Below are 72,089 nucleotides of genomic sequence, written 5' to 3'. Positions count from 1 at the left end.
ATTGTGGAGAGTGCTGCTGTGAACATTGGGGTACATGTGCTCCTATGCATCAGCATTTCTGTATCCCTTGGGTAAATTCCTAGCAGTGCTATTGCTGGGTCATACGGGAGTTCTATGGTTAGTTTCCTGAGGAACCTCCACACTGTTTTCCAGAGGGGCTGTACCAGTTTACATTCCCACCAACAGTGTAGAAGGGTGCCCGAAGAAACCACTTTTAAAAGTTATTGTCTGGGGCGCCTGGGTGGCTTAGTCGGTTAAGCGTCCGACTTTCGCTTGGGTCATGATGTCGCGGTTCGTGGGTTCGAGCCCCGCGTCGGGCTCTGTGCTGACTGCTAGCTCAGAGCCTGGAGCCTATTTCAGAGTCTGTATCTCCCTCTCTCTCTGACCCTCCCCTGCTCACGCTGTCTCTCTCTCTCTCTCTCTCCTAGAAAAAAAAAAAAGTTATTGTCTTAATCTTCTTGATAAAATGTACACTCCATGCATATATGCTCATTCCCTAGTTTCAGGTATTTGTTAACTAATAAAAAAGAATTTAGCTTATGGAAACGATTTCCATTTCTTCATTCACTGCTTTCAAATGTTGTGTTTTGTGGTTATTTTTATTTATATCATATATTTTTACAATTATATCTGAATCTGTCAACATTAGAAATTATATTGTAGTGTTTTATTGAGCCTACATTTGGATGCTGTCTGCAGTCTCTTCACTTACCAGCTGCTGCTACAATATTATTTCAAGAACATTGAATATATTATATATAACATTTATATTCTGATCAGTAACTAAAATTCAGTCTTTTCCAATTTTTCTATCAGTTCATTCTAAAGGGAAAACTAGTGAACAGCATGTATACTATTGTGATTATTTAAATATCAACGTATAGACAAAATATAATATTGATACAGTAGAAAAGAGAGTTAGCCAAAATTTACTAAATCTGCATCTCCAGGTGAATGATCCAGGGGGAAAATTTAAATACATTCTATTTTGCGTTCTTTTTTTTTTAGTTTTCATTTAAATTCCAGTTAGCTAACACACAGTGTAATACTAGTTTTGGGTGTCTCTGCACAATTGTAGCTACAATCTGTCACCATGCAACTCTAAAAAAAAAAACTTACTGCATTCCCTTTGCTATAGCTTTTGTCCCCACGACTTATTTATTGCATACCTGGAAGCTTGTACACCCCATTCTGTCACCCACAGTGCCCTGACCCCGCCCCTTTCCCTTCTAGAAACCATTAGTTCTTTCTCTGTATTTATGAATCTGTTTCTGATTTTTTTGTTTACTCATTTATTTTGTTTTTCAGATTCCACATAGAAGTGAAATCATATGGTATTTATCTTTTTCTTTCTGACTTATTTTACTTAGCATCATGCCCTCTAAGTCTATCCATGTTGTTACAAATGGCAAGATCTCACCCTTTTTATGGCTGAGTAATATTCCATTGTATATATAGCACCCCTTCTATATCCATTTACCTATGGATGGGCATTTGAGTTGTTTCCATATCTTGGCTGTTGTAAATAATACTGCAGTAAACATAAAGGGGCATGTATCATTTCAAATTAGTGTTTTCATTTTCTCTGGATAAGTACCTGGTAGTAGAATTATTACATCTTATGGTAATTCCATTTTTGATTTTTTTGAAGAAACTCCATATTGTTTTCCACAGTAGATGTACCAGTTCAGATTCCTACCAACAATGCACAAAGGCTCCTTTTCTCCCCCAGATCCTTGCCAAAACTTAATATCTCTTGTCTTTTTTATTTTGGCCATTCTTGCCAATGAGGTGATTTTGTACTTTTGATTTGCATTTCCCTGATGATTAGTGATCCTGATCCTTTTTGTAAGGAACATTTGGAAATGTGACTAACTTCTGAAAACATAATATATGGTAATGTTTAATTTGCCTGTTTTGATTTGATTTGGGTGTGTCCATAATCACCCGCCTGTAAAAATCTGGAGATACTGATCTTGTATTTAGTACTGATAATGTAATGTTTGAGTCTAGTATGATTCTTGTTAGTATCCTGTTTCTTTACCTTTTGAAACTTTTAGTACCCTTTTGTCCTTACTTTGTACACTTGTTTCAACTCTGCAATCTTTTCATGTGAATTCATAGACATTCATTATTTTGTTTTGTAGTGGTTAAGTGAAATTTCATTCTCAAACTAGTATGTGGTAAAATTACAACTTTGTAAGTCTGCCTTTAATGTTACAATGAATAGATTGCTTAGTCCTTCTTTACACAGAGGTCAACAAGTACTAAATAGATATGAAGAATCACATAAAGGTCATGTATTCAGGTTGTCACATTTCAGGGTTGTTGTTTTTTTCTTTTTGTATAAAATGAATCACAGTTAATTTTTATTTCAGTACATATTTTATGTAAGCATTTGAGTATGTTTTCTACCAAATTCCTGGGTATAATTGACTAATGCTTTCACATTTGTTGTCAAAGATCTTCGGGGGTTACATCAGAAATGATTCTATGTCTCTCATAGTCTTAATTATTTTATATCTTCTTTATACTCTAAATTTTCTCATACATTTTTAGTGGCTTGAGGCTTATGCTCAAATTTATCCTTTTAAGATGTTTGTGAAACAAAATCAACTAAAAGCTAAACATATTGAACTCTCAAAATGCAGCCATTGGATTTAGGTGAATTTGTTTATGCCCATGTGTGACAAGAGTGTTTTGAGAGCCCCCAAAGTCAACATGTTTTCTCTACACATTTGAGAGAAATTAATTTTCCAGAGAAAATGTCCATACTCAATATTTGTTCCCTGGTTTTCTTTACATGGATATAGCTCCAGGTACCCTTATTTTGAGAAGCAGGGAAGCAAATAAATCAGACAGTCCATGAAACAAAGGCAATTCAATTAACATGCATAGCCTTTTTCTGATTCTGAGATCTGAGAGATATTTCTCTGGGGATCTGTCATAGGAAGAGCAGCCTGTAGCATAAAAGCAGCAAATGCCTCAGGGATGTTTCTTATACTATCCTGCGTCACGTGATGATGGCATCTCGCCAAAATGCAATTCTGTAAATGCTCTTGTATTAGGAGGTGGTAAAATTATGTGGTCTGGGCTGCTGGTACACTTACACTCAGAATTAATTTACGGATAGCTATTAGAGCATTTAGAGATATGAGTGCAATGCTTACCATTTAGAAAATTTCCCATAAATATTGTGCCTCTCAACTTGCTTTTCATAAATATTGAGCTAGAGCAGGTTTGAGGTTATACATCCTGACAAGCAATTGGATTGCAACCATTCTATATTGATGATTCAGCATAGAATCATCAATATAGAATGGTTCGTTCATGGTCAGCTGATCTGGAGGAAAGAATAAATGTGACTTGTGAAAGCTGAGGTATCTGAGAGGGAAGTATGTCATGATAAGAAAAACAACAACAACATAAAAAACAACCACCATAACACTGCACAGAGGTTGTCTAAGCAAATACAAAAGGACAAGTGTACCTCTCTCCCCCCCAAAAAAAATTATAAAATACAGAAATCTATTTTCAATATTTTTAAATTTTCAATTTAATTCCAGTGTAGTTAATATATAGTGTTATGTTAGTGATTCAACAATTTCATACATTACTCAATGCTCATCAAGATAAATGTCCTCCTAATCCACATCACCTCTTTACCATCCTCTTACACATGTCTCCTCTGGTAACCATATGTTTTTCTCTATAGTTAAGAGAGTTTTTTGGTTTGTCTTATTCTTCCTTTGTTCTCTTGTTTCCTTAAATCCACATAGGAGTAACATCAGATGGTATTTGTCTTTCCCTGTCTGACTGATTCTGCTTAGCATTAAGGTGGAGAGCATTCACGTCATTGCAAATGGCAAGATATCATTCTTTTTCATGACTGAGTAATATTCCATTATGTCATGTATTATATAATATACTATACACAATTAAAGTAATATACATTATACTATACACCACTTCTTTATCCATTCATCTGTAGATCTACACTTCCATAATTAGGCTATTGTAAATAATGCTGCAACAAACATGGGGTGTATATAGCCTTTCAATTAGTGCTTTTGTATTCTTTGGGTAAATACCCAGTAGTAATGACCATACCAAGATCACAATAAGCACAGAACATCTACCCCTAAATCAAACACATTGTACATTTTTTTAAATACTGGAATATTGTTTTAGAGGATAAAAAAGACCCTTAAAATCAGAAAATTTCACAAAAACATCCAGCTTCCATAATATGTTAGAAAATATAGTTTAGAAAAACAATTCTAGTTTCTTTAATTATTAAAAAATATGGCCATACTACATTCACAATCTTTCATGACAGCATTTTGCTGGAGGTACACGTGGGAGGTTTCATTTAGATGATGCATGGTGGATTATGAGCCCTGGTAGATACTTGCTTTCATGGCTTCCACCAAAAACATAGCTTAATAAAGGCAAGCTAGGAAAATTTTTTAATATTTGATTTGATGTATACCATGCATACAACAAATTGCACATAAAATGCATTTATCCATTTTACTGTTGATACACATTTTAATTGATTCCAGGATTTGTCTGTAAATAATGAAGCCACGATAATCATTAGTGTGAATGTCTGTTAATGGTATATGACCTCATTTCCATTCGGTAGATTGCTGGAAATGACACCAGTGTTAGAATATGCGTATGTTCAGTTTAGAGGACACTGGCATATTTCCGAAAGAAGTTTGCTAGCAGTGTTTGAGAGCTTGTTTCTCATTTGTTAGTGACAATTTTCTTCTATATTGATTTTTAGTCTATTCCTATAGGTGTATGAGGGGATTTCATTTTGATTTTCATTTGAAAATCACTGACAGCAAATAACACAAAGTCCTTTCTTATATGATTATGAAGAATGTAGGCATCATTTTCACTGAATTACCAGTTCAAAACTATTATATATCATTACATATTATATGATATATGAAAATTACTTGAGGAACAAAAGTCTTTAATTTTAATGACATCAAATTTATTTTTTATTAAAATTTTTAATGTTTATATATTTTTGAGAGAGAGAGAGAGACAGTACAAGCTGGGGAGGGGCAGAGAGAGAGGGAGACAGAATCCAAAGCAGGCTCTAGGCTCTGAGCTGTCAGCACAGAGCCTGATGTGGAGCTGTGTCCCACGAACTGTGAGATCATGACCTAAACTGAAGTCGGACGCTTACCTGACTGAGTCACCCAGGTGCCTCTTATTTATTTATTTATTAAATAAAATGTTCATGTGTGTTTAGTGTGATTTCATGTCCTTTGATAAATCTGTGCTTATCTCAGGGATATGAAGGTACTCTGTAACGTTATCATTAATATGTTTTATGGTTTTACTTTTCACATTCAGGGCAGTAGTCCATTTGGAATTGATATTTATTTATGCTGTAAGGTATTTTGCAATATCTTTTTTCTTCTATGTATCAGTTTAATCCAGCACCATTTAATAAAAAGACCATTCTTTCTCCAGCCACATGTCAGAGACAGCCTGTTAAATCCAGTGACCATATTTGTGTTGAAATGTATCAGTAATCTATTTTTTCCAATTTTTGTTTTTTTGCTCTTCTGTCACATATACCAATTTGTTTTATCTATTATGACATTATAATGAATCTTGATGTCTGATGATATATGCTTTCCAATTTTTATCTTCTTTAAGCTTATGTGGGTTCATCGTGGTACTTTCATTTTTCATCCAATTTGAAGAATCAGCTTTCAATATTGACAAAGATTTTTTTATTGGGATTTTTATTAGGATTACATTTGGCAACACATGAGATGTTTAGCTATATTGAGCCATACAATTCTTGAACATGGTATATATTTCCATTTAATTAGGCCATCTTTAATTTGGTACTTTTTGGAGTAACATAATTGTAGATGTATTCCTAGGTATTTGATGTTTTCTGTTGTTTTTACAAGTGATTTCTTTTTAAATTGTATGCTTTAATTATTTGAGACTACAGTGACTTCGTTTTATTCAGTGAGCTGTTAAATTCATTTATTATATTTAATATCTTATCTGCAGGTTCTTTTTAATGTTCTACATTAAGGGACAGCAAATAAAATATCTTCATTTTCTTCTTCAGACAATTTCAATTTTGTTTATTTTTCTTTTCTTACTAAAATTCTAGAACTTTGGTCAAACTTGAATGGAAGTGGCAAAGATGAATATTTTTATCTTATTCTTCATTTCAGAGGGAAAACATTAAAAATTTCACCATTAGGTATAAACTTCACTGCTGCTTGTTTTAAGATATATTTATGAGAGGCGCCTGGGTGGCTTAGTCGGTTAAGCATCCGACTTTCGCTTAGATCATGATCTCGTGGTTCGTGGGTTCGAGCCCCGCGTCGGGCTTTGTGCTGACTGCCAGCTCAGAGCCTGGAGCCTGTTTCAGAGTCTGTGACTTCCTCTCTCTCTGACCCTCCCCTGCTCACGCTATCTCTCTCTCTTTCTCTCTCCTAGAAATAAATGAAAAACATTAAAAAAATGTATATTTATGAGATTTATATTTTGACAGGGGTTTTGTCCTTGATGTGTATTGTGTTTTATCAGATGCTTTTTGTGTTTCTAATTGAAATCATCATGTAATTTTTCTTTTTCACTCTGTTAAAGAAATAATTGAATTTTGAAAGTTATGCCAACCTTGTAGTCCTGAACTAAATTACACATGGTCAAATTTCAGACCGTGTTTCAGATTTTCCTTTTTACATACTGCCAGATTCAATTTATTGATATTTTAAGATATGTGCATATATGCTTATGAGAGAAATTTTAAAAACCTCCTTCTTCCTTGGAAAGCCTTGTCAGGTATTAATAATGCCAATAGTAATACATGTCAACATTAGTATCATAATCCTGTGGGACTCATAAAACAAATTCTTAAGTAATTATGATTTCTTCCCCTGTGTTGGTATTGTCTTTTTCATAAATCCATTGATGAAGCATGTCGTCAAAGCATTTTCTTTGCAGAAAAGTCTGACATAATTCAATTTCTTTCTCAGATAGAGGATTTTCAGATTTTCTTTCTCCTTCTTTAAGCATTATTTGATTTTCAAGGAGTTTAAATTTCATCTATATTTTCAAATTCAATTGAATAAACTTTCCCTAATATTATCTTACTTTCTTTTTAATATCAATAAGATCTGTAGTGATGCCCCTTTTCCATTCTATTCCATTCCATATCCTCTCTCTCCCCCTATTTCTGCCTCCTTCCCTGAGTTTTTAGGGTATTATCAATTCTGAGAATATATACCAATTTTTTCTATTCTATATCTTTTCTAATATATACCTCCCTATTTCATCGCTTTCTTTTCTAAAAAGTTTCTGTTCTTATCTTTGTTGTTTCCTTCTTTCCCCTTTATTTGGCTTTAATTTACTAGGTTTATTCTTTTTAACTTCCTGAGTCATTGATTTGTAGCCTTTTTGAAAAGCTTATGCATTTAAAGATATAATTTTCATCTAAGCACTGCTATAGATGCAATTTGTATATCCTGCATTATGTTTAGAAACATTCTATTAAAATATTTCTTAAAATATCATTCTTTTACTATGAGTTGTTTAGAAGTGTTCTGATGAATATTTGAGAATTCTATAGTTCTTATCTGTGTTGCTGTATTCAACTTTAATTTCTTTTGTCAGAGAATATACTTTGTATAATGTCAATTCTTCAAAATTTACCAAGGAGCTTGAGTTGAGATTTACTTTATGGCTCATACATAATGTTTGTAACAATTGTCTCATGTACAATTAAAAATAATGTGCCCTACATAGTTGTTGACTGTATATAAGTTGGATTTCTTCATATGAAATTTAAATATTTAAATTATTTATTTTCTAATTTTTGTGTAAAACTACACAAAAAATTCACTGTCTTTACCATTTTTATGTATACAGTTCAGTGAAATTAAGTACATTTATATTTTTTGTGTAACCCTCAATACCATCCATTTTGAGAACTTTTTTCATCTTGAAAAACTGAAACTCTATATACATTAAACAATAACTCACCATTCCCTTTTCCCCTGTCCCTGGTAACCTCCATTCTACTTTATATCTTTATGAATTTAACTACTATCAGTACCTTATGTAAGTGGAATGAAACATTATTTATCTATTTGTGATTGGCTTATTTCACTTAGTATAATGTTCTCAGGTTCATCAATGTTGTAACCTATGACAGAATTTCCTAACTTTTTAAGGTTGAATAATATCTTACTGTATGAATCTGCTATATTTTGCTAACCTATTTATCCATTAGTGGACACTTGTATTGCTTCCATGTTGTAGCTATTGGTAATTAATGCTGCTATGATGCATTGGGGTTTACAAATATCTCTTCAAGACTCTGCTTGAAACATTTTGAGGATACACCCAGACCTGGAATTGCTGGACCATATGATAATTCTATTTTTAATTTTTTGAGGAAGTGCCGTACTGTTTTTCAAGTGGCTGGATCATTTTACACCCCATCGATATCTCACAAATGTCCCAATTTCTCTACATCCTCACCAATGCTTGTTATTTTCTGACTTGGGGAGGTACTATGATTGTAGCAACTCTAATAGTTGTGAATGGTATATCACTGTGGTGTTTCATTTAAATTCCGTTCTCAATTTCTTATGCATATATTCTTTAACTATTTTCCTTGTGGTTACCAAGGAGCTTACATTTTAAATTATTATTTTATTATTTTTTAATGTTTATTTATTTTTGAGAGACAGAAAGTGACAGAGCGCAAGCCAGGGGGGCAGTGAGGGAGACACAGAATCCAAAGCAGGCTCCAGGCTCTGAGCTGTCTGCACAGAGCTCGACAGGGGTCTCAAACCCATGAACCGGGAGATCATGACCTGAGCCTAAGTCAGACATTTAACCAACTGGGCCACCCAGGAGCCACTAGTCACTTCTTACTTTAGTGTGTTTGTCCCAACCTTGGGAATCTCTGTCTCTTGCCTTGTACAGAGAAGTCAATTGTCTTATGGAAAAGTAGCTGCAGAGTAGTTTACTTTTCTCCAAAGAAATACCTTCTGCAGCATTTTGTGCCTTTAATTTTTCATGTCCCAGCATGGCTACAATAGCACTTGAATCAAGACAGATACTAGCTTTGAGTAAACCTATTGACATTTATGACCAAACCACAAAAGCCATGCAGTGTCATTTCCTTTGGAGTTTATTGATCAAGGCATTTCAGTAGATCCATCCAGTTTATGGGAAAGGAAACATAGATCTACCTTTCAATGGAAAAGTAGGAGTTAGGTTAAAAACGGGTGCAGCTACCTTTCAAAATTACATTCTGCAATATCTAGGTTATTAGGATCATTAGTTGGCTGCATAATGATCCCCAGATAGCTCGTAAACACCATTTCTGAGTGTTCCTGTGTGTATGGAAAGGAGATTAGCATCAGTAGACTTAGTAAAGAAGATTGTCTTCACCAGTGTGAGTGAGCATCTTACACACCCCTGAGTGCTTGAACAAAACAAAAAGGTGGAAGAAGGGTGAATTTTCTCTCTCTGCTAGAGCTGTCTATATTCTCCTGCCTTCATAGATCGGTGCTCCTCGTTCTTAAGGCTTCAGACTCAGACCAGCACTTATGCCATCAGCCTATCAGACTTGAACTGAACTATACCACTGGCCTTCCTAGTTCTTCAGTTTGCAGATGGCAAATCATAAGACTTCTCAGTGTCCATCTTTGTGTACCCAATTCCTATAATAAATCTTTCTATAGCTGTATCTATTTATATCCATAGCTATTGGCTACCTGGAATATGATCTTTCTACACAGATCAAATAAAACCTGACTTACCAATTGAGAATATATCACTTTAAAATAGAAGTAAAAACACAAGTTTCCAAATTTTAATTTTAAAGCTCACATCAAGGTAAAGCAACAGTAAAATATATGTGGCAACAGGATTCCCTTTGGCTTTAGGGAGACTATAATTCACCAAAATGTTTATATCCCTGAGATGATTTATTTGTACTATGCCTCTGAATTTTCCCTTCTGTCTGGAAAAATAGTTCCTCTTGTTGACAAATAAAAGGAATCATAGCCAGAGCTAATAAATCTTAGTTAATGGCTCTGAGTAGATATTAGCTGTAGATTATGCCTTGTCACAATGCCATTAGCCCAGTTATATCTTGCTACTTAGGGAAAAGCTTTTGGTTGGAAATTTCTATCCTCAGAAGCCAATGGACTTATATATGTGATGTTATCTAGTCTTTTGTGAATGTGTGTGTGTGTGTGTGTGTGTGTGTGTGTGTGTGGCTTAAATTGTAGAATTTCATCCATTACTCTCCGTACCCCATCAGAATAATGAGAGAGAAATAGTCATTATGAAGTGAGAATGATGTTTCAGGAATCAAAATCTACATTATACCTTCAAATCATCAACCCCCTTCTCACTTAGGCCTCTTCTCCTCTCCACCTTTCTGTACTTTTCCTTCAGGGTTGCCTTTGAGATTGACTATTTCTTCCTTCTTCCATTTATTTTCCAATTCTACAAAGTTTATATGACCCTCCTACCCCTCATATAATCCTCTTTACTTTTTTTTGAAATCCTGATGGTATTTGTTTTCTGTAAAAAAAAAAAAACAAAAAAAAACAGCTGTCATGTGATTTAGGCTAATGCTATAATAAAAACTTTCACCTGTAAGGTTTACTTGTAGCAGGGTTTATAGGTAAACTAGTTTCTTGTTACACATTATTCCATTTAATTTAATTTTTTTAAGTTTATTTATTTATTTTGAGAGAGAGACAGAAAGACAGACAGCACACAAGCAGGGGAGGAGCAGAGAAAGGGAGAGAATCCCAAGCTGGTTCTGCACTGTCAGCTCAAAGCCCAATCCAGGGCTTGAGCTCATGAACCATGAGATTATGACCTGAGATGAAATCAAGAGTTGGGCACTCAACTGACTGAGCCACCCAGGTGCCCTTCATTAAACTATTTTAACATAGATTTTGTGATCCAAATGTAAATATAAAAATTCCAAATGGTAGTTTTCTATACCCTTGGAATAAAAATGGTTATCCAGATGGTAAAGATTAAAAGGTTCATCTGGCTAGCAAGAGACTTGGAAAGAATAGCCTAAAATCTAAGAGGTGACAGTGCTTAGATCTAACACATGACTGAGAATAGTGCCTGCTCCTGGTAGCCAGACTGGAAAACCATGATCCACAAGACAGTGGGGAGCATTACACAGTGGGGTGCCTCTGTAGTCAAGAATAATCATCCCTAGACTGACATTGCTTTAGTTTTGCCAAAAAAGAAATCACGAAAACAATATCTAAAAGAATCAAACTACTTCTAAGTAACTTAAGCTCAATATTTTTAGGCATACCAAACACCCAGCACTCCAGCAAGGTAAGATTTACAATGTCTGGTATCCAGCTAAAGTTTACCAGGCGTACTAGGAAAATAAGATCAATAATGAGAGGACAAATTAGTCTATTTAACCCAGTGTGGATATTGGAATTCACTGTGAAATACATTAAACCAGTTAATAAAAATGATTTCCACTTCTGGTTTCAAGTCCAATATGTAAAGACCTTGGAAGTTGCCTTTCACATCCTTAGAACAAGCAAAAACTGAACAAACTGATTATTACTGATTTTTCTTGAAACGTACAGAGGTGAAGTAGCAGGATAAGCTACCGTCCAAAATTCTGAAGAGGATGGCAAATATGGAACCCAGCTGAGTTCATCTTACCTGAGCAGAAGTCGCTGGAGCAATAAACAGGTAGGAAATCTTAATGATAATTTTGTCAAATTTACGATAAACCAGGGTGAGAAACTCTTAGGGGCTGCCGCCTTAGGGAGCCACCAGACTTCCAATGGTCTTCGGCTCCAAGTAAAACACAATTTCTCACTGTGAAGAGCCAGGAAGAATCCCCATGGCTCTGGCAGGAGGAGGGAAAAGTAACCAAGTTGAATTATGCCTACACTGTTGTCCTCAGCATAGACTTCTTTAGAAGTCTGTTCTAAAGAAAACATTAGCCATCTCCAGCCCCACTAGTCTTCCTGACTCACACTTGTGGAGGACACAGGACACAGGACCTCTATAGACTGACATGTACACATAACAGAGTTTTACCTCTCCCACACCTTAGCGCCATTTCCACAGGCTTCTAGTATAATAGAATAATAGTGGATTACAGGCAGAAGAGAAATTATGCTGGGTAGAGTTAGCCATCTGTGCAAAGGAATAAAAAGCACCAGAAATGGTAACTACACACTTAATTTGTTTCTTATCATTTAAATGGACTCTAAAAAAAACACAAAAAATAAAAACATGGGGGCGCCTGGGTGGCTCAGTGAGTTAAGCATCTGACTTTGGCTGAGGTCATGATTTTGCATGAGTATGAGCCCCTCATTGGGCTCTGTGCTGACAGATCAGAGTGTGGAGCTTTGGGGATCTGGGAGCCTGTCTCCCTCTCCCTCTGCTCATGTCCTGTCTGTCTTTCTGTCTCAAAAATAGATAAACATTAAACAATTAAAAAAATAACCATGGAATGTGGAACGTAAAACATATGTAAAAAATAAACATAAGGCAATAATAGTACAGAAGTCTGCATGGGAGAAATAAAAATAAACTATTTTAAGACACTTACAGTGTAGATGAAATATGATATCACTTGAAAGTAGACTGGTAATTTAAATGTGTATACTATAAAACATAAAATAAGAACTAAAATAGTAAAGACTAGGATCAAACTCACTAACGAAGTAGATGAAATGAAAAACTAAAAAAATATTCAATTAATGCAAAAGAAGACAAAGAAGGAAGGGAGACAAAAAAGAGATGGAGCCAACAAAATGTATAGTAAACAATACATTTGAGCATAACTATAATATGAATATATTAACTATAAGTAGCTAATTAAAAGATCAAGATTTATATGCTTGATAAAAGTGTAAAGCCAAACTATGCACTGCTTACTAAAAAGAAATCTTACTACACCTGGGTGGCTCAATCGGTTAAATGTCCAATTTCGGCTCATGTCATGATCTCACAGTTGGTTAGTTTGAGCCCTACTATTGCCTATTTCAGATTCTGTGTGTCTCTCTCCCCCTCTTTCACTTGCACTCTTTCTCTCTGTCTCTCAAAAATGAATATAAAGTAAAAACTTTTAAAAAATTAAAAATAAACACTTAAAAGAAAAATGTTAGAACTAAAACATAAGAAAAGTACACATCATGATAAAGCTAATCAACAGAAAACTTGAGTGTGTACATTAATATCAGATACATTAGATATTAGAATAAAGAATATGCATAAGGACAAAGAAAGTAATTTTAGAACAATAAAATTTGATTATTTAAGAGGACTTCTTTAAAAATCTATTTATGTACCTAATAATAAACCTCAAAACATAAAGATGCAAAATAATAGAAATAGACAAGTACACAAGTCAGTATTTGTAACTGGAGATTTCAGTAACCCTCTATCAGCAATAAAGCAAATATTTAGAATGTCAATAAAAATTTAGAATATTTCAATGGTATTATAAAGCAATTTGACCTAATCGACATTTATGAATATCAGAATACTCATTTGCTTTTAAGTACATATGGAATATCTACCTAGGATATATTTTAGACCATTAATCATATCTCAATAAATTTAAAAGGATCCAATTTTTACAAAATATGTTGACTGGCCTGTATGGGACTAAGTTATTAATCAATAAGAGGAAGACATTCTAAATATTTGGAAGTTCAATAATAGGCAAGCAAGTAACAAATGGATGAATAAGAAACCCAAAGGAAAAGGAAAAGGCACTTTAATGAAAATGAAAACAAAATATTTGTGGGATGCCACTTAAATATTATTTACAAAAAAATTATAGCATTACAGGCCCATATTAGAAAAATAAAGTCTCAAAACAATGACCTCACTTTTCAAGAGAACAATTAATTAAAGAGAAACAGTTAAACCCAGAGTAGGTACAGGAAAGGGAATAATAAAGATCAGCGAATAAATTAGTGATATCAAACACTAGAAAAAAATAGGAAAATATTAACGAAGCCAATTGGCTCTTTGAAGAAACCAATAAAATTGATAAACCTCTTACCAAACTGATCAGGAAAAAGGTGACAAAAAGAACCAATGTCAATGCTATGCCCAGATCACGATCTCCCCAAAATCCCAAGACCACCAAGGAGTCCGAGTCACGTATGCAAGAACAAAGGGCGTTTATTCGGGCTTAAGCTCGGGCTCCCAGACCTCACCAATGCAATGGATCCGTGCTGAGAGCCCCCAACAAAGGAGGAGTAGGGTTTTTATTAACTCTAGGGCGGGGAAAGGGGTGATGGGCAGAGACTACAATGTGATAGGACAGGGTGATGGCAGAGGTTGTTACGGCGCGGAGGGATTGGTGAGTTTAGAGCAAGGTGGGCCAGAATAGTGGCCGGAACGTCCGGTACCTCCCAAACTCCAGTGATTGGTTCGGACACAGGTAAGGGCGGTGGCTCAAGCCTGCTGAGTCAGGCCTCAGAGACTTGGGTTTTCTAATCTCTGCGGCCTTCTGAAGCCTGTCATGGCGCTGGTTTGGTTCTTCAGTCAAGAATCAAAGAGGTCACATCATTACATAAACTACAGATTTTTAAAGCATAGTAAGAAATTATTGTGAATAATTCTATACTATTAAATTTGAAACTATAACTGAAATGGCCAAATTCCTTAAAAAACACAAACTACAAATGTTCATTTAAAGAATAAATGAATATTATGAGTAGCACCATATCTTAAAGAAGTTGAATTTATAAGTAAAAAATCTTCCCTAAGATTCCCAAAGAAACCCTAAGGCCCAGATGTCTTCACTGGATAATTCTATATAACATCTCAGATAGAAATAATAAATATTCCACACAAATTTATCTAGATAATTAAAGAGAAGCAAAATAATTTCTAACTCATTATATGATACTAATATTACTTTGATACTAAGACTAGTATCAAAGACTAGGAAAAAAATGTTAGGAGAAAAAGAACCTACAAGGTGATATCCTTCAAGAATATAGATGCTAATATTCCATATGAGAGTTGAGCAAGTGGAATCCAATGATACATAAATATAATAAAACATCATGATGAAGTAAGATTTATCCAAGAAATTCGTGATTCATTTAACACCCAAAAATTAAACAATGTAATATTAGAACACAACCGCACTCATTAACTTATGTATTGTCTCTACCTTCTTTCACACTACAATGGTGGACTTGAGCAGCTGGGAAGAAATATTATGGCCTGCAAAGGCTAATATCTCATATATGGTCCTGTCACGGATAGGTCTATGTTGAGACTCTGAAAATCTACGAGAAGGCTACTAGAACTAATAAGTGAATTTAGCAAAGTAGCTGGATACAAGATCAACACACACAAATTTCTATATATTGGGGCACCTGGGTGGCTTAGTCGGTTGTGTCCAACTTCAGCTCAGGTCATGATCTTGCAGTCAGTGAGTTCGAGCCCCACATAGGGCTCCATGCTGACAGCTCAGAGCCTGGAGCCTGCTTTGGATTCTGTGTCTCCTTCTCTCTCTGCCCATCCCCTACTCACACTCTGACACTCTCTCTCTCTCTCTCTCTCAAAAATAAATAAACATTAAAATTTTTTAAATTTCCATATATCATCAAAAAAACATTGGGAATTGAGGGACACCTAGGTGTCTCAGTTAGTGAAGCATCTGACTCTTAATTTCCACTCAGGTCATGATCTCAGCATTTGTGGGATTGAGCCCCACATCCGGCTCTAAGTGGCAGCTTGGAGCCTGCTTGGGATTCTCTCTCCCTCTCTCTGTCCCTCCTTTGCTAGTGCTCTCTCTCTCTCAAAACTAAATAAGTAAACTTTAAAAAAAATGGTAAATTAGAATTTTAAATGTAATGGAATTTTAAACATGAAAGTATGAACAATTTAGGAATATTTCTGATAAGAAAAGATGTGAAAAACCTGTAGACCAAAAGTAGCAAAACAATTTTGTGATGTATTAAGAAGACCTAAATAAATGGAGAAAGTACTATATTAATGGTTTTGTAAATACTGAATGTTGCTATGATGGCTACTCTCTAAACTGATTCTTAGCTTCAATGAAAATCTAATCAAAACCAAAAGAGGCTTTTTTGTTTGTTTGTTTGTTTGTTTGTTTAAAACTTGACACATTGGTTGTAAAATTTATACGGGTATACAAAGGAGTTCGAAATGCCAGATAACTTTGAAGAAGAACAAAGTTGGTTTGTTGGGAAAAGATTTTAATATATAGAGAGAGCTTCACATTCTACTTTGCCCATAGTTATTTTTAGTGGTGTCTACGTGACAGCCTTGGGTAATTTAAATAAAGCCAACATGACTGAGCCTTGCACTAGTCAGGAATTACTTCTCTGGAATATTGCGCACGAAGGTCAAAGCCGTCAGCTATTGGGGTGTACTTAATACAGCTGGCCCAAGAGGAAAAGCAGTGCTAAATAGACATAAACCCAAAAGTACCCAATACTTGCGCATACCGCTGAATATAGAATAAGAGTTATTCAGAAAAAAAGAAGAGCAAATGTTATCTAAAGTCCACCGGTTCAAGAAAAAGATGAAACTTTGGGGCGCCTGGGTGGCTCAGTTGATTAAGCATCCGACTTCGGTTCAGGTCATAATTTCATGGTTTGTGGGTTCAAGCCCTGCATTGGGCTCTGTGCTCGCAGCTAGCTCAGAGCTTGGGGCCTGTTTCGGATTCTGTGTCTCCCTCCCTCTCTGACCCTCCCCTGCTCACGCTGTCTCTCTCTCTCTCCTAGAAATAAATAAAACATTAAAAAAAATTTTTTTTTAAAATAAATAAATAAATAAAACATTTTAAAAATTTTTTTAAAAAAAGAAAGAAAAAGATGAAACTTTAAACAAATATTTAGAATTTTAAACAAATGGAGCATACAAAGAGGAGAAGATTGGCAAAAATACAAATATAACTCAAACTGTAAATTTGGATTGTTCACAGGACACAGACTTGAAAGGGTATGTATAAAGAAGAGTGAGAAAAAAACTTTTTTTTCTGCAATGTTATTTACAGAGAGTAGCTTTGCTAACTTCATCAATTAAAAAAAAAAGAAATTGGTTGTATTCTATTAACACCAGTGCCAGAAGACTAACATAATTATTCTGCCTTCCTCCTTATGTAGAAAAAGGGACGGATTTTCATCCACATTTTGATGCATACAACAGATTTCATAGACTAAGGAAGATGCAACTTGGTCAGTGCCTGTTTGGGGAATTTGTTACTGTTCTGGAACAATGTTTATTTGAGTTATGAACTTTACCCTCGAAATGCTGGCTGCCAGGAAGTTTGCCTCTGGAGATCAAGTCCTAACTTTTTCTGCATGTTGGCAATGACAGCAGAAACACTAACAATAACAAAAGTAGGTCATTTTTGTGAGGGTTATGTCTAGATAGTGAGTGCAGAAAATATGAAGGAGGTTATGGAATATTGATATAAAGAACAACCTCAACTCCGTGTTTGAAAAAGCAGTTCTGGAAAATTAGAGCTGTCAGGGTAAATGAATTGTCCAACAAATGAAAAACAGTTGCACATGAAACATGAACTAGCAAATAAATTTCACCAATCTCTTTGACAGTTTTAATAGAGCCATCAATTTACATTTGTGACATAGTATTATACAAAGTAAGTAAAACAGACATGACCATATATTTGATGAACAATCGGAGACAGAAAATTCTCCTTTCTATAGAATACATTTTTCTGGATACATAATTTATCGTTTCACATTTATCTTGGCATCATCAGAATATATAAGATATTTTATACATCTGGGGTTTCAGGTATGTTACCAATACATTTTGATTTGCGGATAGATACTGATGGTTAGCATTTTTATGACCATGTCTCATTCATCTTTGCTTTGCAAATTACCCCATTCTACTTTGAAAAGGTTCCCAAGCACATTCCTCCCCCAACCCCCTGCCCAGCAGAATGATAAAACGGAGTCAAAACTGAGTCAAAACTGATGTATTAGGAGTGTGACCTAAAACTATTCATTTAGAAAATTAAATTAAAAGTCCTAATTTGATTTGGCCCAATCCTAAGAAAAATTTTATATATAACCCCAGTTTTTCCTCTCATCATATATTTTACTTCTCCATAAGTGTTTCTTCTCTTTCTGAAAAACCTAAACCATGAATAGTCACATCGTCAAACCTACTCTTAGGAATTACCTGATATCAATTTTTTACTAAATATATATTTAGTTAATTATTATCCTCTTATAGTGTTTGTTTTTTTTAAATTTTTTAAATGTTTTATTTATTTCTGAGAGAGAGAGAGAGACCGCAGGGGAGGGTCAGAGAGAGAGGGAGACACAGAATCCGAAGCAGGCTCCAGGCTCTGAGTTGTCAGCACAGAGCCCCATGCGGGGCTCAAACCCACAANCACATCGTCAAACCTACTCTTAGGAATTACCTGATATCAATTTTTTACTAAATATATATTTAATTATTATCCTCTTATAGTGTTTGTTTTTTTAAATTTTTTAAATGTTTTGTTTATTTCTGAGAGAGAGAGAGAGACCGCAGGGGAGGGTCAGAGAGAGAGGGAGACACAGAATCCGAAGCAGGCTCCAGGCTCTGAGTTGTCAGCACAGAGCCCCATGCGGGGCTCAAACCCACAAATCATGGGATCATGACCTGAGCTGAAGTCAGATGCTTAACTGACTGAGCCACCCAGGCACCCCTCTCTTATAGAATTTATTGTAATTGCATATTGAAATATGTCATCTTTCTCTCTGATATTTACAGTTTTGCTCTTATTAGTAATGTAAAATCTTAAAACACAAGACCCTGGAGAGCAAATGAAGACATAGGGCAATGATAGGGGCATTATTATTTTGTAAAGACAAATCAGATTGTTAGAACTTTCTTGTTTCCTTATCATTTCTGCCCACTAGAGTTAGTTTCGATTATTGGAGCCATGCATGACTCAAAACAAGTTACACTCTAAATGATATTTTTAAAAAGCTGCCTTATTTTGTAAGGCCACAAGTCTAAATGTCCAAACCAAACTGACTCCATGACAGGCTTTGAGTTTCCCCTCTGAACTAGAAGGCCTGAGTTTCAGCTTTCCTGAAACTATCAGGCAGTTACACATTGCCCAAGGCAGGAGAAACCACCCATGCAACACCCAATCAGGAAAGTCCAGCGACCACCCTCCACATTACTAAGGGAGAGGCCTGGAGTTAGAAACTATAGATAGGACACTGTTACCTAATGTTAAAGTTAACCTGTTAGTCGCCGAAAAAGACCCTAGGCTCGCTCTGTGATTGGTTGAATGTAAAGGTACTCTAAATGTTGTAATTGGATCCCACCAAAAGTAACGAATACTCTAGACAATGTGTGTGGTCAAACCCGCTGTCAATGATGTTGAATTATTATGATTGGATCACTGTTCCCATGTCACAATTTCTGTAACTCCCCCGTCTCAAACCCCATAAAAACCCTACTCTGCCCTTGTTCAAGGCTCTCAGCACAGATCCATATGCTAGTGAAGTCTGGGAGTCCGAGCTTCAGGCCGTAATAAAGCCCTTTGCTTTTGCATACGTGACTCGGACTCCTTGGTGGTCTTGGGATTCTGGGGAGATCGCGATCTGGGCATAACAATTTAAAATAAATAAGTCGACTTGTGTTACACAATTGGCTACAGACCCCAAATAACAAGGAACTACAGAAGCAAAATTTCAAAGTAAGGTGAGTGATAGTCATCTGTGCTTTCAATTTAACTCTGAGAGCCTACTCTCTGACTCTCTTACTATAGATCTACATTTTCTCTTCACTCAGGACATGGGACAAACAATACAGGGAAAACATGTGCTTTGTGGCATTGCCACTTCTGTGAGTCTTTCTTGAATTGTGACGAATCCAAGAGTAATGCTACATCCTTAAACAGACCTTCTCATCCTGGTGTTTTCAGTAATTTGGTTAGCAATAAACTTCTAGATCCCATCCTTCACACACACACACACACACACACACACACACACACTAAGCCATGCAAAGAAATATGGAGTTTCTGGGTCAGGATAGCATTTTGTTTGGCATCTAATTAGTTGAGCATTGCTGGGATTCACTTTGGAAATGAAATCTCTAATTTCAGCAAGGGAGAAAGAAAAGGGAACCGAAACAAAGCAGGTCATTAACCTGGAACCAACTCTCGGATTTAATTTCTAATAACAGACTTTCGATTCAATCTAATACTAAATAAATATTCTAATAAAATGAATTTTGGCTGCCATACTCTTTACCTCCTTGACTGAGAATGTGAGCTGTCCCACACAACCTAAAGCAGAGTGGGAATAAATCAGTCACCAGAGCACAAACTTAATCTTTTGGCAGCTAAACAGGAGCCGAGGGAATGCAGGGCTGCCTTGCATAAAAATCTCCTCACATGCGCGATGGACCAAAGCAATTCACACAGAATGAATATAAATTTTCTTTTCCATTAGTATGTGGAGCTGTTTTCCCGGAATCCATACTAACCGCAGATCTCAATCGGGTTTTCACATGCCCATATGACTTATGGTCCAGTTGTCTTCCCATGGGGCAATCTGTCTAAAGATTTTCATAATCGTCCTCTTAAATTTCAGAACTCACTGTGGACATAAGTTTTAGTTTTGATATAACCTGCATAAAGTTAGAGGACCAATCTTCCTCACTGTTCTGAATACAGGATTTCTGTTGATAAAATTATACATGTTAACTTGGTGTCAGCTAAGTCAGCTTCGTTTGACTCATCAATTTACTTGACTAAATTATAAGTTCCTTCTGTACATAACATGCTGGTAGGTGAGTCCATTCCATTACTCAGTAGTTCGTTTGTTGACCTTCAGTGCAAAATGTGTTTGATTACTCCCTAAATCTATGGGACATTCTCAGCCCTTTCCTCCAGGTTACTGGGATAATTTCTTAAAAATAAACTAATCTAAATAAATAGAAAACAGGGGTGACTGGGTGGCTTAGTCGGTTAAGCGTCCGACTGTCGCTTACGTCATGATCTCTCGGTTCATGGGTTCGAGCCCTGCGTCGGGCTCTGTGCTGACTGCCAGCTCAGAGCCTGGAGCCTGTTTCAGTCTGTGACTCCCTCTCTCTCTGACCCTCCCCTGCTCACGCTGTCTCTCTCTCTCTCTCCTAGAAATAAATAAAACATTTAAAAAATAAATAAATAAATAAATAAATAGAAAACAAAAACAAACGAAATACCAAATATAGAAGAGGCAGTAACTCAAAAGATAACACAGTCATTAATAGTAATGGCTAGTAATGAAGAGATTTTTTTTTAGCACTAAGAAACAGATATTGCTTCATTAAATGAATGAAATAGTTGACTACTCATTGGGAAAGAAATATAACAATAGTCCTAGGTCCAAACACACAGTATGCATTTCAGGTAGATTAAATATATGAACACTAATAAAGTTTAAAAGTATACTATTTTTTAACATTTTTAATGTTTTATTTATTTCTTAAAGAGAGAGAGAAGTGTGAGCAGGGAGGGTCAGAGAGAGAGGGATATACAGAATCTGAAACAGGCTCCAGGCTCTGACCTATCTGTTAGCACAGAGCCAGACGCGGGGCTCGAACCCTCATACTGTGAGATCATGACCTGAGCTGAAGTCGGATGCTTAACTGACTGAACCACCCAGGTGCCCCAAAGTGTACTTTTAAAATATAATGATAAAGTATGCTTTCCATGCATAAATGGCCTTCCACTAGCGATAGAAACTATGAAGGTGACAGATATGGCATTGTATTAATTCATCATAAAGACAAAATTAATACAAAATGATAAACTGGGGTACATATTTCCAACATAGATACATTTGTAAGATTAATTCATTTAAAATGCAAAAGAGCTTAAATGATTTAAAATGCAAAAGAGCTTAGATGACTTAAAAAGAATAGAGGGTATTCAATATATGTAATTATTATATGAGATATATATGATATTATTAGAAGATATACCAGAGCTTACAATCACTAATAATAAAAGACATTTAAATTACAACAGAGTTGCAACACATATTTTAACCTATTGAATTGGCAGTGTTATTCAATTGATAATTCTTAAATGACTATTGACAATGCTTCTTATTCTTTTTAAATTTATTTTTATTTTTTAGTGTTTATTTATTTTATTGTCATCATTTTTAAATTTTTTAACATTTATTCATTTTTGAGAGACAGAGCATGAGTGAGTGAGGGGCAGAGAGAGAGAGACACAGAATCCAAAGCAGGCTCCAGACTCTGAGCTGTCAGCACAGAGCCCGACGTGGGTCTCAAATCCATAGAGCCATGACATCATGACCTGAGCCGAAGTCTCACGCTTAACCAATAGAGTTACTCAGGTGCCCTTAATGTTTATTTTTGAGGGAGAGACAGAGTGTGAGTGTGGGAGGAGCAGAGAGAGAGGGAGATAAAGAATCTGAAGGAGCTCCAGGCTCTGTGCCATCAACACAGAGCCAGATGTGGGGCTCAAACTCATGAACAGTGAGATCATGGTCTGAGCTCAAGTCTGACACTTTATCAACTGAGCCACCCAAGCACCCCAATACTTTGTATTCTTAAGGGTTTATGGAAACAAATAATGTCATATTAGTGTGGCAGCATGAAAACTGGTACAAGTTGTCTAGTTTTTAACAGTGAGCATTGAAAATGTCAGCAAATGACTCCTGAAGCAACATTAAATAAATAGTAAATTCATGAAGGATAATAATAAGCAGCTATTGAATTATGACACACATACATCCTGAATATAGGTCTGGATGTGTGCTATACACGAATGTATTCAATTAATTGAACTTAAAATATTATAAAATAACTATTTTCCTACCAACTAACTGTATGGAAAGTAGCAAACCCCATAGCTTTTCTGGTCACTTCTAAATACAAATAGTCTCTTTACGTATTAAAAATTAAGCAATGTGTAATATCATGGATTCATTCTATTATGCATTTTCATAAATTTTCTCCCCTCTCAGCTCAGTTCAGAAGTTGCCTGTTAGGAGGGGTGGTGTCCATTATTCCAAAGCTGTAATCTGGAGTCGTCTGTGTGTTGAAATAAAATTCTACTTCCTTCTTAAAGCAATTTTGAGGATTCCTCAAAGCCCTGTGACTTGCACTTCCTGAGGCCAACAACATTTCTTATGGAGGGCTACTTATGATTTTATGCTCAGCTACTGGCTTTCAGGGGTCTGCCCCTCCCCCACACGCCCACACACACTGCTGGGATCATGGTTGACCAGAAATAACTGTTTTGTTTAGGACTTTTCAAGATATTCCAAGTCTGGCACCCCTCTGAGGTGTCCACATAAAGCACCTGGGTCAAAAGCAACTTGACTAGCATCTAAGATTAGAACAAATATTAAGGGGAATGTTTAAGACAGATCTAACACACCATGTTACATATACCTCCCCCCAAAATGCAGATTCCCCTTAAAGTCAGAGAAGTCTGTTTTTCACTTAGAATCCAGCCGAGTTCTAAAGAGCCGCGGGTGAATGATGCGTCTTACTGGGGGACCTAAGCTTGACTCCGTTTCGCGGGGCACCTTTGGGACTTTCGTAGGACAATAGAAGTCGTGACACGGGAACTCTGAGAAGACGCAACAGCAGTCCCTTCACGTTTTGAACCGTCATTGAGTCTGTCAAAGAAAAGACACACCCTCAGGTCCCTCGAATGACAGTTCCCCGTAAAACTAGCTCACGTGACAAGCCCACAGTCACAGTGACTCAGTGTGCCTTTACCTGCATAGATCATTAGGGAAAGGCCCACCTGCCCGGGGACGGCGAGAGCCGGGTCCACACCCCTTACCGGACATTCGGGAAGCTGCTGGAAACGGAGCCAATATTTGACCCAAGTGCCCTTTGACGATGGTTTTTCATTACCATTTCAGTGGTGTTTTATTTCCTCCTTACTCTGAAGAAACCAGAAATTCTATTCTCTGCACAGAGGAGTAAATGTGAGTAAAATCATGAACTTTCCAAACCTTTGTGATTATTCACTTCTGGATTCAAATTATAGAAACAAAGGTCTGTTTATAAAAAGAGTATAACACACTCCTTCCATTAGGACAAAACTATGCCGTTAAGCTAACTAATTTGTACATAACAACAACAACAACAACAAAAGAAATATAAATTATTAAAATGAACTTCTGCAGCAGATAAAAAGCTATGAATAAATTGTAAGAAATTAAGAGTGATTACCAGAAACAAATATCTGAAATCTAATTATTTTAATATATACATTTTGATAAGAGAAAAATGAAACATTACCCACTTTTTTTAAATTTATAACTTACACCGTGGTAAGGAGCAGAAAAAAAATTCTAAAACAATAGATCAATCTTACTAATACAAATTGAGTATTGGAACACTGAATCTAATGGTCTAAAAGGTTATCACTCTATCAAAAAAAAAAGAGTATATTCCAGAAATGCTAGGGTCATTTAATAATAAAAAAATTATATTCAGTATAACACATAAGAGAAACATTCTTTAGAATGTTTTAACTAGATTTTTCTATTTAAATGTTGCCTGAGTAATACAATTGGATGAAGAGTGATTTTGAAATAAACGGATGAAGAGTGACTTTTAAGGTTTCTATACAGAAATTCTCTCCTCCTGAAAAGCACCAAATGACAGGTCGGTTTCAAACTCACATCTTGGAAAATATTTATTTAGCCATCATCACTTTTTAATGATTATTAAGAACTTTAGAGTATTTACATTGCAAAATCAAGTAACAAACTGGAAAACGTAATCATTTGGATCTCACACTTATTTTTGGAAAGAAGAGGAGAAAACAACCTCAGGCATAATCATAAGTTTATTATGTGTAATTTAAAATGCAAAATGCTATCTTTTGCATAATACATAGCAATACCTGGAAATTAAGTCATGACACATCAAAGAGAAAGCTTAAAAAGTCCATTTTATAGTATTCCCTCATTTCTAAAGTATATTACAAATCAGGCAGGACCGTTTAGAAATAAATTCATATTGGGATACTTGGGTGGCTCATTTGGTTGAATGTTAGACTCTTGATTTTGGTTCAGGTCATGATCTCACAGCAGTGAGATAGAGCCTCATGTTGGGCTCCTCACTAAGCATGGATCCTCCTTGGGATTCTCTCTCTCTCTCTCTCTCTCTCTCCCAACCCCCAACCCTGCCCCCAGTCCTCATGTGCTCTTGTACTCTCTCTCTCTCTAAAAAAAACAAAATTCTTAGTTACTGAAGACATTTACCTCTTCAAGAGAAGTCATAGATATAGCTGGATGTGTAATAAAGAACTGTGTTCCATTTGAGTTCACTGGTGCTGTCCCCATTTCCTTTTCTTGTCTAAATGAATCTTCTCCCTTATCTGAAGGTGGTCACTGTTTCTCTGTCTCTCATCTCTTTCTCTTTCTCTCTTCTCAATCTTGGTGCTCAGAATTGGATTAATTCTAACCTTTGACTCATGACTGCTCCTATAGTCATTAGTCAGGATTCTTTGGGGAAACAGAACCAATAGGTGATACACATAGATAGATAGATAGATAGATAGATAGATAGTAGATAGATAGATGATAGATAGATGATAGATAGACATTTATTATAAGGAATTGGCTCATGCAATTATGGAGCCTAAGAAGTCTAAACTCTGCAGCATGGGCTGGCTGACTCGAAACCCAGGAGAGCCGATGGTGCAGATGAAGGAAATTCCCTCCCGCTCTGGGAGGCCAGACTTTATGTTTTATTTGGGCCATAAGGAATGCACGTGTTAAAACTAATTATGTATTCTCAAATCCTAGCATTTTTTTCTCTATTTTGCTGACCATGCATATTTCCTTTTCTCTGAAATATATGTTTATGTCTTTGGCCATTGCTTTTTTTTCCCCATTGAGTGTTTATTTCTTTTGACTTTTAGGATATATTCTGTTGTATTTTGTTATTTTTCTGAGTTGCAAATATCTTTTCCAAATCTCTAGTTTTTCTAATTTTACTATCCTTAAAATGTTTTTAACAAAATTAATCTTCAATCTGAATATTTTATTTTATTATTTGTGTTATTTGTGTTTTAAGATTAATCATTTAGGGGCAACTGGGTGGCTCAGTAGGTTAAGTGTCCAACTTTTGTCTCATGTCATAATCTCACAGTCTAAGAGTTCAAGCCCCGCGTCGGGCTCTGTGTTGACAGCGCAGGTCCTGGAGCCTGCTTGGGTTCTGTGTCTCCACCTCTCTCTGCCCCTCCACTGTTTGTGCTGTCTCTCCCTGGCTCTCAAAAATAAATAAATGTTAAAAACATTAAGAAAATATTGGTCAGAGAATGTTGTAGCAAATGCTATAAATCAGGACTGTTGTTCTCCCACCCACCCAAGACCTAGCTTTTAAACAAGTACTAACACAATAGTGACTTTTTCCACTTATTCCCCATTAGAGTATTAATGCTATGAGTCCTGTAGCATAGAGATTCCAAAGCACCTATCCCATACAGATAAAGCAATGTTTCCAATTCCATTTATAGTGATGAGTCCCATTATTTTCTCATTGATAAACCATGTTGCAAAGCAACATTCAAAAGTCATAAAGTTTAGAGTCAACTTTCAAAAGTCACAACAATAATTATCCGGACAAATATTATAATCTCGTTGAATCAAAAGATCAATCTGTTAGGACAACTGATCTATACAATGGGAATAATTATTTATATCACTCTTTAAAATAGTAAAAAGCCTTATTTTTATTACACAATTAATACACATGTGAATGAAAACACAGTGAGTTTTTCCAAGGTAACTTAGTTTTTTCAAAGATTGTCAAAACAGTTTCTACTAAAATTATATTTTCTGTTTCTATGCTGGTTGTATAGAAATGGAAAGTACTGTATGTCTTGTTCTTTTATTTATCCTCCTGCTAAACCCACTTATTATATGAAACTATATGTTATAGTTTCAATTAGTATATAGTATATTTTTGGCTTTATATACAGGCAATTATATTATCTATAAATATGAAAAAAATGAATTATTCTTTGTATTCATTTGTTTTCTTTTATGTTTGTATATGCTGTAAACTAATAATACCTGAATGAAATTGGTGAAAGTGAGAATTTTTTTAATTTTAAAGAGGTTGTTCAAATATCTCTCTATGTATACTACTGTAGTAGTTTCTCAGTTACTTAGACCTAATTCTGAAAATGCTTATAAAGCATTGAAATTATCTATTTCTTGAAAGTTTGGCAGAACTCTTCTATAAAACAGTTTAAACCCAGAGATTTCTGAGTATAATTTTAATAACCCTTTCAATTCATAATGGTTTCAATTTATAATTCAATAAAGCATAATATAATTCAATATAAATTAGTTTAATTTATCATAGTCCTAGGATAATGAAGGATTTAGAATTTTCTATTTCATCTAAAAACTATAAAGTTATGAGCACAATTTTTTTCTTATTATTTGGGTTATATATACCATTATATTTTTTCATATATTAATTTGTGCTTTTTGAACTTTTTTTCAGCAATAATCAGAGGTTATATATTTTGTTACCTGTGTTAACTCATTTAATAATCAGAACAAACCATTTATATGGATTATTTCCTTCATTTTACAATTTAGAAAATTTCATCACAGAGTAGTGAAGTATCCATCTTCTGATTAGTAAAACTAAGATTTGAACTTAAACGATCTAACTTGGGTGTTCATCCACCACTTTATCCTGCTTTATATAGGATTTTTAAATTTTATTTATTTATCTTGAGGAAGAAAGCACAAGTGGGGGAGGGGCAGAGAGAGAGCATGCAGGTCCTGCAATATCAGCCCAGAGCCGGATGCAGGGTTCAAACTCATGAGCCATGAAATCATGACCTGGGATAAAATCAAGAGTAAGATCTTTTTTTAAAGTTTATTTATGTATTTTGAGAGGGAGAGAATGAGCACGAGTTGGGGTGGGCACCAGGGAGAGAGAGAGAATCCCAGGTAGGCTCTGCGCTATCAGCACAGAGCCCAATGTGGGACCCAACCCCGCATCACCAACTCACGAACCATGATATCATGACTTGAGCCGAAATCAAGAGTCAAATCTTAACGGAGTGAGCCACCATGGCACCCCCAGGATTTTTATCTGTGTGCGTTAGAATATTATCTTTCTCTACAGATTCATAGTGGATAGAATTGAAGCAGGTTAAAATCACTCCTTGTACTGTTAATCTAGAAGTAAAAGAGCCATGAGATACATGTGCACTTGTAGATATTTTAGCTATTTATTTTTGAAGGAATATTTAATTTTTTATTACATACCTTAAGTAAAGTACAAGTTTAATAATTATTATTTGCATCAATTTGGCAGTACTCATTTAATATTAACATTTATAATAATTATGACTTAATTTCACTAGATTATTTCTTCACACCTTCCTCCACCAATTCAATCTCTCCGTAGTATGAGTTTCTGAAACTTTTATTTTTTCAAGTATTTTCAAATTACTCCACTAATAATAATCTCTGAACTGCATTTGTGGTTGGTATGATGTAGTTGAGCATTAAATCATTCTCGAAGACATTTGTGTTTTGGTTGGCTTATATCTATCTATGTATCTAGGGTATAATTTTTGTGTAAATTTTGATATCAAGCTTAGCTTGCAGTTTTCTTTAAAATAGAGAAACATGGCTTGTTTCCGAATTTTTGTAGCTCCTTTTCCAATAGGTGCTTGTTGCAATATTGATAAATTGTAATTCAACATACAGTTTTTCACTAAAATTTGAAAATTTTATGACGATAAAATTTGCCTTCTTTAAAGGTGGGATGGCTTTTCTTTTGGAAACTGTTTTTTTTTTTTAATTCAGACTCATAGATTCTATAATCCTATCGAGTTTAATGATGGCAGTAAATAAAAGAAAGATCTTCAAAGCTAATACCACGTAAAATGTATGCACACATGTCAGAAGTTAACAAAAGTATGGTTTTCTTTAATTGTTCACAAACTTTCTCTTATTTATCTCTATCACGTCAATCTCTATAAATCGTAATATTGTTATTTTATTTGGAATTAACATTTGCTGTGCCAATATTTCTGTCCCTGTCCCCACAGACCCTTACTGGCATAAATCTAAAGAAAGCTGCCATTCTGCATTTTAGTGAGCATTACTTAAAGTAAACTTAATTTTACACTTGAAAATATCACAACCTTGAGTTGAGTGGAAAAAGGGGGAGCATATGGGTTAGGTTTAGTAGCGTAGCTTGCAGATTTATGCTGTTGTTTGTTTGTATCTGCAACTGGAAAACTAAGAACACAATGCAGAAACTTTACTCAGATAATATGCAGTTGCAATAACAGACTAGCATATACTTACAACTCACCGTCACCTCTCTGACGGCTTCTCCCTGATTTCTCCTCTTTATTATTGCCCATCGTTATACAAATCCAGTGCCTCTGCTGTGATCCCTTTTCTTCTGCCAAAACTTCATGCTACACACAAAGAATTATTTAATCACCTCCCTATAAACTTTGGAATCAAAATCTTTGCCATATCCGACACTTAATTTCATCACGAATTGTTACAAAATTGTATTTTATAGTTGGATTTTTTAAATAGAATATGTCTTACTTAAGTGGTAGACTTCCTACTTTCAGCTACTTCTAGCCATAGGATAGTTCAAACACAGAGTACGTGTTCCATAGATCGCTGTTGGTTTCTTAACTGGTTTCTCTCTCATCAAAAGCTACAGATTTTCTCATTAATCCTGATGGGATTTTAGATTGGTATTGGTGGTCTTCTATACATCGGATTATTTAATTCTTTCATCCTACAAGGAAGATCAATCAACTTGGAAAACTGGAGATGCGATGGCTTAAATGTGAAGTTATAAACTATTTTAGAGAGGGTTTGGAAATAGAACTCTTTCCAGGTTCACAGAGAAAAGCAATATTGTTCATTTATTATTGTGCTCTAATTGTGGAATGGTCTAAGCTATTGTCTACAAATTTGACATAAACATTCTAATTTTCTTTTGGTGTTTAATTAATTCTTTGGATAAAATTCTACTTCTGATTACTATCCTACACAGCCTGCTACCACCTGATAGCATTTAAGTATGGCTACTAGCTACCTAGCTGCACTTTTGTGATCAGAGGGTTGTCATGAGTCATCAACAAGGTATGGAAGGTATGACGAGGTGGCATCTTTCTCAGTAATTATTTTTAAATCAGTATTCTGTTTTCCACTAATTTTTCTCCTCCAACTCTCCAAATATTATTCCTTTTTGTGTCATAGATACCAGCCACAGCAGAAGAAACGAATTATAAGCACACAATTCCCTTTGAAATAGAATAATGTTGTATCTAAATCACCTTGAGCTCTATTTCTGAGCAATGGAAGATACTTTTATCCTGAGGAGACAAATACCACTCACATTTACTAGGAAAAAAAAATCTGAAAATATAAAATGATTTACAAAGATATGAAGACCTTGGGTAATACTGCTTCTTTACTGTACATCTTTTTCAATTCTGGCACATTTTAAAATTATAAAATGAGTCAAATATGATTCTGATACAATCTAGAAACAGATGTAATTCTTTCTATTCTTCTTTATAAACCAGCTCATATAACACTGAGAACCATGAAGGTCATTACTGGGTCTGGTGTTCCTTCAAAACACAGATTCTGAGTCCCTCCAGGGGGAAATGGCTACATAATAATGTTTCCTGAGAGAGAAGCTCAAACTTGGCTGAATTTTGCTCTTTCAGAAAGATAAATTTTGCTCTAGTTGTAAGTTATTTTTCAATTTTGCCAGCTTGCTTATAGAATTAAGGTGTACAATTCTAGCAAATGGTTTGTCCTATAATAAGAATGATTTGTATTAAAATCTCCTGATGTATCAATCAACAACATTTTCAGAGCACCCCTGGCTAACTACAGGTTAGCCAACCAGGACAAACGTTCTGCAGTCAGGAAGACTCTGATTTAGATCTCCAACACTGCCTCATGGCTGTGCTTGTTACCCCTCACCCCCACCAGCCTATTACCTCCTCTGTAAAAATAATCTAGTGTTAGCGTCTCTCTCCTAGGTTTGTTGTAAACAGTAAAAGCATGTATGTAATGCAGTCATCATTGTATTTGCTGCTTCGTAAGTGGTAAACCAATACTATTATTTCTTCAGAAAACATCATTATTGTTATTTCACTCATTTTGCAGATATTTACCGAATGCCTGCAGTGGGCAAATCACTTCTTGAGCTATTGAAGTTCCAATAGGATTGGAGTCAGACATGAAGCAATAGCCATTGCTTTCATGGAGCTTGCATACCACCATGGGAAAGAGCAATAAAGAAGACAATAATAAATAAAACGAGTTACACAGACAGTAGAGCTAAAGACGAATAAAGCAAAGAAGGATATAAAGTATGTATGTGTGGGTTGGGGGTGAAGATTTCTGGTAAGGCAGAAAAAAAGTCCACAATGGATACATTTGTAAGAGATGAGAGTGAGTCATACAGATACAGAAGATCAGTTAGGGCAGAGGGATCTAGTGCGGAAACTGAGGCAGACGTCTGCCTGTGTGTCTGAGGAAGAGTGAAAGTTGACATGAGTTGTGGGGAATAAGAAGGGAACAAAGGGGGGTTGAACTGAGTTACTTTCAGGACCCCTGATCTCAAAAGCCTCTAGTGAGTAACAGGGAGGACTCTCGCTTAATGGCGAGCCTTCAGAACAATGTGCGAAGAGGGGTAAAGTCTAACTTGAACTCTTGTGGAATCCTCTTGGCTGCTACCTAGAGAACAGACCAACACGAGTTAGGTTCTGCAGAAGGGACAGCTATCAATAGAGACAATTGGTATATATTTCAGGGGAAGCCTGGGTCTAAAAGCCCATGATGTTCATGGTCATTTTGGAGAGAAGGATGATGGGAATTGTTGACAGAAGACATGTGAGAGGTGAGAAACCAGGGATAGCAAAATGATGCCAGAGTTTTGTCCTGAGCAACCAGAATATGGGTTGCCAAATGTTTTAGGCATATTGAGTTGGAGATGCTTATTATACACCCAAGTGAGCATGCCTCTGTTATGTTTGCAACCTCTAAGAGCAATCCAAACATTCTGAGTTATCACATCCAGATCATTTATCTGGTATCATTTAACTCACTGGTTACTATAGTGACTTGTTTTAGATTTTGGCATGCTTTGCTGTTTACACATAGATTTAAAGATGTTATTTTTTAAAGGACATTTCTTCTTTTTTTTAAGCTTATTTATTTTAAGAGAAAGAGAGTGTGTGCATGAGCCAAGGAATGGAGAGAGGGAGAGAAAGAATCCCAAGCAGGCTCTGTGCTGCCAGAGTAAAGCCCTCATGAACTGTGAGGTCATTACAAGAGCCGAAATCAAGAGTCAATGTTTAACGACTGAGCTACCCAGGTGCCCCTAAAGATGTTATTTTGACTAACTCTTGTACATTTTTTTAAAATACAGGAATCTAGACATATGTGTGTGTAAACATGAATGTATGTGTGTATATATGTGTGTATATTCACACACACATAAGTGAGTGATCCACGTAGCACAATATACACAAATGATTAAGGGGATAATATATGAACACTAGAAAAAGTGTACTTAGTTTCAAGGTTATCGGTACAAAGTGGTTCCCCAATTTTTCAGAGATCCCCGTATGGCAGACACTGAACTGGGTGGCTAGGCTGGTCAGGAAATTCTTGGAAGTTGAATAACTCTCAGACATGAGGAACCATTGTTCTGTTTAGGGAACTCCAGACACCATCCACTGGCTTCTTACTATAGACTCAGAGCGGTGACTGCATATTCTTATCAGCTGGTATTGGTTTCCTATTCCTGCTACAAAAAAATTATCACCAGCACAGGCTTGTGAAACATATTATCTTATGGTTCTGTAGCTAGAAGTCTGATATGTATCTCCCAGGGATAAAATCAGGGTATTTGGCATAGCTGAGTTCTTTTCTAGAGACTCTAAGAAAGACTCCATTTCTTGCCTTCTCTAGCATCCATAGGCCACCTTCAGTCCTTGGCTGATGGCCCCATTCATCCATTTTCAAAGCCAGCAAAGTAGAGGTGAGTAGAGTTCTTCTCATGTGTATCTCTCTCCCTTCTGTGATCATATCTCTGACATGGGACATATTTTCTGCTTTTAAGAACTCTTGTGTTTACATTGGGTCCACCATGATAATCAAGATTCTTTTAACATTAATCACATCTGCAAAGTCACTTTCTCCATGTAAGATAATCACAGGTATGAAGCATGAGGACCTGAACATCTTTGAAGGGCTATTATTTTGCCTACCACCCATGGGAACTTTTCAAAATACAATTAAAATAGGTTATAGCCTACAATTTCTAATTTATTTGTTCCAGATTAGACCCAAAGAATCAGATTTATACGCCAGAGGCCGACTCCGGCAGGTCCAGGGGTCCCTGAAGGATGGACGGTGTCGGCGAGAGAGAGAGTGAGAGAGCCCCAGAGATTCTTTCTGATCACCAGTCAGGCATCTCTGCTCTGACTGGGGCTCAACTTTATTTTATCATTAAGTGTTTGGGGGACGGCACAGAAGTGGCATTTGCCTTAGACAATGGTTTCTGATAACAAACTTCTTTGATATGTAAGAATTTCCCGGAACATAGATACGTAGAAGACTCATGTATAATGTTTACAATAGTGATTGAGGTAGCGGATTTAGATGCCTATCCTATGGGGAAGGAAGGCGTCTTTAGCATACCAGACAAAGTTTTCAGCATAAAAAGGGTGAAGTTATTTCTCTGTGGGCAGGGGTCAACAGCTTGTTTATTTAAGGTGGAAGTATCAAGAAAAACAGGTCTTTCAGGGAACACCTTTGCTCTCATAATCACAAAAGAAGTTCCTCAATAGGTTCCTTCACAGGGAGTAATCAGCATATACAAGGCCAGAAGATGCTCCAAGCAGAAACAAATGAGTGGGGGTGGATATTTGCCCTTAACTCTAAATTAGGCTCTTTGCCTCAGGGCCAGACTCAAGCGCCCTTTATTATGTAAGTCTTGGATCTGCAAGGCCCTTAGGAAGAGCCTTTTGACAATGCTATCATCTGAAGTCTCTTTGGAAAGGCAAGGACATACCTTTCCTTATGAGCAATCTGCGTGGGGAATAGGGAATATTGTGAGGCCTGGTCAATACCAGCAGCCTCATTTCCAACATGACCCAGTAGTAGCAGAAGGAGATACCAGTTTTCGTTTCTCATGGCAGGAGCTGTGCAAACGCTACCATATCCTTGCTATGACTGTCATCCAGCGAGGCCGGTGCGGCTCCCGGCATTTATGCAAATTTCCTAGGTGATTATGAAGTAGAACCAGAGTTGTAAATCACTGTGGATCATTGCTATCAGAGTGTCTCAAACTTCAATGTGCCTAAGAATCACCCATAAATCTTGTTAAAAATGCAGATTTAGGGACACCTGGCTGGCTCAGTCAATTAAGCATCCAACTCTTGATTTCGGCTCATGTCATGATTAAACTGTTTGTGAGATTGAAGCCTGCATCAGGCTCAACACTGACAGCACGGAGCCTGCTTGGGATTCTCTCCCTTTCTCTCTACCCCTCCTCTGCTCACATGAGTGTGCGTGTGTGCACTCTCACTCTCTTTCTCAAAATAAATAAATAAACTTTGAAAAATGCAGATTTAGATTCCAAAGGTCTGGCGTGAAGGTGTTTATTATTCAAAGTTTAGTCAATGGACCAGCATTAGCTAGGATCCTTTTAGAAATGCAGAAACTGAGACCTACTAGATCAGAATCTGAATTTTTGCAATTTCCTCAGGTGGTTTGTAGGTACGTTAAAGTTTGAGATGCACTGCCCTATGTGTGATTTTCAGATGATAGTCCTAATGCAACATCAGCATGATCGGCTTAGTAAGAATGTTCACCTTAAAGACAACTGGTTTTTACATTATTCTGATGTAGTAATTTATAAGCACTAGTTTTTCAGGGAATATTAGAAGTTTGGTTATCCAATATCTTGTTTCCAATTAAAAGTACGACCCACCTTGATGATAGAGTTATAAATCACTTTGCTGTTAATAATTCAGGGCTCACCCTTAATACTTACCTCATCCACAAATACCTGTAATGCCAAGCTAGATGAGGAAAAGAATTTGATGGAGAAGCTCAAGATATTCCTCTTCTCGGATCTCTAGAATTTCTCTCCTTGCCATTGATCCCTGCAATGACTACCTCATTCCTTCCCACAACCTAGTGACAGACACATGGACATATTCATAACTGGTTTGAGAGAATTTATGATTATGAATATAACATCCTTAATCTCTCCTTTTTTAAAAATGTTTATTTGTTTTAGAGAGAGAGAGAGAGAGAGAGAGTGCAAGCAGGGGAGGGGCAGAGAGAGAGGGAGACACAGAATCCAAAGCAGGCTCTAGGCTCTGAGATGTTAGCACAGTGCCTGATGCAGGCCTTAAACCCACGGACAGGGAGATCATGACCTGAGCCAAAGTCGGACACTTAACCAACTGAGCCACCCAGGTGTCCCTTAATGTCTTCTTCTTATGATGACCAGTGTATAATTTTGTTAAAAAGAAACTCTCCTGAGATGGAAATCTCTGGTGAAACGATTGTAAAATTATCTAACCATTTCCAAAAAAATAACACACTTCCTCCAGGAGAAATGATTTGAAATCACTTTTGAGAGCAGAGATTCTCAACGACTAGTAGGCATCAGAGAAACCTGGAAAGCTTGTTAATGCAGATTGCTGGGCACTTCCTCCAGACTTCTTTTTCAGGAGGTGGAAGTTTATACTTTAGGGCTTAATTTCCCACTCACATTTCTGTATATAAATTATTATCCAATCTTTATCTAAAAGCATTAATCTTTATTATGCCTTCTTACAATAATGTCACTGGTATAAAGGAAAAGAAAGCCTGTTGGATTTTAGCTAGATCTTGGCACACTATATAGTACTGGACATTTTTTATTGTCCAGTAGTAATATAATCAATTGCACATTTTGCAGTGAAGCAGAATAGGGTAGGCATTGATCCAATGGGATATAAAAATGAATTATTCATTAAATCACCCCCTCAATACAACACATCCATATATCTAAAAGATCATGTTAACAAGTAACCAATATAATGTTTTTCATGAGATATTTTACATATTTTTATCCTACTACATTTTTGGATTCTAATATGCATTTTGCAGAGCACTTTTAGACTAGCCACACTGCAGGTGCTCAATCACAAAAGGGTCTAATGGCTCTATATTGTGGGATTCAGGACTATAGGCTACTTTGGGCCATCAGTTGTCATTAACATTCTTAACAGGCCTTGCAAGAGCATTAAATATCAATGTGGTGAAAGTTTTAGAAATTCATTGAGAAATAAATATTGATGGGAGAAAACTGTCAAGTTTCCCTCCTTCTTTTCAGTACTATTTCAAATTTACGCTTCTCGTGCTTCTGGCACTTTTATCCATCATTCTCCACATCCTTGGGTGTCCCACAGAGTTGTAGATCTAACAGAGCCATGGCCCCTGTCTCACATCCCTGTCTAGGAAGTATAAGTCCTAGTAATATATTATGAATGATCAATTAGATTCCCAATATTTAATTATTTTTACTGACTAACAAAGTCTTCCCTAATGAAACCTGGCTTGCAAGTCTGCATAGAGGAAGAATTGGTTGCTTCTCATTGATAATCAGCCATTTATGCAATAAAGTCATGTGGGTACCTAGTAGTTAGGTGGTACACCCTCAATTATGTCTTATGGAATTTCTCTAAAAGTAGCTCTTCTTTAAGCATCTCTAGACATGAGCCTATGACTCTACCTCTTCTCATACACATTCCCCCTCTTGGTCCATTGCTTACTAATTGCCTTACCAATCATATATAATAGGTAGAATATTTGTTTGGTCCTGATGTATATGCCAGGAATAAAAAGGCAGTATAAATTGAGATGTAAGTGAGCAATCCCATAACCACTGAATTTGATACGCAAATCAATTCATACTTCTGTGACCCAAACTCCTCCTGCTGAACATCACCACCTTTTGTAATGAATTCATCTATGTTTAAGAATGTTGATTGTTGTACATCCTATTATCTGATATATTCCTTTTTTTAAAATGTTTTATTTATTTCTGAGAGAGAGACAGCATGAACGGGGGAGGGTCGAGAGAGAGGGAGATATAGAATCTGAAACAGGCTCCAGGTTCTGAGCTAGCTGTCAGCACAGAGCCCAATGTGGGGCTCGAACCCACAAACCATGAGATCATGACCTGAGCCAATGCTGGACGCCACCCAGGTGCCCCTGATATATTCCTTTAATATCCCATTTTATTCTAAACACTTTTGAAAATGACAAAAGTAAAAAACAATGTTGTCTAATTAAAAGTAAGATACATATAGCATTGTTTGCTATGTCTCGTTTCTAATATGAATCAGCCAAATACAAGGGGTATTTTTCTTTCATGGAGAGAATCTTGTCAACACTTTTTTTTTAGTCCATTGGTTACTGGATTCCAGGGAAATATATCTCTCCATGTGGGCTTCTAGAAGTCTTCAATATTTCTAATAATTACCATATCTTATCTCAAAACCTACCAATTCTTTCAAGAAAAAAAATGCCACTTTTTGAAAAGAGAGATAGTTCATTGCAAGTCATATAAACAAACAACCTACTAGTATATCAACATTAGCAAGCTACTATGTTATTTATAGTTTGAAGTATAGCTATAGACACTATACTTCTGGGTGTCTTGGTGATGACCTACTAGGCCAGCACTCTTTAATAGCACTTTCTGAGACAAATGGGGCATTCTTTTTTTTAAAGTTTATTATTTTGAGAGAGAGAGAGAAAAAAAAAGAAAGAATGAGTGAGGGAGGAGCAGAAAGAGAGGGAAACAGAGAATCCCAAGTGCAGTCAGTGGAGAGCCCAACCGAGGGCTCAACACCATGAACTGTGAGATCATGACCTGAATCGAGATCAGGAGTTGGACACTTAACCACCTGAGCCACCCAGGCACACCGAGGTAAATGAGACATTCTATATCTGTACAACCCAATATGATAGCCACTAGTTATATATAGCTTTTGAGCAGTTAAGATATAGCTAACCTGAATGAGGGATGGAATTTTTTAATCGTATTAATTTTAATTAGTATGAATTTAGTTTAAATAGCCACATATGACTAGTGGCCATCACAGTACTAGACCTTGCACTCAGATCTGGAGCGCATTAACTCCTCCAAAGTCTACAATCACTGGGGGCATGTAGCGCCCTCAGCAAAGCTAAAAGGAACCTGGGCATCAGTCACCAACTTTCTCCTATATTCAGTGATGCATTTGGTGCTGATCAACTAACAATACTAATCCATTAACGTTTCTAAATACGTTTAGCTTAATTCAAGAAACTTCATTTATAGAAATTACGTTTTTATGTTTAGGTAACTTCTGGAGCTAATAAGTTTAGAATTTTGAAGGTAAACTCCACATGAATCATTTCTATTCCATATGGCCCACGTGTTAATAAGAATACTTTTTTCTTCACTTTATTCAGAACAATCTTTTTGCCATTAAATTCTTAGTGCCTTCCTACAAAGTATTTTCAATCTCATTGAGGTTTATTTATTTCTTCTAAACTGCCAATCCCATTCTGTCTTCAGTTTTATTAACATAAGGCCAATGATTCATCTCTTCAAATTACTTTTTGGTCCTTTCGTGTATAAATTTGAATAAACAGATAGAAAAAAGAAAACCCTGAATCAATCTGCTTCAGTGTGCTCTTACACATACCACACCACATACTGCTAAAGAAAATTGTTTTCATTTATTATTCATTCATTCTTTCATTCATGCATTCACTTCTTCATAAAGTTTTTATTGTGCTGGGAGCCGCACCGGCCTCACTGGATGACAGTCACAGCGAGGAAATGGCAGCGTTTGCACAGCTCCTGCCATGCTAAAGGAAAACTGGTATCTCCTTCTGCTAGTACTGGCTCATGTTGGAAATGAGACTGCTGGTATTGACCAAGCCTCACAATATTCCAGANTGCCGGCACCGCTCAGTTGGGTTCGTACCCAAAAGAACTGAGCGGCCCACATCATATGGCATAGGGTTTTTTATGCATTTTCTATTTCTTTGTCTCCCATATATGGTAATACACATAAACATGTAGTCTGATTAAGTTGTTTCAGTTTACAAGAACATGGGGGATGTAGGCAGCTGGACTCCTATCTAGGTGACCTTGAAGTCTTCTCTTCTCTCTTCTTCAATTTTTTCTTTCTCCTTAGGGAGGGGTTCCTACCACACTACCTCAATCACTATTGATAAAGGTTATGCATGAGTCTTCTACAAATCTATTTTCTGGCAGTGTCTTACATATCAAAGAAGCTTGTCATCAGAAATCATTGTCTAAGGCAAATGCCACTTCTGTGCCATCCCCCAAACACTTAATTATGAGATGAAGTTGAGCCCCAGTCAGAGCAGAGATGCCTGTCTGGTGACCAGAAAGACTCTTGAGGTTCTCTCATCCCTCCCGTGCCCACACCGTCCATCCTTCAGGGACCCCTGGACCCGGCCAGAGCCGGCCTCCGGCATTATTGAATTATCTACAGACTAGGCATGGTGCTGATGTTGAGGAAAGGAAGTGGCACTGAAGAAGGGTCTCTAAGGGTTTTGAAAGAATCTATATTCTAGTAGGATAAGTGGCAATTCACAAGGAAACAGTCATAAAGAAAGCTGTCAGTCCAAAGCAAGTGACGAAAAGAAAAAAATAGAGTGAAAGGCAAAGAATTTCAATGGTGTGGGTATCCTCTTATATATTGTGATAAAGGAAAGTGAAGTGGTATTTGACAGCTAAATGCAGTGTTGGATTCATAAGGGTACAGAAAAGAGGGCATTCCTGGCAAGTGGATAAACTTTGTGTGTGTGTGTGTGGGGGGATACACTTGGTATGTTGAAAGAGTCAGTAAAGTGGATTCACAAATGATAAAACTAAAATAAGAGGGAATTTCCATGGTAGGGAATGTATTATTTCATTCTGAGAAAGATGTGAACGCTGGGGGACCATGATATGACTTCCAGCTGTAGGCAATGTGGTAGGATGTTAGGAGCGAAGGGCTGTGAAAATAACGTATCCAAGGAGTCATCGTAAACTCAGATTAGTTGGTGAATGTGGATATTATAAGACATGGTCAAATTGTAGACATATTTAAATTAGCAACCAACAGAATGTGCTGATGGATGATATGTGAAATGTGAGATGTAGATAAGAGTCAAGGAGAGCTCCGAGGTTGGGACCTACATGACTGGAAGAATTATATAACCATGAAGATCATTTTATACATATTAGAATGCATCCATGGTCTTCACCCATAACTGGGCACAAATGCTTCTTCATTTCTCAGGTCCATTATCTTTCCTATTTTCTACCATGACTATTTCAAAACTCATGACCTTGCTAAAATTTCCTCATGCTCAGAAGACAAGCTCTCCTCCTTCAAAGTATCTCTAAGCCTCACTATCATCTGGGAAATGAATTCAATAGCAGGAACAATAATGGTAATGGGCGCACTGAATGTTACTCTCATGAACACAATCACGTGGTCAGGAATTGGTTTCCATTTGCTTAACAACACGTTTTAAGTGCTTAGTATAGTACCTGCCCCACAATAGGTACTCAATCATTTTTGGCGTTTTAATGAGTTGAGTTTTTATTTTGTAACAACTAACTCTGTATTAATTCATTTAATCTTTACTACAAATATATGAGGCAGGCTAAAGATTTAGAGAAGAGAAAATGGAGGTAAAAAGAGATTAAACAATAGACCAAGGTCACATATTTATGAAGTAGTAAGGCTGGGGTGGACCCAGGTAACTTGGTTCCCAAACTCATGGGTTTTTGTGTGCTTTGTGAGGTTTGAATGATCAGGGCAAGTGTGTTGCTTAGCATAGTGCTTGGCAAACAGGAAGCACCGATACACATTAGCGATTTTATTATTATTATTGCTAACAATAGAAATAATTGCTCTCTCACCCCATCTATACATCATCAGTAATACGGGATTCATTATTGTCAAATCCTTCTCCTGAAATGCTTAGATGTTTGTTTTCTTCCTTAGCTGCATTAGTTCTACTAGTTGGGCCAGTCTCTGGTCCCCCTACAGAACAAATCATCACACTTCCTCTGTTTTTTCCTTGCTGTCTCTAAATAAGTAGCACCCTACAACTCACTTATTTTATTTTAATTTCAGAACAGTTAGCATATGGTGTTATATTAGTTTTAGGTACACAATTCATTTCTTATACATCATCTCTCTACCTCTGGGTCTCCAGGGGCATAAGGAAGACAGGGTAAGGCTCATGGATCGACAGGGCACAGTCAGGGATGGTGTGAGAAGGTCAGGGAGCTAGAAGACCATTAAGTACAGAATTAGGCTCCTGGACGGGATTGGGGCCAGAGTTGAGAGATGAATCTTGGACTAGGAGAGGATGTAAATGGAAAGATTATTTGATAGTAATGAAGCTGAAACATTTAATGTGTGTGTGTGTGCGCGCCCGCCTGTGTGCACATGCCCTACAATCTCTCTAATCTCAAAACAATTATGTTTCATCCTGAAAGGAATATCATCTTCCAATTTAAGTGAATAATGAACATTCTTTCTAAATATGAAAATAGCTGTTTTATTCATGGTATTAGCACTAGTGGTGGCCACAAGAGAAAACTCTGAAGTTTAATGTTAAAAAAAATGTCTCCTCACACACAAGCATTATGCTTAATTTCAATTAACAAGAATACTTATCTGAGAATTAATGGATGGTAACTAGACTTATTGTAGTGATCATAATATCAAATCATTGGGGCACCTGGGTGGCTCAGTCAGTTAAGTGTCCAACTTCGGCTAAAGTCATGATCTCACGGTTCGTGGGTTCAAGCCCTGCGTCGGGCTCTGTGCTGACAGCTGGTTCAGAGCCTGGAGCCTATTTTGGAATCTGTGTCTCCCCCTCTCTCTGACCCTCCCCTGTACCTGCTGTCTCTCTCTCAAAAATAAATAAAATATATTTAAAAATTTATTAAAATAATATCAAATCATTACATCACACACCTGAAATTAATATACCGTTATATACCAAGTATACCACGGTATAAAAAACAATTTAGAAAATTATATTTTAACTGACTACTTTATGAGCATATTGCTACTGGTTAACATGTCATCTTAGTATAGAAATTATTATTATAATTTATGATTATATTCTCCCACTCTAGTTTTGTCTTACTATACCTATGATAATTTTGTCTCGATTCAAATATAGAAATGGAATATCTTTAATTCTGAATTCAAAACAGCTCAGCTGAGCATAGTCTTTCTCAGTATACAGCAACAGAAAAGTGACTTGCAATTTAACATAACATCATCAGTATGCAAAAATGCATCAACAACAGCTTTGTGTATCAAAAGTCAATCAATATTGGGTCATTTCATTATCAGGATGTCAGAAAGATTGCTATTTCATTAGAGTAACACTTCATCTGGTCTTAGGCAGATATATATGTAAATATTGCATTAGAAAGTAATTAGATTTCCCCCCTCTTGTAGGAGACAAACAACAACAAATATGTCTGATTAAAATTAATGATGACATATTGAATAAGGTTGCCTAATTACAACTCCAGTTTAAACAATGGCCAAGCTACCTAATCAAATATTTTCCACGTCTTTCTTAAAAGACAATTGCTATAGAATTGCTTTACCTGCTCAGCTGTCACAGTGACAGTCATTTTTAAAGTTCAGCTAATTGAAAGAGTGCTTTTGTTCTGACAAATAAAATTCAAGAGACATTAAACAGTCCTGACCATTTGAATCATAAAAATGTCTTAGGGAACCACATTGCTTCCATCATCGTGTCACTCCAAACTTGGACAACAATTAATTTGTAGGTTTATAAAATGAACTCATCAAGTTCATCACACAAGTCTCCCCTAGGTGATAGAATATAAACTGTGAGATAAAAGGCAAAGAGCAGAGAATATGTGAAAAAATAAATCACAGACTTCTCATATTCTCATTCTAAACCTGGAAAGATTTGTATTTGTAGAAGGAAGCTAACAGACTGTTTCTGAGAGAGTGTAATTGGTGGGGGGGAGGATGTCGGTGATTTGGGAATGTCATTGTAAGTCCAAGGTGAGTATGCTTTTATCTGCGTACCGAGCGTGGAAAAATACTTGAGGGTTAATTACTATTGAATGATGAGCCACTGTTTTATTTTGTTAATTTATTCTTAGAGTTCTGTCAAGGGGTTTGCTACATTAGCTAATCAGCATGCTCACCATCTAATAAAAAAAATCTAATTAGAGTTCAAATGGATGTAAGGAAAACTTTTGTTAATAAAGAATACAAATAACAGGATGTTAGTACTCTTAAGGAATAGCGTTAAAAATTATTATAATAGTTTGATCAGTATCTGCCTTAAAGACTTATTAAGTTATTAATAATCAAAAGTTTTTGTGCTCACAAGTTACTTCACAATGTGCATGTTAAAATTAATGTGATTCCAATATTTAAAAGTAATATTATTGTGCATTTATTTTCCTAAATACTAACCTTTTTTTTCATTCATTATCTTCAGCTACATTTATGACTCACCACTTTATTTTATCTCATTGGAAGAAATCTGCTATGACTTATTTTCCATTCATTTTATATTTTATATTTATATTCACTTTATATTTTAGTCTATTGAACTTCAGAACATGGCATTTCTGGCCTATATCAAAATTGTGTGCCTTCACTCTTGTGGGGCACTATAATTTCCAAAGCATTGCTTGTCTTTATCTGACAATATGACAAGCGTCTCAAAGAGAACCTAATCCAGAGATAAGAGACAGAGTTGAAAGTATCTCCTAGGTTTGGGCTATTTTTTCCCACCTGGGAGAGGGGGAGAATGTGTTTACTGAATTAGTCCTTTGGACATTTATAAAAACAAATTATTGAATATTCTTCAAAAAATATTCAATTAAGTTAGCTTATAGGTTTACTTCATCACTGACTAATCATAGATAGGTCTAGTAAATTTCAGATAAGAACTTAGCATTTTAGGACAGGAAGTGACTTTAGAAACCTAAATGCCAGAGGGATCTTATAAGTTGGACAAGGTGATGAAGCTAGTGGTGTGGCCAGGACTTTATGTATCTTGATTGCAAGACAATTGCTTTTGCAGTGTAGATCTTTCCTGACTATTTGTTGGTTATATTTATATTACATCCCCTGACATAGCTCAGAGTATGAGTAATTATAATGGCAAAATAAAACTCCAGATAATTTGACAGATTACTCAGTAAGCTATTAGTGAACTTCTGTTATAACCTGTTGGCAATACTACAACGAGTGAGTCACTGACAGTGGAGGCAGCACTTTGGAGATGAGAGAAGAGGTGATGAGGGATCATTCACTTATAGGCCCGCAAAGCCTATATCCTCACTTCTAGCTGAACATCCTGTCCTAAGCACTCAAGTTCTTGGAATCTTGGTTTGCTAATCATACAAAAGGTATCCTGTAGTACTTACATTTAATTTTTTATGTCTTGTTCAATTTTTGGCACACAGTAGGTCCTCAGATACTCACTCGGTTTTCTTCTCCTCAAGGAGGCTTATGACTCCTGAGAAGAAGGAAAACCATATGTCTTCATAGTTTTTTAAAAAAATTTTAATGTTTTTATTTATTTCTGAGAGAGATCAAGAGAGACAGTGTGAGCAGGGGAAGGTCAGAAAGAGAGGGAGATATGGAATCTGAAACAGGCTCCAGACTCTGAGCTAGCTGTCAGCACAGAGCCCAACGTGGGGCCTGAACTCATGTACCCTGAGATCATGACCTGAGCTGAAGTCGGACGCTTAACTGAAACCGACTGAGCCACCCAGGCGCCCCTATGTCTTCATAGTTTTACAATGAAGGAATGCAGAGAATTATCAGTACTGGGAACTCCGTAAAACATTTCGTCTCTCTGAATTTAGAGGTAAAAGAAACACACTGAAGAAAACCAAGGCTTTTCAAAGTTAATTAATGAGGTTAGGAAGTAATTAAATTTGGCATGTGCTAATATTAAATGTTTTACACTCAGTTAACAATAGAAGCCCTTTATGACATGGGGACGGTAATAGAAAATAAGAAATTACAAGTTTTTCCTTATTTCCTTGGTGGTGAAAGATCAAGGAGAGAAATATTAAGATATTTATGCCATTTCTTCATTACCAGTACTGAGTTATACAAGTAGTTAGGCCTAATATTCAGATCCCTGTGAGGGCTTAAATCATGCCCTCAACTACGAGTTCCCAATTTGCAAGAACAAAACTACTCTGAGATATCTTACCACTGATATCTGAGTGTAGAGATTGCTTAAGATTCTCTCTCTCTCTCCCTCTCTGCCCCTCTACCCACTCTTGTGTGATCTCTCTCTAAAAAAAAATAATTTAAAAATGAAATTTTAATTAATTAAAAATTTTTAATTTAAAAATGAAAGGTATCTAATAGTGGATTACCATATCCTTAATAGCATAGTTTCTTCAATTAAAGCTTACCATATCCACTATTAATGAAATCACTAGTTTCATACAATCATCAACTGGAAAATATTTAGTTTCTATAGACTTGACTAATATGTTTCATTTAGTGCCTACACCAGTAGCTTCTCAAGCAGTTTGTCTGAGATATGATATCTCAATATAATACACGTTTAGCTGACTGCCCATATGATATCTCAATACAATACACCTTTCATCTGAACATTTTCCTAGACTCCTGAGCCACTGCTTATGGTCTGGCTGTCTGGTCCAACCAATCAAAGCAATTTTTTTATCTCCTTCAGGATAAAGAGCTTTGGCAATATCATCATAAATACCAAAATCTAAATCTAAATCACACTTATCTCTGCACATACCAGAGCCACAATTCAGTGCTTCAATAGATACTTCTTAATTCTTTTGAAGTTCCAGACGTTATTGATAGTGACCAAGATACTCATTTCCCTTCTCAAAATACTCAGGGTACAATATGGGTTCTTGACAAGACACTGAATAGAATTTTCACCTCCCTTACCAGCTTTAGGCTATGGATCTATTAGAGCACCATATTGGCTTACATACGTGAATTCAAACACAATTAAATTGACTCCACCAGAAGCCTATTAGAAATGATCCATGAATTCATCAATGTTGCAGGACACAAAATTAATGTACAGAAATCGGTTACATTTTTATACACCAATAATGAAGCAACAGAAAGAGAAATCAAGAAACTGATCCCATTCACAATTGCACAAAAAACCATAAAATACCTAGGAATGAACCTAACCAAAGATATAGGAGATTTGTATGATGAAAACTATAGAAAACCTATGAAGGAAATTGAAGAAGACACAAAGAAATGGAAAATCATTCCATGCTCATGGATTGGAAGAATAAATATAATTAAAATATCATTACTACCTAAAGCAATCTACACAGTCAATGCAATCCCAATCAAAATTGCACCAGCATACTTCTCAAAACTAGAACAAACTATCCTAAAATTTGTATGGAACCACAAAAGACCCCGAATAGCCAAAGTAATACTGAAGAAGAAAACCAAAATGGGAGGCATCACTATCCCAGACTTTAGCTTCTACTACAAAGCTATAATCAACAAGACAGTATAGTATTGGCACAAAAACAGACACATAGACCAATGGAATAGAATAAAGAATTCAGAATTGGACCCACAAGTGTATGGCCAACTAATCTTTGACAGTGGGGAAGAGCATCCAATGGAAAAAGGACAGCCTCTTTAACACATGGTGCTGGGAGAACTGGACAGCAACATGCAGAAGAATGAAACTAGATCATTTTCTCACACCATGCACAAAAATAAACTCAAAATGGATAAAGAACCTGAATGTGAGACAGGAAGCCATCAAAATCCTAGAGGACAAAGCAGGAAACAACCTCCTTTACCTCCACCACAGCAATTTCTTACTTGACACATCCCCAAAGGCAAGGGAATCAAGAGCAAAAATGAACTACTGGGACCTCATCAAGATAAAAAGCTTCTGCATGGCAAAGGAAACAATCCATAAAACTAATAAGCAACTGATGGAATGGGAAAAGATAGTTGCAAATGACATCAGATTAAGGGCTAGTATCCAATATCTATAAGTAACTCATCAAACTTCACACCTGAAAAACAAATAATCCAGTGAAGAAATGGTCAGAAAACATGAACAGACACTTCTCCAAAGAGGACATCCAGATGGCCAACAGACACATGAAATGATGCTCAGCGTCCCTCATCATCAGGGAAATACAAATCAAAACCACACTGAGATACCACCTCATGCAGGTCTGAGTGGCTAAAATGAACAAATCAGGAGACTAGATGCTGGCAAGGATGTGGAGAAATGGGCACCCTCCTACATTGTTGGTGAGAATGTAAGCTGGTGCAACCTGTCTGTAAAACAGTATGGAGGTTCCTCAAAAAATTAACACTAGAACTCCCCTATGACCCAGCAGTAGCACTGCTAGGAATTTACCCAAGGGATACAGAAATGTTGAGGCATAGGAGCACATGTACCCCAATGTTCATAGCAGCACTCTCCACAATAGCTAAAACATGGAAAGAACCTAAGTGTCAATCAAATGATGAATGGATCAAGAAGATATGGTATATTTTTACAATGGAATACTACATGGCAATGAGACAGAATGAAAAATGGTCGTTTGTAGCAACATGGATGGACCTTGAGGGTGTTATGCTGAGTGAAATAAGTCTGACAGAGAAGGACAAATACCATATGTCTGCACATACAGGTGGATCAGGAGGAAGTTAATGGAGGATGAAGTGAGAGAAGAAAGGGAAAAGTAGTTGGGAAGAGGGAGGGAGGCAAAACAGGAGAGACTCTTGAATGCTGAGAACAGACTGAGGGCTGATGGAGGTGGGGGAGAGGGAAGGGGGGTGATGGGCATGGAGGAGGACACTTGTTGGGATGTGCACTGGGTGTTAATGGAAACCAACTTGTCAATAAACTATTTAAGGAAGAAAAAAATAATTTAAAAAACACAATTAAATTAAATATCACACATTTTAGTTATCAGTCTAATATCACAGATGAATTTTATTTTGTTATTTTTTCCGAGAGAGTGAGAGCGAGTGGAGGAGAGGGACAGAGAGAGAAAGGGAGAGAGAATCTCAAACTGGCTCCATGTCCAGCACAGAGGTGAAAGCAGGGATAGATCCCACGATGATGAGATCATGACCTGAACCTAAATTTAAACTTGGCCTCTTAATTGATTGAGCCACTCAGGCGGCCCAATTTTAATGGAATTTTAATGGAATCTGATTCCGTTTTTTATGTTTGACCCCTTTTCCTTTTGATAATATGTCTACAATATGCAGTAATATAAGATGAAAATTGACTGTGGAAGTTTGTTTTAAGATGATTTTTTATTGAAACTTATCACTTAATAAGCAGATACAGTTTACTATATCTATGCAAAATCAATTTTCACATTCAAATAACAAATTAAATTTGAAGCATGAAGCAGAAATCAGTAAGAATACATGGTATGATGACACAAAATAAAATAATTTAAGTGGGAGTGAAAGGGGCTTAAAATCATTTATTCATTTATAGATAAATGAAAAGGCTCTTAGCTAATCTAAGGTGATGGAGTGAGAGACACAGGATTTGTGCTCCATGGATTCTTAGATTTATTTCCTTTACAACTCATTACCTGATCCTGAAACATCTCTGAGTTTATTAAGCTGTGTATGACTCAGACTTTTTGTCATACTGCTACTTATAGTATATCTTTTCTTTCCCAACATATGTGCCTTAAATCTCTTTCCCATTATGATCTGAGAAAGGAAATGAGCTGTATAGCTAGACTATCCAACTAGAGTGATTGATGTAAAAGATAAAAATTAAGTTAGGAAAGTATGAGTCTATGTAAGTTATCTGTTGAAGTTCAACAAATCACTCCAAAATGTATTAACTGTAAGTAACACTCATTTACTAGCCTGTGATTCTGAGAACCAGCAATTAGGATGATATTAGCCAAGCACAGTTCTTCTCATTCAGAATCATGCTCATGCTGCTGGCTTCTGTTTCTGGCTATTGGATGGAGTACCTCAATTCTCCCTGTGAATTCTCATCTTCCAGTAGGTGAGAGGACTATTCCTTAAATAGTGGTCTTATGGAAGTATTTTGAGAGCTCAAGACCAATATAGAAGCTTGATCAAGTTTCCATTTGTGTCACATTTGCTCATTTACCATTGTCCAAAGTCCTATGGCCAAACCCAAAGTCAATGAAGGAATAGACTACACATGGGCATGGAAAGTAATTCATTTGACTATACCATGACTTTTAAAAGATTATAAGCTTCTGATGAATTCAATCATATGTCTTGCTTTAAAAGCTATATCCTGAGTTGAACCACACAGAATAGCACTTTGATTTCTTGCNACAACTATATATATATATATATATATATATATACTACATATACTATATATATATATACTACATATATATAGTATATATATATACTATACATATATACTACAGCTATATATATATGGACTCTATATGTACGCCACATATAACTCAGGGGTTGTATCTAAAGATTAAGATCAAGGTGGGGGCACCTGGGTGGCTCAGTCTGTTAAGCCTGACTACGGCTCAGGTCATGATTTCACTGTTCTGAATTTGAGCCCCATATCAGGCTTTGTGGTGACATTTCAGAACCTAGAGTCTGCTTCAGATTCTGTCTCCTTTTCTCACTGCCCCTTCCCCACTCACTCTCTCCTCTCTCTCTCTCTTTCAAAAATAAATAACATTTTTTTAAATCACAAAAAGAGAGAAAGGTAAAAAACTTTCTTTAAATACTTGTAGGAATTGAATAAACTTGGTACTTTTGAGAGACATGGTCTAGTAGTCTGATGAATACAAAAGTATTTTTTTATCTGTACATATTTCTTAGTGAAGTTTTAACATCATTAAACAATCATTCAGTTCACTATATTTCATTTTAGGAATTTTGTGTATAAATGGAAATACTCATTGTTGTAACCTGGTACAAATTAAGATGCTTTTAACATCCCCAAATTCTCATTTCCCTCTGCCTACTAAATGTTTAATTTATTTAATTGACTACTTAATTTATATTGGAATTAACCTCAGTAATATTAATTAACCTGAAAATAGTCACATTTAATTATGAATTACTATCACTTGCTCCTTTTTAAGTAGATTCCACTGTGAATCTTTGTCCAATGGGAGGGTAATCAAGGATCTTAGCAATTATTAAAGACCATACAAAGTTAAATTCATTTTTCTTTACCTTTACGTGCCCTCCTAAACTACTAAATAGGTTTCCACACATCTAAATGACCTTATAGAATGACATGATTGCACCAAGATAGGTAATGCTAAGGCTTAAATCCAGCTCTTTTCATAATTTATTAAACTCATAACCAACCATTGATCCTTTCACACCTTAGTAGATCTTAAATTTAGATTGGGAAAAATGCTAATTCTATTGGTAAAGAATGCTTATTCTTAAAGAATGCTTATTCTTTACCAATAGAATTTTATGAGAACAAATTAGAATTGGAATAAGAATCTTTGTTCCCTTTGTGAAAATCACCATCTTAACTCACATTGTCAGTAAGGGTTAGAATAAGTCTGAATTTCTTCCAACGTTGGCGAGGAAATTCACATACACATTTTGCCAGGAAGATTTTATGAAGGGAGATAAAAATTGAAGGAGAAAACTCCCAATGAAACGTCAACATTTGATATAATTCTTATATCACACAGACTTAAATTGGGGCAAAAATAAGTGACGATAATATTCCAAATCTGCTAGTTCTATTCTCCTAAAGGCAAGCTCTTATCACAGGAAGGGCTACCTCCTCTGCTAACAGGCACCCTTAGGTGCATGCACACACACCACACTGAATATGTGAATGTTCACATATTGGCATTTCAATCATTATTCTACAAGAATCTCACAGTTCCTTTTTGTTCTCACCCTGATTTACTCTCCATTTAAATGATCACTGAAGAATTTGAACTGAAAATAAGTATATCAACTCTTCATCGGAACATCACAGAGAAGTTTCTGCTAGCTTTGAGAACTGAGGAAGATGAAGAGGAAATAAGACTGCTGTTCTGAAATTGTGAATATTAGTAATGGGAAACCTCACTAAAATGGAATCAGGATTCAGCAGGAGGAGGTCTCACACTCTCACTAGTATTCAATTTCAGACCCAATAGGAAGAGATGGACTTGACCTTACAGGGACTTGAACTTGCATCAGATATAACTTTACTATTCCAGCCTGAGGAAGAAACACTTCGCTTATCCACCTGGACAACAGCTCAGCCAATGAGAAAGCCACCATACTTCAAACTCCCAGTTGACTCCAATGGACTTTTAGATTTTAGCAGCCTTCCCAACTTACCCCTTGTAATAAAGCATGCCTCTCCTTTGTTTCTGGGACATGGGTATGGTTTTGCAAAGTTTGTTTCTTTCAAATTGCAATTATCTCTCTCTTTTTAAGTTTATTTATTTATTTATTTGAGAGAGAGAGTGAGCGAGAGAGAGAAAGAGCAGTGTGAGAGGGATAGGGAGAGAGGGAGAGAAATAATCTCAAGCAGGCTCCATGTCCAGCGCAGAGCCCCACAGGGGCTCAGTCTCACTGTGAGATCATGACCTGACTTGAAATCAAAAGTCAGATGCCCAACTACCTGAGCCACCCAGGTGCCCTGCAATTCTATTCTATTCCCAAATAGCCCATGCTTTGCTAGGGAAATAACTGGTATTTTTATCTTTAAGGTTAAAAAAACAAAAAATGCATTCATCTACCAAACGCTTTATATTATGAGTCTTCTCACATGCAGAGCTAAATATTTTTATTAAAATTAAATTTAAGTTAAATTAAAATAAAATAATATGAGTATAGGTTCTTAGAGAAACAAAATGGGTTTTAGAAAGTCCATTCGATTTTAAATCTAGCTGAATTTATTTCCTTAAATGCTTATTCATATTATTATGCAGACTTCAATGAACNAAGATTATTTTAAACAAGAATTTACAAATAAGCTCAGTTTTTTTTTTATTAGTTTGCCATGCATTTTGTTTGCTTTTCTAAATAAATGATTGTATTATCTTCTCTAGAAATGTTAAGATGTGTTTTAAAATTAATATGATCTTTGTAGAATCTATTGACTTCTCGAGACACCTGAGCTATATACAAATAAAAAAAATAAAACAGGTACTTACTTGTTTTTTCACTTAAAAAGTACTTGTTTCAAATTAAAATTTTAGTATCCTTCCTGTCTTATATTGTACTTTTAAGTAACTAGAAAATATAAAAATATTTAAATAGACTTTTTAAAGAATGTGGATAGTTTTCTAAGTATCCTATTGACAATTTTAAAATGAATATTTAAACAAACTTGTCAATGATATTTTAGAATAGTGCATTTTATATGACAATCAATAAAATTAAACTTAATTAAATAAGTTCCAATCATTATAGAATGTGGGATTATCCTTAGTTCAGTATTGAATTCCAATGTGGACAACCATATTTGGAAGGCACTTAAATCATACTGGTTTATAANTCATCTGTTGATGGACACTTAGGCTCTTTCCATGTTTTAGCTATTGTGGAGAGTGCTGCTATGAACATTGGGGTACATGTGCTCCTATGCATCAGCATTTCTGTATCCCTTGGGTAAATTCCTAGCAGTGCTATTGCTGGGTCATACGGGTCACTCCTCCTTTCTTACCTCCTCTGCTTTCAAAGAGGAGTCTCTTTGCAAAGAGACTTTGCTTAGACTTTTGAGAAGTACATCAGTACAGTGTAGAAGGTGATGAACAAACGGATGATTAAGAAAATAATATGTATGTAGGAAGGTAGGTAAACAGACACGACAGATAGGCAAGGACTCTTCCATTTTATTCCCGATCGCCCTCCTGACCCTATGCTCAATATATGAGAATTACAAAAAGTGTACCCGAGGAGATCAACACTGAAGCGAAAGCACTAAAAGGATTGACCAGACTCCATGATTTTTTAAAAAATTCTCTGTAAGTAATATTATGCAATGTTTATCTTTCTGTGTCTGACATATTTCCCTTCACATAATGTCCTCCAGGTTAATCCATGTTGTTGCAAATAGCAGAAATTCCAATTTTAAAACTGAATAATATTCCATTAAACACACACACACACACACACACACACACACACACACTATTGTGAATAATGCTGAAATGTACATGGGAGCACCACTCTCTCTCCCAGGTACTAATTTCATTTTCTTTAAATATATGCCCGGGGGCGGGGGGGAGTTGTTGAATCATATGGTAGTTCTAATCTTAGGGATTATTTTTGAGGGACCTCCATACTATTTTCTACAATGACTATAATAATCTTATTTCCACCAACAATGGACAAGGGTACAGTTCTTTAAAAGACAGAAAGAGGGCCACCTGGGTGGCTCAGTCAGCTAAGTGTCCAACTTCAGCTCAAGTCATGATCTCATGGTTCTGGGGTTCAGGCCCTGCATTGGGCTGTTTACTGACACCTCAGGGCCTGGAGCCTGCTTTGGATTGTGCCCCTCTCTCTGCCCCTCCCCCACTCACACTCTGTGTCTCTCTCTCTCTCTCAAAAATAAACATTAGAAAATTTAAAGAAAAAAACAGAAATAAAAAGCAAGTTTCTCCTTTTGCCCCATCTTTACCAACACTTGTTATTTTTTGACATTTTAATAACAACCCTTGCAACTGGTGTGAGGTGATAATCTCAATGCGATTTTTATTTGTGTTTCCTTGATGATTAGCGGTGTTGAACAGTTTTTGATGTGCTATAGGCCTCTTGTATGCTTTCTTAGGAAAATGTCTATTCAAGTCGTTTGCACATTTTTCTTTTTTATATAGAACTTTTTTTTTGCTATTGAGTTGTATGAGTTCCTTATATATTATGTATATTAACTCTCTATCAGATTTACGGTTTGCAAATACCTTCTCCTATCCTATAGGCTGCCTTCTGCTCTTATTGATGGTCTTCTTGGCTTTGCAGAAACTAGTCTAGTGGAGCCCATTTACTTATGTTTCCATCTGTTTCCTGCTTTCAGTTTCAAATTTAAAAAAATAATTGCCAAGACTAATAATCAAAGACCTTTTCACTTGTTTTTTTCTAAGTTTTTTTTATGGTTCTATGTCTTAGTTTTAAGTCTTTAATCCATCGTGGGTTGATTGTTGTGTATGATGTAAGATAAAGTTCCAATCATTCTTGCGTGTATGAATATCCAGTTTTATCAGCACCATTTACTGGGGAAACTCAGTTTTTTTCCAAAAAGAGTATTGTCTCATGCTTTGAGAAATCCTTTATTTTGTGTGGCTTTTTGAGGGGGGGATTCTATTGTCTAGGATAGGTAAAAACATGTTTTAAAGTTAACTGTAGGGGCGCCTGGGTGGCTCAGTCAGTTAAGCGTCCAACTTTTGCTCAGGTCATGATCTAACAGTTCGTGAGTTCAAGCCCCGTGTGGGGCTCTGTGCTGACTGCCAGCTCAGAGCCTGGAGCCTGCTTCAGGTTCTGTGTCTCCCTCTCTCTCTGACCTTCCCCTGCTCACGCTGTCTCTCTCTCCCTCTCAGAAATAAATAAAACATTAAAAAAATGTTAAAGTTAACTGTAAAAATAATATAAGGACCTAAAGGGTCTAGTCCTAGTCCTATTCTATATATATCATATATTATATATATATCATGTATTATATATTATATATATACAAATACATACACACACTCACACATATATATGTATATATGTATATTTTCTCACTACAAAATTTTACTTGAAGTTAACTATTCAAAAATATGTCTGCAGCTACCTGTGCCCGGAGAAAGGATAATTTATTTTTCCTTTATTCTTGTCTTTCTTTAATTTCCAAGCTCTTGAAATGCAAATCAAAACCACTATGAGATATTAACTTACACTGGTCAGAATGGATAAAGTCAAAATAACTAGAAATAACGAGTGTGGAGAGGAGGTGGGGAACAAGGAAGCCTCAGTGTATAGTTAGTGAAAATGCAAATTGGTGCAGCCAATGTGGAAAAGAGTACAGAGGTTCCTCAAATATCAAAAATAGAAAGGGGTGCCTCAGTCAGTTGAGCACTTGACTCTTGATTTCAGCTGAGGTCATGTTCTCAGGGTTGTGGGCTCCATGCTGAGCATGTAGTCTGCTTAAGCTTCTGTCTCTCTCCCTCTGCCCTCTCCTCTGTTTGTACATGTTATCTCTCTCTTTCTTGCTGAAAAATAATAAATGCTTATTTATTTATTTTCAAGACAGAACACAAGCAAGGAGGGGACAGAGAGAGGGGCACACAGAGAATTCAAAGTAGGCTCCAGACTCTGAGCTGTCAGCAGAGAGCCCAATGCAGTGCTTGAACCCACAAGTGGTGAGATCATGACCTGAGCTGAAGTCCGACACTCAACCAACTGAGCCACCTGGATGCCCCATCTAAGAATAAATGAATGAATGAATGAGTAAGTAAGTACATAAAATACCATATGATCCAATCAATACATGCCTGGGTATTTATCCAACGCAAACAAAAACACTTTCCAAAAAGATATCTGAACCCCAGCATTATTTACAATACCCAAGATACACAGGCAACCTAAGCATTCATGGATAGAGGAATAAATGAATGGATAAAGAAGTTGTGAGATGTATGTGATATTATTTGTAAATGATGACATTGTTACATTTGCAAAAACATGGATAGGCCTACAGGGTATTATGCTGTATGATATAATTCAGACTGTGAAGTGCAAATACCATTTGATTCTCATATGTAGAATCTAAAAAAAATCAATGAGTAAACAAATGAAAAGCAGAATCATACCTATACATACAGAGAACAAAATGATGGTTGCCCTAGGGAAGAGGGCTGGCAGGGACAAAGTGAGTGAAGTGGAGGGGGAGATAGAGGCTTCTACTTATGGAATGAATAAGTCATGAGAATAAAAGACACAGCATAGGGAATACAGTCAATGCTACTATAATAGCATTCGTGGTGAAAGATGGTAGCTACACTGTGTGATTATAGCGTAATGGATGAAGAAATTGAATTACTATGTTGATACCTGAAACCAATGTAACACTGTTTGTCAATTATACTCAAACTTATAAATAAATAAATAAATAAATATTCCCAAGATCTCAATTCCTAGGTGGGTAGCATATACTTAGATGTTAAGTTAAGTGATATAAAAAATGTTAATGGCAGAAATTAATTTCATCTCAAAATATTTTTACAAAGTCACATTTTAATCAAGAAGAATGTAATTTTTTTCTGTAAATAGTTGCCACATGGAGTTTTAATCTTTAAAAAATATCTTGGGGAGACTAGGTGGCTCAGTCGGTTAAGCATCCAACTTTGGCTCAGGTCATAGTCTCGCGGTCCATGGATTTGAGCACTGCATTGGAGCTCACAATGTGCTGACAGCTCAGAGCCTGGAGCCTGCTTCGGTTTCTGTCCCTTTCTCTCTCTCTGCCCTCCCCCGCTTGCACTCTGTCTCTCTCTCTCTCTCAAATATAACTAGACATTAAAAATTAAAAAAAAAATCTTTACCAAGTTGATAGAAGAGAGGCAGTTTTACATTATTATTTTAATTTCTATTTCTGTGGATACCAGCAAGATTAGTAATTTTTCATATTCATATTAAAGATTTCTATAGCTCTTTTTATAAATTACTTGCTACTAGAAAGATTCATCTTTTTCTTACTGATTTGAAAAATCATTTATGTAATAAGTTTATTAGTCCATTTTGTTGCATTGCTTTTATGGTGTGTTTGAAAAATTGAAATTTTTAATGTTTATAATAATCTATCGGGGCGCCTGGGTGGCTCAGTCAGCTAAGCGTCCGACTTCGGCTCAGGTCATGATCTCACGGTTCGTGTCGGGCTCTGTGTTGACAGCTAGCTCAGAGCCTGGAGCCTGTCTTCAGATTCTGTGACTCCCTCTCTCTCTGATCCTCCCCTTCTCACGCTGTCTCTCTCTCTCTCTCTCTCAAAAATAAATAAAACATTTTAAAAAAAAGAATAAAAATAATCTATCATTTGGTATGTTTATACTTGATACATGTTAAGAAAAATCCTCATTTGTTATCTGCATAATCATCTATATTTTATTGTATTAAATTTTACTGAAGCACGCATTCACACACACGCGCACACACACACATTTTGACTTGAGGTTTAATGACCAAAATAATCCTAACCCTATTCTGACCAAAATAATTCTAATCCTATTCTGTTTACCCCTTTGAGGGCTTAAAGGGATTTCTTAAAGCTCCATGTCATATGTTTTGAATGATAGAATACCTTGAGACGTATACCACTCAGCTATATTGTACAGAATGAAGTCTCCAGTCTCAAGCAATAATGCCTCAACATGTTACATATTACTTGGGAATCTATTAAGAAATAAAAGATAGCATGGGATAATGAGGGCAGTCACAAAGCCCATTGCCTTCAAGAGATCATTTAGGATGAAGGGCAAATTTTTGAAAATTTAAGCCCTATGAGGATTTATTGCATAAACCTTGCAATACAACTACTTATCAGGTTTCTATAATATTAGCAAATGATATGTATCTTCATACTCTGAGATGGCAATCTCAAGCAAGCTGTTTTTCCTCACTTTCCATAAACAACCATCAAAAGCTGTTGGCCCACTTTAAAATGCACTGCACTCCTAATAGCAGTTCATAAAATCAGACCCTCATAACCAAAGAAGCACCTGAAAATCTGAAGTCTCCCACAAGACTGGACCAGTACACTTCCTGTCTGTAGCTTCCCAACAGTACTTTATCTGTCACATTAAAAAAAAAAATCCAGGATGCTGTAAACCACAGACTTTCTACATTACTTGTTACACTATTGATGTGTGATCTTTAGTCTGCTCTGTGTCAGATGTCAGTGAATACATACATGCATCACATGTATTCTGATTCTTGCATCAAATCCAGAGGCTAATGTGTTAATTCTATGAGACTTGACTAAAAATTTATCTTCAGTTCTGACCATCAGGCAAACATAAATTCTAGTTTTTAATATTATTGTTTTTAAAAATCACTTTTCTGAAATATTCCTTTGGTATTTAGAGAAAAATATGACCTCAATACATTGCTTATTCCCGATCCTTCAATATCTATCATAACGCTCTGATTATAGTAGACTCAGTATTTGATAAATGAATGAATCTGGGATAAATTCAATCATGGATTGCTACTGAAAGAGCCTTTTAAGCCAAGAACATTTATTTGTAAATTTCTAGAATCAACAGTAACATTTTGCAGTAACTTAAAAATTAAAACATGAACTACAAAGTCTTATTGCTATTGCAATCACTGTGATTAATGGTTCATAATATTAAAGACCTTATGAGAAAATTTCCACTTCCTGTTAGGATAGACAGGAAATAACTACTTGGATGGTTAAAAGAGAGAGAGAGAGAGAATCCAGAAAAAGAAAAAACTCATATACATATATTTTTTAGATACAGGGATCCTTGGGGATATGAATCTTGGACATCAAAAAAAAAAAAGAAGTCTGCCATTTAAGGACATCAAGACAGAGTGGCATGTCCCGGCAAAGTATGGGCAGACAGAAGAGAAAGGTCATTTTAGTTAGAGATATATTATAGGGATAAAGAGAAATCAGGTGATGCTTACAAAATTCAGTGGACTGAGAGTTTGGAATTGTAGGAGCTCTATATAAGAATAGACTGATCAGGCAAATAATTCTTCTTGAGTTTTATTAAGAGAGAGGAAGTGGTAAAGGGGCTGATGAGCACAGAGGAGAGACAGGTTTGCACATTCTCAGAGTTTATGCATTCCAGAATTGATTGAATCCAAATGGGGAACAAAAATATCTAAAACAACAAGCTATACTCTTGGAGCTCACGTGCTGACAAGATCAAAAATGTGGTGATGACCCAGAATGTTGAGAGTTTGGATAATCATACATAAATTCAACCTAAAAAAATCAACTGAAAATTGATGAAAAACTTGAATGTAAAATCTAAAACCATAAGAAAACATATGGAGTAAACTCCCTGATATTGGTCTTGATAATGATTCTTTGAATTTAAAACCATAAGGAAAGGCAACAAAAACAAAAACAGAAACAAAAAAAAAGTGGAACTATATCACACTAATAAGCTTCTACAAAGCAAATGAAATCATTAATAAAATGAAAAGGCAACCTACTAAATCAGAGAAAATATTTACAAACCACATATCTGATGAAGTGTTAATATCCAAAATATATAAATATTCATACAAATCAATAGTAAACAAACAAACTGAATAAAAAGTGAGCAGAGGAACTGAACAGATATTCTTCCAAAGAAGGCATACAAATGGGCAACAGACACATGAAAAAGGTGTTCAACGTCATGAGGGAAATCCAAATCAAAACCATTGGATATCACTTCGTATCTGTTAGAACAGTCATCATCAAAAAGACAAGAGATAACAAGTGTTGGTGAGAGTATGGAGGAAAGGAAAACTTGTGCACTATTGGTGGGAATATGAATTTGTGCAGCCAGTAAAAACTAGCATGGACTTTCCTCAAAATGTTAAAGACAGAGTTACCATATGATCCAGCAATTCCATTTGTGAGTATGTACCTGAAGGAAACAAAATCACTATCTCAAAGAGGTAGTTACACCTTCCATGTACATTATAGCATTATTTACAAAAATCAAGACATGGAAACAACCTAAGCATCCACTGACAGATAAATGGATAAAGAAAATTTGATTCACATATGCATTTAGATATTTTGTCACCCTAAAAAGAAGGTAATCCTGCCATTTGTGACAACATGAATGGACCTTGAAGATATTATACTGAGTGGAATAAGTCACACAGATAAAGACAAGTACTTTTATGTTCTCACTTATATCTAAAACAACTGAATCTAAAACAACTGAACTCAAACAAACAGAAAATATATTGGTGGTTGTCAGAGGCAGGGGATGAGGGAAATGGATAAAGGCAGTAAAAAGGTATATACTACTAGCTGTAATATAAATAAATTTGGGGAATGTAATATACAGCATGATGACTATAATTGACAATACTGTATTATGCATTTGAAAGTTTCTAAGAGTGTAGGTTTTATAAGTTCTCATCATAAGAAAAAAAATGTGACTATATGAGATGATGGATGTTAACTAAACTTACTGTGGTGATTATTTTATCAAATATATATATATATAGATATATGATACATGATATACAACTATAACTGTATATATATAACTATAAACTAATGTATACCTTAAATAAAAACAATGTTATGGGGCACCTGGGTGGCTCAGTCAGTTAAGCATCGGACTTCGGCTCAGGTCACAATTTCACAGTTTGTTAGTTTGAGCCCTGCATCAGGCTCTTTGCGGACAGCTAGCTCAGAGCCTGGATCCTGCTTCAGATTCTGTGTCTCTCCCTCTCTCTGTCTCTCCACTGCTCATGCTCTGTCTCTGTCTGTCTCTCAATAACAAATAAACATTAAAAAATTTAAAAAAAATACAATGCTATATGTCAATTATATTTCAATAAAACTGGAAAATAAATAATAAAGTTGTTCTCCAAACCAGCTCAAACTCTAGGAAAGATATACATGAGTGACTGGTCTCATTCTTATTGTTAACAACAAAATAAAGAGATTGTATGCCCTATAAATTAAATTAACAAAACAATCAAATGTTATATCTATATCTGTATTATCTATTCTATATCATCTGCATCATCCATATCTATATGTGCTTCCATTATTTTATATTGTGTCTGAAACAAAATAAAAATATATGACAAGCATAAATAGGGGAAAAGGCAGCTTATAATAAAGAGATTATATAGTCAGTAAAATTAGCCCTATGTGTGACTCAGTCATTAAGTTCAGAAAATAAGGTCTTTAAAACAATTATTGTAAATATATAACAGAATTTAAAAGAAATATGACTGTAATGTGTTAACAGATACATTTAAGAAAAAATACATAATATAAAATTCGAAACAAAAACTCAACAATGGGAATCAAATTTTCATTGGATAAACTAAACAGAAGATTGGAGTGTGTAGAAGGAAAGAACAGGAACTTCAAAGTCATGTCAGTAAAATTTAATGTGGTCAAAGCAAAGAGATAAATAGTATTTTTAAAATGAGTTGATCATCAGTGACATGAAGAATAATATTAAATACCCTAGCACTTATATACAATCCTCACCCCAGATAAAGAAGAGAAAGGGGCAGAAAAATTTTTTGAAGAAATAATTATTTAAAGTTTTTCTTGTCTTTTTTCTTAAGCCATCAACACAGATTAACTCTATAATCAAAACTAGGATACAAAAGAAGTCAATTCCCAGCAAATCATGCTTGAATTGTAGAAACAAACATAGGAAAAGGAAAAAAAGTCAAGTTCCTTGAGAAGGAAATAAGATTTTAAACAGGGCACCTGGGTGGATCAATTGGTTAAGCAGCTCAGGTCATGATCTCACAGTTTGTGAGTTCTAGGCCCCCTGTGCTGACAGCTCGGTCTGTCTGTCTGCCTTCTGTCTCTCTCAAAAATAAATAAATATTTTTTTTAAATGTTGAAAACATTTGGCCAAACTTAGAGAATGAGAAAGTTAAAATTTCCTTTTTCATGAATGAAAGAGGACACAGGACATCAATACAGATACTACAGTAACTAAAATAAAAGTAAGGGAATGTTATGAACCATTTTACATACACAAATTTCACAATTTTGAGAAGAGACTACTTCGAAAGACACACCTATCAATTTGTCTAACTGAAAGAATGAAATTGCAGACAAACTCAATAGATTATAACTCTTAAACAAATTGAATTTGTAATTAGAAACTTTCAATGAAGTGCTTTCACTGTAAATGGAGTGCTTTCACTGTAAATTCTACAGTTATTTAAAAAGTGATGCCAATTTTATACAGTTTTCAAAATATACTGGAAGAAGGGACATTTCCGAATGTGTTTTATGTTGTCAGCATAACACAAGTGTATTCATTTTGTAGTGCTACAAAATGGTGCAGTGGCTGGAAACAACACAAATTTATTATCTTACATGTATGTAGATTAGAAATCTAAGAATGAGTCTCATCAGGCTAACTACATATTTGCAGGGCTTTGTTCCTTCCTACGGTCACTAAGGGAGAGTCAGTCTGCCCACTTTTCATCTTACACAAGGTTGCCTCTATTGCTTGGCTCATGGAGTACTCCCATTTGATTTTCCAAGCCAGGAATGGAGAATGGAGTCCTCTCATTACAGCATGGTGACCCTTCTGTAGTCACATCCCCATCTAACCTCGGTCCAGAAAGATTCTCCACTTCTAAGAACCATGTGATCAATTGTGACCAGCAGGCTGATCCAGCATATGCTCCCCATCTCAAGGTCCTTATTTAAATTTGCAAAGTCTCTTTTCCACATCAGGTAGCATACTCAAAGGATCCACGGATGAGGAATGCAGATTCCTTTGGGGGGGGGGACATTACTCAGTCTACTGCACTAAATCAACATGGAGGCCCTGAAAGACATTATAAGAAATGAAAACAAATGACCAGTATCCTCATTAACATAGACACAGAATGCTGAACAAAGTACTAGCAAGTAATACCAAACAAAGTACTAGCAAGTAATACCAGTTATGCCCTGTCTTTGCCATCTTACCATAAAGACTGGAAAATTGGATGAGTTCTATGAATCTCTGCTTTTCCATATATTAAATAACAGGTGGGGCAGAATAGGCATGCCCAAGAGGAAAAAAAATAAACAAAAAGAACCCTACAACCCACCTTGGATTATCCCTTGAGACACTTTGCAGACCATGAGCCAAAAAGGAAACTTAGAATATAATATCCTTCCTAAGTTGAAGAGGTAGAGATAAGAGGTCAGGGAGCACGTAGCAGGTAGAATACATGTGTCAGAGTAACAGAGAGGAAGGGGACGGAGAATAATTCCAGAACAGAGGTCCACTCACGTTGTTGTCTAAAAACCAAGCTGTATACCCACAAGGTCATACTTTATGAGGCTTGACAGGAACAAGTCCCAAGTTGTGGCTAGGCGAAAATGTCGTAGAGAACACACATACTTCAGGGACATTGGAGTTCCAAGTGCACTGAATGAAGCACCTCACTGACCACACCAGACATTTCATAGAAATCCCAGAATGGCCAAAAATCATTAGAAGAGCTAAAATTGGCCTAAAATAAATACTCAACACCTGTTCTGAGAAAGCTAAAACATGAAACTCAAAAAGTTTGTTGGTCTGCAAGTAGCTTATCTGTCTGTAAAAACAAAACTCAAACTTCTTTTTTTCACATTTATTCATTTCTGAGAGACAGAGAGAGTGTGTGTGAGTGGGAGAAGGGCAAAGAGAGAGAGGGTGGCACAGAATCCAAAGCAGGCTCCAGGCTCCAAGCTGTCAGCACAGAGCTTGACATGGGCCTCGAACTCATCAACCTTGAGATCATGACCTGAGCAGCAGTTGGACACCTAACTAAGCCACCCAGGCGCCTCAAACCCAAGACTCTTGAAAGTGGCATCATCTTACAGAAGTTTATGCTGTGATGGAAATATTATTTTTCACACTTTGATCCAGTAGCCATAGCATGTGTAGATATTATATGTTTGAACTGTCACTAGTGAGCAACGGAATTTTAAATTTTATTTAATTTGAATTAATATAAATTCTAATTTAAACGGATAATAGCCAAATGTCATTAGCAGTTACTGAATTGAATGCTACACCATTAAACAAAGAGAATAAAATTGAGATGTTCATCTGTGTATCATTTGCAAATGCAGTATCCAATAATAAATTAAGAGACATGCAAAAATGCAAATATGAAACATAGCGAGATGAGAAATTAGTCACTGGGAAGCCACAGAAATGACAGAGATCATAAAATAAAGCTAAGCATAAAATAAGGAGGGAAGAAGTCAAAGATATAAAAATGAATAATGTTTTTCATTGGTTTATTTGCTGTTTCGTGCCTGTGACTCAGTGAATCACCAATCATTAGTCAGTATGCATTATTACAGTTAAGGAAGATGTGGGTCATTTGGTTTTTTTAGTTCCTGGAATATTACATTTCTGAACCTTTGTAAGCTTATCCCTCCATGTTATTCAAAGAAAAAGTACCAAATACTAGTTATTACTTTTATACATTAACTCTTGCTGTTTTTAATCTTCTAAACAGGCTATTCTTGGTTTCTTGCTTTGCAGTGAGCAATCAGACAGCATCTGAATGTCCTTCTTTGGACAGTAAAGCCAGTCAATATGCCTCAATATATTATCTATCTAAGGCACTCTTCTTGATGAATGGTTTTTGCATTTTAACAAACTGATTCCATAAAGGAGCTTTATATTTTCTTATGATGATTTTAAATCTCAAGCAGATGGTACACAATATATTTAAACAATTCTATGTTGAATTCTGCATGATTGGATCATTTAAGCATAAATATTGAATTAAAAGATAAAAGCATCTGAAAACTCAAAGAAGCAGTTAAGATTTAAAAATATCTCAAGTTTTTCCTTTACCTTTTTTAGATTGTATTTTGGTTGTCATGCTTGTGATAATTGTTTATTCTAGTGTCATTTTTATACTATTGGGTTTTCTTAAATTGCATTGTGCTGAGTTGTGCTAAAGATTTTATTGTTATTTTTTTTATCTAAAACCACTGGTTATCCAGTGTCATATTTGGGAGCAAACTCATAGGTTATGTGAAAATACAGCAATAGATATGGATATAAGTAAAGAAAATATTTTCAGGGCTAAGGGATTATTGACCATTTAAAGTCCATCTCTCTCCAGGGTGACAGCTCAGAACCTGGAGCCTGCTTCAAAATTCCGTGTCTTCTCTCTCTGTCCCTTCCCTGCTCAACAGAAAAATCCAAGCGAGGTATAAACTACAAGTTGACATATTTGCTAAAGGAAACTTTCTGAGTTTCTGGATCACATTAATCTGTGATGTTAGTACTGCTACTAACTGCTACTAACATAAGACAATGTTCATTAATTATCTAGTCCATATAAAAAATTTAGAACGATAACATATAGTGGCCAAAAGAGCTATATATAAATAGAATCATTATTTTAAGACAGCACATTCTTATTTCACATGCCCTCCATTTAAAAGTACTAGTTATTAAAATTAAAAACACTTGTCCTTCCTTACAGAATCTATTTCAAATAGTTTTCAACGTTAAGAAAAAAAATCAGTCCGTTCCCAGCTTATGTTCCAGAAACAGTTCTCGTTTCAATTCAAAGCTCAACAAAAAATAAAACTTACCGAAAATATCATTTCTCTGATGTCATATTTTGTTACACTTGAAAATGTTTGTGTAGATTTAGATAATTCTGGCGTTGCTCCAGAGAAAATTGGATTTGTGTATTAGACGAAAGTTATGATGAGGTGTATTACAGAAGGAATTAACTGGAAAAAAAAATAGCGGTGTATTGGGAACTGGCATTATCAATTGAAATTGAAACCAATCCTTTGAACACTTAAAAATGCCATTTCTTCTTGGTAATACTTCAAACTTACTTGTTAAAAGAGTCAGGAAGATAAAAACATAAGGGGGACATACTAAAAGAGTTTGCCTGACATTTCTGTACCTGTTCCTTTGTTTTACAAATTCACAATGAAACAGGCCATTTATAATTAAAGGATTACCTCGATTCTAGAATCCATACTTCTCTCATTGCTTGGGAAGCTGTCTTGGACATGAGTGTTGGTGCTCAGGCACAGGAGAGGCAGGAACACATCCATTGTCTTTCTCTCCATGAAATTTAATTAATTAGGTTTAAATTTATTAATTGAATTGGATTATACATATATATGTATAATACGTATATATTGGATTATATATGTACACAGTGGTCATCAGCTTCAATCAAGTGAAAGGTGAAATTAGGCCACAGAAGAGTGTTTGAGATCCTCCTTACTTTCAGGTCAGATTGGTCTTCTGAAACATTGTAGATCCAGATCGCTCTGTGTTTTCCTTACGAATGAAGCTGATATGCTCATGCTTGACTCTCCTTCTTCCAAATAAGAGGGAGCTTTCCCATTTGAGCATGAAAGACGCATGAATACCCAAATATCCATCCTGTCAGGTTTCTTTGTTATCATCTTTGGACCCCTTTGTCCTTTTCTGCAGAGATCATGTTCCGGAATCTCGCCTCTCACCCACTTCCTAACATTTCAGTAGAAGTAGCCATAAGTATACCATGAACCCACTGCTTGTGCACAGGTGACAGGTCTAAGAATGGGCACCTGAATCACATGACTCCCCAAATTCGGGGTTAGACATTGAAAACAGAGCTGTGTGATAAAGCCACTTTCTGCCATATGGACTGAGACACATAGAAAGTAAGTTTGCTCATCACAAACTTAAACTTCTTATTGAGACAATTTTCATTTTGTCATTTGCTTAGTAATGTCCATTTAGAAGTGAGGTAACTGGGGTGCCTGGGTGGCTTAGTCGGTTAAGCGTCCAACTTTCGCTTAGGTCATGATCTCACGGTTCGTGGGTTCGAGCCCCGCGTCGGGCTCTGTGCTGACTGCCAGCTCAGAGCCTGGAGCCTGTTTCAGTCTGTGACTCCCTCTCTCTCTGACCCTCCCCTGCTCACGCTGTCTCTCTCTCTCCTAGAAATAAATAAAAATATTAAAAAGAAAAAAAAGAAGTGAGGTAACCAAGCGAGGTAACCAAATGACCCTTTAGATGCAACCAAGTACCGTCTACTTACGAGTTTATAATGCGTAAATCCCGATGTACAACTGTTACCAGGTTGGATTTTATAGATGAAAGTAAGGAGGCAATGTTCTAATTCTGACCACCTGGCACCTACTCAATCAGTTTTACTCACGGTAAACATCTGGTGTCCTCACACCCACAAGTGCCAGCTCAACATCAATTCCCATGAGCTGCATTTTTCACCACCTTTACCGAAAAAGAGACAAAAGAGTGATCAGCACTGGTTGGGCTCAGTAGTAAACTCTGCTTAGAGGATGTACTAATCATTCAGTGTGAGGTGTTGGGTTTTGCTTCTCCATTTAAAGGCACACTCCTGCTTTAGAAAAAAGTTGGTTCCCTTTATTGAGTTAGTGACATTTATTGTGTAATGCAGTGCTCAAGGTATACAAGGAATTTTTAAAAACAGAAGGAGACATCCTTGTATCCTTAGGAACTTTACACTACAATGAGGGGGAGCGATAACTAATTTGCCATAAATCAGAATGCAATGAACAGTAAGGGCATACGAAGAAAGCCTCACACATTTGGTAATGGTGATTTGGTTATATGAAATAATTTAAATTAATCGTGCCACTTTCTATTGTGCTCCTGAAATTAGCCAATCACATATGATTTGCTGAACCGTGCAAAAGGTGAAATGTAGAATACGTACACAATAAGGCAAGTCATAGCATTCTGATTTCTGTCTTTGTGAAACGTGAATACTTTATGAAGAGAAACGTTCGAGAGCATCAAAACATATTGTTGAGAGATTTCAATAAAATAGAGCATATTAGACTACTCAAAATTTAGTCTCTTTTGTTAGGAAACTTTGAATAGGCATTTACTGGGAAGAATCAGCCACCTAGGAAGCCTGATGCAATGAAATTTAGGTATGTGTGCAGGAAGCCTAATTAGAGTTAATGAGGCTTGATTTCCATTACACGCTAACATTCTTCAAGAATCTATGTTTTTTAAACTTTCTTGTTCTGCAAGATTTGCACATTTTGTCTCTACTTTGTTTTGTTTTATAACACAAAATCCATATTAGGAGTTGAGAGTAATAGACAAGGTCATTTCATAATGTCATCATATCTAACTTTTGCAGAAAACTGAATCTGCATACAAATTAATTTTTGTTTTATAACCAATGTACTATTTTTAATCAGTGGAAGATGTACCTTTCAATTCTTCCCCAAAATTAATAGCAGTTGCCTTTTATTGCCATTTCCTTATAAATATATACAACTGAATTTATCAGTTTTCCCTTTTCACTGGAAATCTGGAAAATGAGAAATTCTAGACAAGCATTCAAATAAAATTAAGCTTCTACAATATTTTGAAACATGTTTCAGAATTAACAGAGGCATTGTCTATCCTTCCTCTTTCAAAGGCAAATCCCAGTTTTATTTTTTTGACCCTGTTCATTATTTAGAAAGAGCTTGACTAGAAGTGACTGAAATTTTCAAACAATCATGGCTTATATAAAATAGATGCATAGCTATCACTCCTACAAAAGTCTGGGCAGGAAAACAGAGCTGGTTTGGTTCTTAATGGTATCAGAGGTACAAGGTCCTAGTAGACTAGGGTTGTGCCTTGCAAAGCCTAAATGTCATGGTCTAAGATAACAGAATGTATAGAGAACACAATTGTAAAAAGAAAGAGAAAAAGCAGAGGCTTTACTTTCTGACAAGAGCACAGACTAGGATAACTTGTCATTCTTCACTCTGCCATGTGTTTTTATAATTCATTAGAGCAACTGTTCCTTTATTGCAAAAACAATAGAATTTCCTCATTACTATTACTTCCTTAACTCAGTCATTCACCAAATATTTACTAAATTACTACTGAATTATGTGAAGGAAACCAATGCCACAAAGATTAAGAGAACAATTCTCACAGGAAGGAAGGTAAGAAGGGCGGAAATGATTGTAAAATATGTTAGTATGTTATGTTAATATGTGCTGGGAGCCACACTGGCCTCACTGGATGACAGTCACAGCAAGGAAATGGCAGTGTTTGCACAGCTCCTGTCATGAGAAACCAAAACTGGTATCCCCTTCTGCTACCACTGGCTCATGTTGGAAATGAGCCTGCTGGTATTGACCAGGCCTCACAATATTCCATATCAGACCCATATTCCGAACACAGATACCTCATAAGGAAAAGCATATTCCTGCCTTTTCAAAAGAGATTTTAGATAAAAGCACTACGGATGATTGTCAAAAGGCTCTTCCTATGGGCCTTGCAGATTCAAGCCTTAGATAATAAAGGGGGTTAAGAACACAAGACTTACAATTGAGCCTGGCCCCGAGACAAAGAGCCTAATTTAGAGTTAAGGAACAGATAAGGGCAGAACTTAAGTTAATACTTACACCTTTTCTAACTGGCGATGTATGACAGTCCCTTCCCTAAGGCCTACTTTCTGCAAACACCCTCTCTTACAGGGATGGCTGCAATGAGGATAGGTAAGAGTAGCTAAAACATAACCCCCAAAGGCCAACACATTTAGGGCATCCATGGTGTTTACACATTCAGCATCAAGTCAAAAAGGTTTCCACAAACAACTTATTAACCAATTTAAAAACATTCATCCTCTTGAGAGCCAGACAGAATGACTCTTAGCCCATCCATACACTTAACCTATGACCTAACCTTAGCGTTATTAACTTAGAACAAATATGTATCCTGTCTTTTACTAAGAATACCCTGTTAATTCCGTAGTTAATAAGATTTACTTAACCTCACTATAATTGGAATCGTTCTATNTAAGGGCAGAACTTAAGTTAATACTTACACCTTTTCTAACTGGCGATGTATGACAGTCCCTTCCCTAAGGCCTACTTTCTGCAAACACCCTCTCTTACAGGGATGGCTGCAATGAGGATAGGTAAGAGTAGCTAAAACATAACCCCCAAAGGCCAACACATTTAGGGCATCCATGGTGTTTACACATTCAGCATCAAGTCAAAAAGGTTTCCACAAACAACTTATTAACCAATTTAAAAACATTCATCCTCTTGAGAGCCAGACAGAATGACTCTTAGCCCATCCATACACTTAACCTATGACCTAACCTTAGCGTTATTAACTTAGAACAAATATGTATGTAAAAGACAAATATGTCTTTTACTAAGAATACCCTGTTAATTCCGTAGTTATAAGATTTACTTAACCTCACTATAATTGGAATCGTTCTACAGGAATATTTCTGTAAAACCTGCTTCTGTACACTTTCCAAAGCATCTTATCACAAAGAGTTATCCATTGTAAAAATTCCTTTTTCTGATGTCATGCTATCATTTAACCTATAAATAAAGACACCAAAACTGATAGGACAGAGATGTCTGACTGGTGATCAGAAAGAATCTCCGGGGCTCTCTCACTCTCTCTCGCCGACACCGTCCATCCTTCAGGGACCCCTGGATCTGCTGGAGCCAGCCTCCGGCAAATATGTAAGAGTTTATTCCATTATATGAGAAACAAAAAACTTTTAAATTTCAGAACAGGAAAAAATTTCTTCTAGATGGTATAATTTAAGAAAATATTATGTGGCAAGTGTCTTTGTATAAGTTTCAACAATGGGAAGTGTTTCATAAAACAGATTGAGTTCCACTTGCAAAGGGATATAGTAGATTTACTCCCACCAAAACCAGAAGTCACAGAATAAATCAAATATAACATCATTTCCTTTAAAGCCATTGAAGGTTTGTGGATACAGAGAAATCTATAAAAGCAAAATTCCAAAACAGTGAGCTCTTCCCAAACGAGCAAGTGACAGTTGGCTTCCATTCTTGGGCTAGTTGTTGAAACTGGAGATAAGCTTTGTCAAAAAAGTTTGACTGAGAACACTTATTTATCTAAAAGAAAGAAACAAAATAGCGTTCTGAAAAATGTGAAGGCCGGTATATCAAACATGAATCCGGAAGAGCCCCAACTACTAAGATGATCCTTTATCCCCAGTTATTTTATTACAAAGGACTTGAACTGAACAAGCAGAGTCTGGGTACAGGACTAGAAAAGAAAGATACCTTGCAATATCACAGTCCCACAGCCTCATGGTCTCACCATTCTTAGGTCTCGTGGTCTTTTAGTCTCATGATTTTGAATTTTTGGAGCCCTAAACATTCTCCCAGTTTTACAGTTTCAATGTCTAAGCGTCTAAACTCTGAAGTCAAGTAGACTCAAGGTTTCAATTTGTAGTGACTGGCTCCAATATCCTACTGGAACAAGAAGCCAGAATGCATCTTAAAAGTATTTTAAATATAGAGTAAATGATTAAAAACAAAGCTGCAACCAAACTCCAGGCTATTTAAACTCCCATTAAATTTGAGAACATTAACATCACGGTAGTGTAGAAGCATGAGGGCTAGTCTAAAGAAATTTAATTTTCCCTTAGTTCTGACACATAAATGGCCAAGACTCTGGTCGAGGCTATTAAAACGGAAACCTGGTGCCCAACTAGCTCAGATTTGATTTGCTGAAACAAATCAACTCCACATTCACTTTAGCTGCCTAAGAAAAAAGGGCAGTAGGTCTCAGGGGACAGGGGAAGAAGGCATAGATCTAATTCTACCTAAAATATTCACATCAGATTCATTCTCACTATTTTCAGATACATAATTCACCACTAAATAAAAAATCCAGTGGTGCCTGGGCGGCTCAGTTGGTTAAACATCCAACTCAGCTCAGGTCATGATATCATGTTTTATGACTTCAAGACCTGCATCAGGCTCTGCATTGACAGCAAGGAGTCTGCTTGGGATCCTGTCTCTCTCCCTCTCTTTTTGCCTCTCCCCCACTTGTTCTCTCTCTCTAAATAAATAAATACATACATAAACTTAACAAATAAAATAAGAATAATTAAAAAATTATGAGGCACATAAATAAAAATATGTGAATCTATCAAGAGAAAAATCACTGAACAAAAAATGATCTACAGATAACATTGCTGTGGGAAATATCAGAAATTGACTTTAAATTACCTTGTTAATATGTTTAAAAGATCTCAGGGTAAAGACTAATATAACGTATTAAAAATAAGAAATGACAGAAACAAAATGGAAGATGTAAAGCAAAAATGTAATCCTAGGACTGAAAAACAAAATCTCAAAAAAAAAAATCATTAGATGGGACTTAATAGCATATTCAGAACAATA

General features: G+C 36.0%; 1 long non-coding RNA gene across 2 annotated transcripts; it reads left to right on the top strand.

Annotated features, from left to right (window-relative positions):
- The first annotated feature begins 19,564 nt into the window (after window positions 1–19,564).
- Window positions 19,565–56,077, top strand: LOC144221261 (uncharacterized). 2 transcript variants are annotated; one of them, XR_013332004.1, is made up of 4 exons: window positions 19,565–19,764; window positions 31,251–31,456; window positions 33,063–33,132; window positions 55,448–56,077. It is a non-coding gene; the product is annotated as an uncharacterized LOC144221261 (long non-coding RNA). The 2 variants fall into 2 exon arrangements; XR_013332003.1 differs by lacking the exon at window positions 55,448–56,077 and adding an exon at window positions 51,156–51,986.
- The last annotated feature ends 16,012 nt before the right edge of the window (window positions 56,078–72,089 follow it).

The sequence above is a fragment of the Crocuta crocuta genome, unplaced genomic scaffold, assembly GCF_008692635.1.
Source record: "Crocuta crocuta isolate KB4526 unplaced genomic scaffold, BGI_CrCroc_1.0 scaffold59-1, whole genome shotgun sequence".
NCBI classification, from domain to species: Eukaryota; Metazoa; Chordata; class Mammalia; order Carnivora; family Hyaenidae; genus Crocuta; species Crocuta crocuta.
The sequence above is the reverse complement of the archived record's forward strand: the minus strand, read 5'-3'. Positions and strand labels throughout refer to the sequence as shown.